At 33.3% G+C, this 64,680-nt stretch overlaps 3 protein-coding genes across 3 annotated transcripts; 1 reads left to right on the top strand and 2 right to left on the bottom strand.

Moving 5' to 3' along the window:
• Nucleotides 1–7,836: 7,836 nt before the first annotated feature.
• LOC148303704 (HMG box-containing protein 4-like) lies at nt 7,837–21,424 on the bottom strand. The gene is made up of 8 exons (XM_088269520.1): nt 21,235–21,424; nt 19,351–19,579; nt 17,890–18,062; nt 16,246–16,367; nt 15,534–15,627; nt 13,702–13,841; nt 10,000–10,152; nt 7,837–9,399 (listed from the first exon to the last, which is right to left on the bottom strand). The coding sequence occupies exons 1-8, from the start codon at nt 21,269–21,271 to the stop codon at nt 9,235–9,237; spliced, it is 1,113 nt and encodes a 370-aa protein (XP_088125646.1). The 5' UTR covers nt 21,272–21,424; the 3' UTR covers nt 7,837–9,234.
• Nucleotides 21,425–23,355: 1,931 nt separating this feature from the next.
• On the top strand, nt 23,356–36,061 carry LOC148303703 (phospholipase DDHD1-like). The gene is made up of 13 exons (XM_088269527.1): nt 23,356–23,982; nt 24,891–25,195; nt 26,158–26,294; nt 26,912–26,987; nt 28,027–28,157; nt 28,292–28,426; nt 29,038–29,179; nt 30,335–30,551; nt 31,059–31,226; nt 32,055–32,233; nt 33,432–33,535; nt 33,615–34,302; nt 35,255–36,061. The coding sequence occupies exons 1-12, from the start codon at nt 23,668–23,670 to the stop codon at nt 34,091–34,093; spliced, it is 2,388 nt and encodes a 795-aa protein (XP_088125653.1). The 5' UTR covers nt 23,356–23,667; the 3' UTR covers nt 34,094–34,302; nt 35,255–36,061.
• A 13,090-nt stretch (nt 36,062–49,151) lies between these two features.
• LOC148303702 (circadian clock-controlled protein daywake-like) lies at nt 49,152–60,897 on the bottom strand. Its single transcript, XM_088269528.1, has 6 exons — nt 60,784–60,897; nt 59,370–59,570; nt 57,386–57,626; nt 55,982–56,115; nt 51,140–51,289; nt 49,152–49,995 (listed from the first exon to the last, which is right to left on the bottom strand). The coding sequence occupies exons 2-6, from the start codon at nt 59,428–59,430 to the stop codon at nt 49,841–49,843; spliced, it is 741 nt and encodes a 246-aa protein (XP_088125654.1). The 5' UTR covers nt 59,431–59,570; nt 60,784–60,897; the 3' UTR covers nt 49,152–49,840.
• Nucleotides 60,898–64,680: the final 3,783 nt, after the last annotated feature.

Genomic DNA, 64,680 nt, shown 5'->3' with positions numbered 1-64,680 from the left:
ACCAAATGCCAAAAAATTTTAAAACTCGCTTATTCCCCTCCCTACAGATATCCATCTCATCCTGGCGAGCAAGAACCCAACTATCTATAAACTTTTACTTATTTTTTAAAAATTGAATGGAATTAATTTAAAGTTTAATAATAACTCTATCATATTTTATAATTAAGTTATATTATTTAATTACATTTACATTGGCAAAAGCAATATAATTTATATGCAACGCCATTATATATTTAAAAAAAAAAAAAAAAAAAACATATATATATATATATATATATATATATATATATATATATATATATATATATATATATATATATATTTATATATATATATATATATAATAAATCGCTGTGGGGGGTAGAAACTGGCTGCAAGCAGCAACCGACCGAAGGAAATGAAAAAATACGGAACAGGCCTATATCCAGCAATGGAGGATAGAGGGCTGATGAAGAAAAATAATAATATAATTAATACTTCTTTTTTAATGTTTTAAATTGAAAGAAAACAAAGATTATGATTAAATAAAAAATGAAAGTATTTCAAATTAAATCAGGCTTTATTCAAAAACTATAATACACAAATTTACAATTTATTTTTTTATTTACTAAATAACAATTAAAGGCTTTTTAGGTGGTAAAATATGGCATATTTCATATAATTTAGGCACTACATACCTTAAACACATAACAAAATAAAAAACATTAAAAAGGACAATGCCGCTGAATGATAGGATAAAATGATGAGCAAAATATGTACATAAATAATCTGTTGTTATTATATTATTATATACTGTGGGTGTACTGGCAAAAAAAACGAAAATATGTAATTTTGACTTAATGATGCATACTATAATGTTTTCAACGTTCTATAAACTGGCAAATGCACTCAGTTGTTTGAAATATCATATTGTGGTTTTAAAAGTAAATTCAACTTTGAGTTTAATAGTGGATATTTCTTTCGGGCTAAAAGTTTTAAATAACAGGGATTTTTAAAAGAAGAATTTTAGAGTTAACGTTTTTTGCCAGTATACCCACGATATATTCTTCATGTTTGTAAAAATAGATTTTAAAAAATCAAGTTTTAAAATACACAGTAACATTTTATAACAATTCTTTATTTAATTCAAAAATTTAAAATATAGTGGTAACAAATGTTCCATCTGAAAAAATCCACATGTGCAAAAAAGATAAATATAAGTTTTTTTGGTAAATCACCTCCTAAATTTGAAGGTTAGAAATTTGTGCTGTTTTATAATGGTTGATTGAAAAGATTAATAAACAATAAACTATAAAAAATTAACATTATTGAGAAACAAGTAAACAGCTCAGATGAAACATTTGTGGTAACATTTAGGGCACAATAAAATTTTAGAAATATATAAAAACTAAATAAAATATATAAAAATATTAATTTATTTATTGTAACTGCAGACAGTTAGTAGAATTTCATATTAAATTGTAGGGTAATATATCCGAAATTAAACATGGTTATTGGATTGAATTCTACTTTATTTACATACATGTATATGATAATATGTGATGCGTTTCGTCTTATTAAGACATTATCCAACAGAGTGTTTGATAAGTCTTAATAAGACAAAACGCGTCACATATCATATATGTAAATAAAGTAGAATTCAATCCAATAACCATGTTGAATTTTGGATATATTACTATTATATATTTGGATATATGTATATACTTATTATGTATTTGGATATATGTATATGATAATATGTGATGCGTTTCGTCTTATTAAGACATCATCCAACACAGTGTTTGATAATGTCTTAATAAGACAAAACGCGTCACATATCATATATGTAAATAAAGTAGAATTCAATCCAATAACCATGTTGAATTTTGGATATATTACTATTATATATTTGGATATATGTATATACTTATTATATATTTGGATATATGTATATGATAATATGTGATGCGTTTCGTCTTATTAAGACATCATCCAACAGAGTGTTTGATAATGTCTTAATAACACAAAATGCGTCACATATCAAATATGTAAAAAAAAGTAGAATTCAATGCAATAACCATGTTGAATTTTGGATATATTACCCAACAAAAATATTAATGAAAAATATATAAAAACCACAAACCTAACACTATAGGTAATTTAAACTAATATCTGTTTGATTATATTCATGTCATAATCTTCTACATAAATAAAATAAAACATTTAGTTTAAAAAAAACTGTTTGCAAATAACATTATTTCAGATAACTCGAATCTTTATTCGAAAAAAGCATATTTACAAACAAAACTATATCCTGAATGGCAAAATGGTTTCTAAGAAGTGAATGTTTATTTTAAAATACTTTTGATTCCATATCGCTCACTCCTTTCAAGAACGTCATGAAATCAAAAAACTTGATTTTTAAGCAGAACGTTTTTAAAGTTTAATAATACAATGTATTAAAAATAAATATCAAGCCACTTATTGTATTTTTTACTGTGCAACAGATCTTTTTAGGTAAAACCTGAAGGTTTTTTTTCCATTTGAAAAATATTTAATAAATTATTTAAAAAAATACTTAAACAGTACCTTTTTTTCAAAATGCAAAAACAACATTTTCTGCCCTGCAGCGGGTAAATATTAAGTTAAAAATATGCCTCTTTTTCTGGGATTTAGTACATTTTCTGGGCATTCAGAAAACATGCACAACTGAAAATTGACGATTTTTTATTTATGACGTTATTGAAAGGAGTGTGCGATATATCAATACTGAAGAAGGCATTAATAATGCCGACTTATGCAGTTTGTTTTCACAATTCAATTCATTAATTAATGCTGATTCTTTTTTTTCATCGTCTTAAAATATTCAAACCAATAAAAATAATAACCATTAGCTAGGAAATTATTCATTTGAGTGACTAACTGATTCAGCGAAATAACAATGTTGAGTGTGTAATTTGAAATAAAATGTATCAGAATCTCTACTGTGAATCTATTTATAAAAAATGCACATGTTAAAAAAAGTAAATGATAACTTGTCTTTATTCTATAATATCTATAGTAAACAGTTAATTATCTAAACATTTTGGAAGAAATACACTTCAGATGGTGAGACGGTGTAAATAAAGCATGTTTCAACAGTATGAACAACCATTTTCAGATAAGGGGATCAGGATTCAAGGAAAAAAGTTAAGAAAATTTTGGTTTGAGCAAATTTGGCTGTCATCCATCGATATGCTCTTTATATCTATGGAAAACGATGAAAATATATCCAAAGGCACAAAGTATTCATAACAAGACTTGTTTGTCTTTGGTTAATGACAATTGGTGACCTTAACCAGGGGGCCAGGACATCTGTCTTCCTCCGAGGATGTGAATATGCAGGTGGTAGACGCTCTGTGCGCCGTGTTGTCCATTGTTTATGACAAGCCTATAGCCTCCTGGGAGTTTTTTCTGTGCAATCGTCTTAGCGGTGAGTATGAGATGGGACAGAATCTGAGAAAAATATATATAAAAGCGTATTGTCATATACATTAAAAAAATCATTAGTACATATCGTGAGTATACTGGCAAAAAACATTAACTCTAAAATCCCAGATATTTAAAGCTTTTAGCCTGCATAAAATAGACGCTATTAAACTTAAAGTTGAATTTACTTTTAAAACCACATAAATATGACATTTCAAACTACTTAGTGTATTTTGACAGTTTATAGAATGTTAAAAACTTTATAATATGCATCATCAAGTCAAAATTTCATATTTTCCAGTTAACGTTTTTTGCTAGTATACCCATGATATTTAAATTATACTTTAAAAAAATCAAAGGCTCAATACATATCTCTAAGCACTGTAAATACATTGGCACATTGTTTGCGAGAAAAGCTTAAAAGCATCATTTACATACTGTTGGTATAGAGAGCGAGATGCTTATAAGTGATCCATTTTTTTACTTTTGGTAGAGCGCGAGAGACACTAAAAAAACCTTGTACAAAATGGAATTGGGTTTTTAATTAATTCTGATTAGTATACTGAGGGCCGGGCCGAAGACCAAGTATACGTAATTAGAATTGGGGTTGATGAAAAAACTGCCGGATAACGTGTTAATGTATGATTTTATTATTATTACATGTCATTATGAATGTCAAAATTTAACCATGGATTTCTTATCTTCTATATAATTCTAATTCTCATTATTTCTATAAAATATTGACTTTGAAATAGATATGATCATTTAGTTCTTTATTTTGACTAATAAATAATAAGTTTAATAATTCCTTACATCAGCGTCGCTCTCGGTGCAGGAGTCTAAAGTTTCGAGCCGTTTCTTGGGAATGACAAGAAAATGCACAGGAGCCTGGGGCGATATGTCATTAAAAACCAAACATTTCTTGTCTTCAAATATTATGTCAGCCTGGATTTCCTTCGAAATAATCTTGTCGAATATAGTCTCTTTGCCGGGATACGGTTTGGATGTTTGCGCTCTAGAAACTTCATCACTAAAATTTCTTTTCTGAAGCCTAAATACTTCGAAATTGACCGCTCTAGGAGGAGTCGGTCGGATTTGAGTTACTTCGTAAACGTAAATCTGCCGCGGCCGGAACTTAAACACTTTTCCAAATATTTTGATCATGGTGTCGCGTTTGAAAAATGTTGTTTAATGAACCACAAACTCTACATTCGCATGCCAATGCGTATTTACTTTAGAAAAATAACTTTTTCTGCGACAATGACAGATATCAAACAATGACAGTTGTGAAATTTACAGATAAAATTCCGATCTAGAGATGTCCTTATCGTAATCGATATGCGTATTCTCATGAATATCGATTTTCGACAATTAATATTTTATGATCGTCAGTAAAAAAAAATACGTCCACATTCATAAGATATGAAGAAAAAAAATTTTGAAAAAATAATTTTAAAATTCTCTGTCTAAATCAAGAAACCTGCATAAATTTCCTTCTTTAAATTGTGTCAAAATATTCATATTACGAAAAAAAAGTTTCTGTTCAAGATTTTATGCTACCTACATCTCAGAAAACTTATTCATTGTAAAATGAAGAAATGTCAAGGTTTTTAATTTCAGATTGATTAATTTCGGAGGCCCCATCAAATTTTATTATACCAAATATAAATGTTTTTATTTTTTTTAGGTGGATGTTATATTACAGCTTAGGTATGCTCTCACAGCAGAAGCGAAATGTAAAAAAAAATCTTTACCATATTTAACATTAACACACTAATAAAGTGACATAATTTGTGCATACAACACACTATTTAATTTTGACACATTCTTTTATTACAATAACATTAATACTAAATTACACACAAAATAAAAATGGTAAAACACAAAAGCATTTTTGTTTGTTCGTAAGCTAGATCATTATAGCTCATCCCCGGGTAGTTTTGGAAGAGTGTGTTGAGTTCAAAGTTGTGAAAGTTATTGTCATTCAGTTTTAATGTAAAAAAAATCACTTCAAAGACAAACTGGCGAATCGCGGGCTTTGTGAGTCAGTGACAAATTGACCTTGGCCGGGATTTGCCGGCTTTGTGTTGCAATGGGTTAGTATGAACTCCCCTACATTGTGAAATTACTAGAGTTCCCTTTTTATAAACATTTTTACAGCAGCGCCATTTCATTACAATGTCACAACATCTCTGGCTGTGGAGTTTATTCTTCTTCTAACCCTTTTCTGCACCCAATGGTGCCTAGGGCATTGCATCAAGTTGATGCAATGTCAATCTGATCATAAATTATATTAAAACAATGTGATCAGTCATGCGCTTCCGTCACCAGCCCAAGGATAACATGAAGTAAATATTAGAGTGAAAAAACACATGTTTATTTTTAACCTCTGAGAACCAAATCCAGGATCTCCAGCATGGTAGCCAAGTGTGCTAACCACTACAATATGGAAGCATAATTTTTTTGAAAGCATAGGGAAAATTGAAACATGTTTATTATGAAAGTATTTTTATTATTAAAAATACATACAAAAATATTTCATTTGAATACTCTGACATACATTTATAACAACCCAATATAAGACAACACTAAAAAAAAAAGGTGAGTACCTACTTGATAACAAATACAAAATAGTCTGCACAACTGAAGCTTCTCCAATCCAGATGTTTTCTGTGTTTGAGCTGTGCACACTGTCCGAACAGATTGTAATACTTGAACAATCTTGTACCCCAGTGCGGTTCATATTCAATATCAAATGTGAATGCAACTTTCTATCACCATCCAGACATAAGTCACTAACTAACAAATTTACTTTGGCGATCTTTCTCAGTATGGCAAGAAAATGTGCAGAACAAAATAAATAACATTAAAAAATCACATCCACTGTGTACTCAAATTTATACTATATTTATATCTATAAGAGTAACAATTTTTGGTGTTACAGCATTGATTCGAATATCTATAATTATTTTAATTTTGCGATAATTTGAAAACTGTTTTGAAATTCTGGTCTCTCCAAAAAATTTTCATACAAAACATAGGATAATTAAAAAAATTAACTTGTTTTGTCCAAAATTTAAATGACAAAATAAAGAAAACAGTAAAATAAGAAAAACAAATTACTTAAAAATGTTTTTTTTATTTGAAAAAAATCATTCCAAGATCTAATTCCATTAGCAACTGTTGTCACAAAAAAATTAATTATTTTGATAACATCACTGAGCATCAGTACATAATATGTATAAAGAAGTGAATTTTATTTTTTCGAATTCGCCAATTTAAAATCAGTTATTTTCTTTGAAATTAAGTCAATTAAATTTTGAATTAACCGTATATGATGTAAAATTTCTTGGTTACTTACTGACTTTTGTCTGAACGAGAAAAAACTTCATTAGATTGTTATGGGATAATTTACATTCCGAATCAAAGGAATAGGAGATCTAATACATGCTGAAATTTTCAAAACTACATAACTATAAAAATATTTTTAAAATTTTGAATTTGGGAAATTCACTAAAATTAGTTTATAATAAAATGTGTACTAAATACATATCAGTAAAAAAAAATATAATGACATATGTATTGTACAATTATTCCCATACTTGTGTTGCCGGTAACTCTTCGGTACCTCTTAATTCACCCTTCATTTGAAAAAGATATGTCAATAATTGGATAAAAATTTCAATAAATTGTTTATTTCGTTTTAAATAATCTTTCTAATGAATAAGTAGAAAAATAAATATTGATCGGTATGAAAAAAGTCTGAGAAACTTCTTCCATATAAATAAGTTACATATTTAAATGGAAAATTAAATGCGCCCGGAAATTCCCATTTACATATTTTGAGTCTAGTTAAACATATAATTATGATAACTTCAAAATTAGTAAATTTGAGAAATATAAATATTTTGCAAATAAATGTGAGTGTGTCTTAAAAATAAAAAACCATTGTGTGAGACCACTTTCGAGTTTATAAACGTAAACACGATAAGTTTCCAAAACTACAGATGTTCTCATCAACAGGTGAACTGTATTTTTACACATGGTAGTGATTTGTATTACAGCGTTCTCCTTATCAATCACCATTTACTTTGTGTAAAACCAATTTTTAAGTGGTTTTACACAAAGTTAACGATAAATGATAAGGAGAGTGTTATATTACAATGCCAATGTTGACAATGCTTTTAATTTACAAAATATTTGTACATATTAAAATTAGTATTTTTGGCTATTAATGAGAACATCTGTACTTCTAGTAGCTATTAACTGTTAACATTTACACATTTAATTTTTATATTTAAAATATTACATTAAATATATAGGTATTTTTCTATTCATAGGGAAATTCTGATGTTTAAAAACATCCTAGATAAACAAAAAAAATACACATTTAGTAAATAGACCACACCACAGGTGAATTATTTTTATTTTCTAGCAATAAGAGATGTAACCTTACACCATCAACATCAAAGAGATCCTATTTGAATACAGCTATAACATTTCATACATATCGTAACCGAGATGAAGGTTTTTTGAGAAGTAAATATAGAAATCTGGGCATTTATAGAGCTCATAATATGTTTCATTAATTGATTCAGAAGTCACTTTGTGATAGTATTTATCCATTTTCATTTTAAGTTTTACTCGGTAAATACCGCTATTTCTTAAAATCCAATGTTAGAACACGTGTCACAATAGATTTAAAGAAATAGTGGTATTTACCAAGTAAACCTTAAATTAAAATCTCATAATATATCATTAGCTAGCTTAATGGATCACTTAAAATACTGTAATGGCGGGGACTGACCGGAGCATTTCGTCGTTACATCGGTATCGGCAAGCGCTCCGACTAAGGATGGAGCGCACGGCTCCCTGTACTGACTATACGAATGCTCGCATCGTAACGTGTTACGTTACGACCAAATGGCTCCCGTCAATCCCTACTACAACATTCACGATTCTGTTAAATTTTTAAACATTTATGTGTTCCATGTCATAAGAAACCGCCTCCACAGTATATGTAGTAGTTAGCGTGTTTAGCTACCAAGCTGGAAGGCTCGTGTTCAAATTTTAGAGGGGTCAAAGCAAATAGAAGTAATTTTATCACCCTAATACATATTTATTTAATACCATCATAGACTAGTGGCTAAAGCATAGTGCCCTACGCATCATTGGGTGTCAATAAGGATTAGAAAATGAAAGACAAGGAATAGTTCACGTGCAAGTACAAAGCACCATCTGTTGACATTTTACTAAACTTTTGCCTCAGATGAATTTTGTAAGACGGAATATATTTGAGACACTGGAATGAGTATGTTAACAGAATGTCAGATGACACTTCCACGTATCGCCTTTCAAGGAAACCCTGTAGGACGTAGAACCCCAGGCAGACCTCCAAAAAGGTGGAGATAGCTGGCAGTCAACATCCCAAGAGCGATAGGCGGAGGCAAAGACAGATCCTGAGGATCTATAAAAGAAGAAGAAGAAGAAGAAAAAGAAAGAGAAGCAAATGGTTAACATTATAGTGTACAAAGTGATCACTTAAATTTCTTAATACTACAATACTAGCCCTGTAAACGTCCAGACATCAATGTGTTTCATAAAAAAAATTTCTCTGTAAAGATATTTTTTTTAAAATGTTGAAATCCATATCCCGGGGTTTCAATCCTGCATTCGCATATAAAGATCTGAACATACTTGATATACTGTTAATAAATATGTAAAACATAATATAAAGTTATATATTTTGATATCCAGTCTTTCTGGCTTGCTCTGGGCAGCACTCTCCTAGAGTCCCGGCATGATGTAAGCGATGTTGTGCAGCGTGTCCTGCAGCAAGGACACCGGGGGCGCTATCGAGGGTATGTGCGCCGTGAGACATACGAGGGGCGCCAGAGAACACAGAAGGGTGTCCAGAAGGACCGAGACTGAACCGGACACTGCTATTTGACCCTGTAACAAAAATATATTGACCTTTAAAGACTGTAAAAGATGACAACATTATCAGATATATTTTTTCTCCATAGATAAAAAATAGTGACAATTTGAAAATAAAATTTACCATAGACAAATAAATACCTACGCAGATGCATAGATTAGAGTAGAACTATTTAAATAGAGAATTCTTCATATAAATTGGAGCATCTTTTCATTGAAATAAAGCATGTATTCAAACAAGCTATATTTTTTAAATTGGCGTAGCCTAATAATTTATTCAACACATCTACGTAGGTAGGTACTGAATAAATGGATAATTTCAAAATAAAACTGGTAATTTTAGTCTTGATAAAATTTATCAGAAAATGTAAAAAATATTCAGTTTTTGTACGAAAAAATAGTGGATTGCATTTTAAATTGAACAAAAAAAAAAGTATTTATATATTTATAAAAACATTTGTTAATAAAGGTAGATAATCATTTAAAACTATAAAATTGGCTGTATTTTAAAATATCCAATTATTTTCAGTCATACAGTCAATTTAAAAGAATATACTAGATCTACATGTGAAAAATATTGTAAAAAGTAAAAGATGGCATGTATGATTTTTTTACCTCGTGTTCTTTTAGCCGCTCCCCTATGATGGTGAGACTCTCCCCCAGGAGTCGAAGGTGGGCCCCGATATCGGCAGGCCCGACCCCCACCACTCGGTAGACGCCTCCGCCCCCTCCGCTGTTGGAGTTGCCACCACCTCCACTGCCGCCAGTCTACAGAAGAAAGAACCGAGTGATCAACAGGTTAAGTAATATTGTCTTATATGTTTATGTAACGAGTCCTGCATACTGCCAGTGAACACATATCGCTCACTCCTTTCAAGAACATCATAAATAAAAAATCGTCAATTTTCAGTTGTGCATGTTTTCGGAATGCCCAGAAAATGTACTATATCCCAGCGAAAGAGGCATATTTTTAACTTAATATTTACCCGCTACAGGACAGAAAGTGTTATTTTTGCATTTTGAAGAAAAGGTATAGTTAAAATCTGTCCGCCTCCGCAGCGTAATGGTTAGCACGCTCGACTACCGTTCTGGAGGTTCCGGGTTCGATTCCCAAGGGGGTTAAATAAATATAAGTGATTTTTTCACTGTAATATTTATTTAATATTACCCTGGACTGGTACCTGAAGCGGAGGACTGATCACCTTTCCTTCATGTGTAAACGATCAAGATAACACTGCGTTTATATGACGCAGTGCCCTATGCACCATTGGGTGCGGATAAAGGTTTTATTATTATATTTATTATTATTAAATATTTTTTTTAAATATACTCTATATTTTTCAAATGGAAAAAAACCTTCAGGTTAAATCTAAAAAGATCTGTTGCACAATAAAAAGTTCAATAAGTGGCTTGATGTATATTTTTAAAACATTGCATTATATTTTTAAACTATAAAAACGTTCTCCTGAAAAATCAAGTTTTTTGATTAATGACATTCTTGAAAGGAGTGAGTGATATGAGCACTCATAAAATCTTTCTCTTGTTAAAAATGTAAACATAGAAAAGAAAACAACCTTTGAAAAACCACACTAGTTTCAAACCACTTTCATATTCAATATGCCAACAAAAGGCTCGTTTGACCTCAAACATACCTGTTATTATTAAACCATATCCGCTCCCTAGGTGGAGCATATGGAGCGTATGGAATAAAAAGTTCAATAAGTGGCTTGATATTTATTTTTAAAATATTGTATTATATTTTTAAAACATTCTCCTGAAAAATCAAGTTTTTTGATTTATGACGTTCTTGAAAGGAGTGAGCGATATGCACTAGAGACTATGGCTCTGACAGAGAAATGAAGAGAAGATCGAGTGCACACAAAGATCCATGGAAAGATCCATGGTTGATGCATGCCTGAGGGATAAAATAAAAAAAAAATGAAGATACCAGGAAAAGAACCAAAGTAGAGGATATCATGGATCGCGTGGCAAAACTCAAATGGCAGTGGGCAGGACATATTGCAAGACAGGACCCCAAGAATTCTACGATGGAGACCTTGGGAGAACAAAAGAGGTGTCGGAAGACCTCAAAAAAGATGGTCTGACGACATAGTTGGTGTGCGGGGTAAAAACTGGCTGCAAGCAGCAACCGACAGGAGAAAATGGAAAGAAGGGGAAGAGGCCTATATCCAGCAGTGGAGGTCAGAGGGCTCATGGAGAAGAAGATGTATATGTATTATATCACGTCATCCCATATGTAATGTGTACAATTTTTATAAAATTAATCAAATAATTTGTAATTGCGTTAAAAGCTCTTCAATTTGAACAATATAATTTTGACTTCATTTTAAAAGATATTTCATAATTCTGGACCCTCTGTAGTTGCATATGTAATTTTAATTTGATAAAAATAGTTAATTCAAAATGTCAAAAATCAGATCAGATGAAATTTCAAATAAAATTACGAGACCTGTAAGGCTTTGCTTAAGCTTGCTTTAACATCTGTGGCTAAAATACAGTGAATATTGTTTGAGGTAAAAAAAAATATAGCCAAAACATAGTCAATATTGTTTATGTGGTATAATACCTGTGACCAAAATGCCAATATTGTTAATGTAGTATAAAACCTGGCATCAAAACATTGTTAACCTTTTACACGCGTCTTAGATATACCCATCCTCCCGTCACACGCGGCACTCCATTTGCGTAATCTAAATTACGACTTTAAACAATAATAACGTAAATATTTCAACAACCAGTGTTAAAGAAATCATCACCAACATTATGAAGTACGTTTCTAAATGTAAATAAACTCCTAAAACGTCACTAAATCTTGATAAATCATCGAAGATCGTTTCCCATACAAGGCCGGCGGCGCCATATAGACACTACATAAGTAGATGCATGCATATACGCATCACACATATATACCGCACGTTAGAGCCGTGCGCGGGTACCGCACCAGAGTCGCCGTGAGCCGTTGTAGTTTTTATAGTTAACACTTGAAAAGGTCTTAGAATAATACACACTAAACTTAAAAAGACATAAATAACGCAACGATTGCTCTTCTATCGTCAGATGTTTATTTCTCGTGATCGCGAAAGCAATTTCAATGAAAACATATATTTCCAAAATTGTGGTGTCCACCTATTTATGTATTCTTGCCTATTCCGTAAAATCGAGAGTGCTCATCTTGTATATATAAAAATTATTTCATCCTTTAAAAAAATCTTCGAAAAGTCCCGCTCTGTAGAATCTTCGGTTAATATTGTATCAGGATTAATACCTGAAGTGAAATGATCGAATTCATGTACTATTGGTACAAAAGGGCCTGCATCGCACGAAACTTCATCCCCTTCTTCGACTTTTATCTCCGTATCGGAAACATAAATACATTCGGCAGCTTCACTATTACTGTCGCTTCCGCTCATTTCAAAATCCGAGTCTATTGACTCCAGATTTTTCAAAATTTCATCACCGCTAAGACCAGGACCTGACATTTTAAATTTAAGAAGTAAACTAAAATATATGTACTTAAAAATCACTTTTTTTTAAATCACGTAATTGTTACTATACTTTTTCTTGACACTACATAAATCACTTCACGAAATTTTTTAATGAATAAAACGAAAAAAGTTTAAAACACAATAAAGTTCGATTCACTTTCTACAGATATTAAAATATCTCACTATGCATTTTGTACTAAAAACACCCACCACATGATTATTGTTTGCATATTAAATAATGCTTCATGTCCTTAATAAATTAAATCAACTTAATAAGATTAATGATAGTTTTTCACATTCGCAAAATAAAGAGTACTTATGTTTCAAGTCGGTGCAGGCCACCGCTTATCTGAACCAAATACGCGCTTATGTCACACGCTCGCTACGGCGCGGGAACATTTAAATCTGTTGTTGATTTAATCAGAATTAGGGTTTGTCTTTAAAGTGTCGTCTGGTTGGCTGGGAACCTTATTTTAGAGTGATGTCAAAAGATGTCAGTAGTGTAATGATTCAAGTTTTTTTAGAGTATAAGTTTCACCACCGGCCAGTATATTTTCATTCAAATATCGCGGGAGAAACTTCGCGGCTCCTATATGAGTCGCCCGCGTACGAGGCAAGCATAGGGCGACTCACCCGTGAGTCGCCCGCGGCCGTCGGGTTAATATTGTCTATGTTGTTTAGGTATAGCTCCTGTAGCTATAACAGTCAATATTGTTTATGAGGTAAAAAACCTGTGACCAAAACATAGTCAATATTGTTTATGTGGTATAAAACCTGTGATCAAAATATAGTCTATATTGTATATACGTACAGAGTTATTGGAGTGTGGAGCCGGTTTGCTGTGTGAAGATGGCCTATTCTTCGTGTTAGGAGTGTGCTGAATGGCTGGACTAGAGTTCTGGTTGTTCACATTCGACGTGCGCTCTTGGACCTGCTTGGCTGCGCCGGGTGCTGCAAAAATTCAATTCAAAATTCAATTCCGCTATCACAAATACACACACAATTTTAAATAAAGTAAAATAATATGTTGAATAAGTATTAAAGTGAAAAAATCACTAATATTTATTTGACCCCCCTGGGAATCGAACCCGGGACCTCCAGGAGCGTGCTGACCATTACACTACGAAGGTGGATGAAACATTACCCTGGACTGGTACCTGAAGCGGAGGGCTGATCACCTTTCCTTCATGTGTTTACGATCAAGATTACACTGCGTTTATATATGATGTAGTGCCCTATGCACTATTGGGGTGCGGATAAGGGTTAGAGAGAAAACAATATTAAACACAGCATTTACTCAAGAATCGGACAAAACCAAATGACTTATACCAAATACAATGTAAAGTAAATAAAACATTTTGAGTGTGTCCAAACACTTGTTCACAAATCGTCTAGTGAATTCAAGCAGTAAATTTCGAATTTAAACAATATACATAGAAGTTCAAAGAATTTGAGTAGTGTGGTTGTCAATCATGGATAGAATAGGTGAATATTACACGTATGTAAAGTGATCACTTAAACCAGCATATGACAGTCGTAAGCCCTGTAAATGCCCAGACTTCCATATTCTTCTTCATTAATGTTGAGATGTCAAAAAATAATATGAAGAATGGTCACTTAAAATTTGCCATAATTCTAAAAATAATACAATAATTTAGTCCTACAACAATGTTTTCATTAACCTTTTAACCGCGTCAACTTTGTTCCTGAGAGACGCCCGTGCGCGGCGGTATTTCGCCGTTTTTAAAATGATTACTTTTATCATGTATTTAGTTAAGAAACCATTTATTTTCCTAAACAAAAACGTTCAATGGGATTCATTGTGCCTTTTTGGTACTCTATAATACACTTGTGTCACATTATTCTTGAAATATATCGTAATATAAACAAATAAGATCGTAACATAAATAAATCAAAGCACGCATCGTGTGTCACTCTTACCCGCTGGCGATGCGTAGCGTCGAGAGTGAGACAGATATAGGGCATGATTATGGCGCGGACTAATTACCGACCGCAAGAAAAATCAGGGATCTGTTCTTTTATTTATCCTTGTGATGTTACAAATTATTAGTCAGATATTTCAACAGATGTCATAAGGCCAAGGATTGACGTATTATTTTATCCAAAGTTCCACAACATGAAAAAATCCCTCCAAGTTGAACTGAGGTTCCAAACTTGGAGTGAAGTAAAAACACATACAGTTATGTCAGCCGCGTACAGGGAATGTTTTGTGAAAACACATACGGTTATGCGAGCCGCGTGGATCCGGTTAACCTTTCCGGGAGTATGGACGTAAATGAACGTCAGTGAAAAATTTCCTCAAAGGTGTAATGACATTAATGAACGTCGAAGAACATCTGTCTGTTGGTATAATGTAGCTTGCATAGCAATGACATCTGTGGATATTTGTTTGTAATTTTTTCTTAAAATGAAACCTAGAGGCGTTTTTTTTTATAATTTATTATTATTATTACATAATTTCTATCTCCATTATACATATATTTTGTTGATTTTTTATGTTAAAAGAACTCACTCCCCAGAGAAAGTCCGACATCAACTATTGTACTCCTGGAGAGGTTAAAAGCATTCGATAATATGGAAAATATACATTTTAAAAATATTTTCAAAACTTGCAGAACTTACTGTTTGTGGTTTTGTTTGGTGAAGGTTGGCTAGCTTGCTTGGAGGCTAACCGCTTAGCTTTGCGCTTCCACACATACCTCTCCAAGTAGGTAACCTAAGAAATAACAAAAGAAAATTTTAACTACCGAGCAAAAGTTCTCATTACTAAAAGACAGTTGGTGCCTAATGACATGGTAATACTATTGCTACCATCACCCCATTTCTCCGCAGAGGTAGGCAGAGAGGATGGAATGCCACACTCTTCTGTCCTGACATACACTCCTCGCTTCCTTCAGATCCATACATCTAGTAGTACATGCCCTCTGATTATGCAGAATTTTTACCCATACTGAAGCAATTTTCACAGACGGAAGCATCTGTAGCTTCCGAAACTAGTTAGTTGTTCAAATAAAGTCAACTTAATAGTAAAAAACAAGTGTTTTCATTTATAAATTACTCTTAATTGTGAATTTTTACTCTGATTTACTGTTCAGCATTTTCCCTCATACACAAACCCTTATCCACATCGTAATATTATTTATTTTTTTTCTTCAAAGTATGGGTAAAAAATTTCAGCACTAAAACGCTGAAATAACCAATAGCTCTAATTAGAACAAGTTTTTTACTGTACTCCGTGCTAAGCTGCCATATTTAGCATGTGTAATTTTGCAATGCCTGGAAAACAATTGATTCCAACGTTTGTTTTAACATCAGATGAAAGTCGTGTACTCACGTTGGCCCACATCTCTCCGAGCCTCTTGGATATGGCTGAAAAGTCCATTTCAGGATGCTTCTTCAGCAAGTCACTCCTGACTCCCTTTGCCCACAGCATGTATGCTGTAACTCTGCTTTTACCTAAAAAAAAAATTCCAAAATATTTATTATTTTATAAAAAAAATAGAATATTTGGTTCTTATTATATACTACTACTACTACTACTACCATCACGCCGTTTCTCCGCAGGGGTAGGCAGAGAGGATGGAACGCCACACTCTTCTGTCCTGACATACACTCCTCGCCTCCTTCACATCCATACATCTAGTCATACATGCCCTTCGATTACGCAGACTTTTGACACTGCCAGATTTTAGGTTCTGATTGATCTGATTGTGCCAAGTCTTTTTTGGTCGTCCTCATTCTGTTTTCCCTCTCACATTCGCCAAATATTTTTTCTTAGTCAATCTCTCGTTATTCATTCGCTCCACATGTCCATACCACCGCAAAGAACTCTTCCTAATCTTTTCAATTATTCCTCGTTCAGCCTTACATTTCTTTCTAATATCTTCGTTTATAATTCTGTCATACAATGATTTTATATTCTTATTATAAATGTACATAAATATATCAATATCATACTATTTTTGTAGACCAAGGAGTCTGATATTAAAAACAGCAATCAAGTAATTTCAAACACAGAAACTCAGCTAGATATACCCTAAGGGCGTTTGTGCACTACAGGGAATTTTACCGTCCGGCTTCAGTTAGCATGATAAAACGGATGATTGGCTTGGATTGGCTTGTACTTTTGTCTTTCTTTCTTCAGATTGGTACGCTCGATCGGTGCGTGATCACGGTAAGCATAAATTCGATCACGCTAAACTGTCGTAGTCGCTTTTATTTTATTTAAAAAAAAAAAAACAGACTGCCGGACGGTGAAATTCCATGTAGTGCACAAGCGCTCTAACAGTTTAAAAATAAATATTGAAAGAATCTTTTGATTTTTTTGGTCTGAAGTATCCCTTTTTCAGATAAAGTAAGTAATTAAATTGTGTCAAGCGTGCTGAAAGGAGAAAACAAACAGTATAGATGAATGAGTTAGATTCCCTTACATTATGTAAACAAAAAAAACATGTTTAGAAGGATGCCTTCAACTCTTCTGGTTTATAATTTGATAGCCAGGCAACACACATCTTCCATCTTGCCACTCTTTTACAACATCTCGGTTAATTACTGACTTCAGGAGTCACTTACTTTATCCAACATCCTTCAGGGCTCTGCAAAAACAGCTAGTTTCGACAGAATTTTGCTGTGTGAAATTCCATGTTTGAATAGCCACATCTACAACGACAATATTGTAAAGAAAGTATGTAAAAATTCCATTCGAACCCTTATCCGCACCCCAATGGTGCGAAGGGCACTGCATCACATAAACGCAGTGCTATCTTGATCGTTAACACACGAAGGGAAGGTGATCAGCCCTCCGCGTCAGGTACCAGTCCAGGGTAATATTGAATAAATATTATTGTGAAAAACTGATTTATATTTAGACTCCCCTTTGCAAGTCGAACCCGGGAGCTCCAGAATGGTAGCCGAGCGCGCTGATCATTACGCTATGGAGGCGGGCAAAAAAAAGTAAAAATAGTCACATTTTTCTTACCTTTGTCCTTGCGTTGCGCCTTGGTTCTACCGACCACCTTTCCGTCCTTCACCAGCAGTTTCCGCTTGTGGGACTGCTCCATCATGTACAGAGAGTGCGACGGCCTCGGAGCATCGCGAGGAACCGGTGCATCTTCATCCGTACCCATTTCATCCGAGTCCAAGGAATCCATGCTGAAAAGCCAGATATTTTTTAATGTTTTTCTTCTATATATGTGGCGAATGTGAGAGGGAAAACAGAACGTGGACGACCGAAAAAGACTTGGCACGATCAGATTAATCAGAACCTAAAATCTGGCGGTGTCAAAAGTCTGCGTAATCGGAGGGCATGTATGACTAGATGTATGGATGTGAAGGAGGCTAGGAGTGTATGTCAGGACAGAAGAGTGTGGCGTTCCATCCTCTCTGCCTACCCCTGCGGGGAAACGGCGTGATGGTAGTAGTAGTAGTAGTAGTAGTTTTTCTTCTTCTTCATGTGCTTTGTTAGGTTCCCCCAACGTTTGCACTATGGCAAAGGCTCAAAAGCAAATAAGGATCCTAACCAAGACCTTGACAGGACACTGCAGACTGAGGAAACACATGACGAAAATTGGACTTCTTGACTCCTCGGTATGCAGATTTTGTATGGAGGATAACGAAACGCCAATCCACATTCTCTACAATTGTGAGGCACTCGCTCGCAAACGAAGTCACATCCTTGGAGGACCACTACTGGACTCCGAGAAGGTGAAGCCCCTATCACCAAAACAGGTTGTGAGTTACATGACACACGTAAGTCTTGGGAGTGAGCTGTGATACAGAGGGAGGTCACAATAGACCTAATACGGTCGCAGTGACATAAGGGATGCAAGATCCCTTGACCTAAAAAAAAAATGGCAAAGGCTTCATGGTTTTGCGCCGTCCGGAACACCTTTTTTTTGTTTTCAAAGAAACCATTTCTGTATTCCATATTGTAAACCATATTCATTTTTTAATTGAAATCCTCATCCGCACCTGATGGTGCATAGAGCACTGCATCATATAAACGAAGTGTTATCTTGAGCGTTAACACATGAAGGAAAGGTGATCAGCCCTCTGCTTCAGGAGCTAGTCCAGGGTAATGTTGAATAAATATTAGATTTAAGTTTTGTAATGACATTTCTTAGTGGAACTGCATTTTAAAGAAAAAAATAACAACCATGTATTTTTTCCACATTCATTTTGTTTTACCAGCAACCCGGTTTCGTGTGGAAAAAATTAAATATTTGTTATTTTATCCTATTGAATAAATATTACAGTGAAGAAATCACTTATATTTATTTGACCCCCCTGGGAATCGAACCCGGGACCTCCAGCACGGTGGCTGATGCTGACCATTACACTACAGAGGCGGACAAATACGGTAAATGTAACTTTACCCATCGATATCCAATTCATGATTCAAGTCCATAGAAATCGTATTTTAAACAGATAGGAGACTCACCTGTCGTGATTATCCAGAGTAGGGTCAAAGTAGTCGGACTCGCTCTCGCTGGCATCATCTTTGACAGCTGCTGGAGGTATCTCCATTGCGGGAGGCGCTCTAGCAGGCGCGGGAGCCGGACGCTTGGGCCGACTGACCTCCAAGTCATCGGGGGACTCAAAATCCATCAGCTTGGAGCTCTTCTTGCGAACCCGACCGCTGCGTGACACCCCCGTCACCTCCAAGTGATCTGATGAAGAAAAACATAATAGCTGAATTGTTAGGTAATATATCCAAAATAAAACAAGGTTTTTGTTGGATTGAATTCTACATTTATTTATGCATATCTTAATACGTGACGCGTTTCGTCTTCTTAGGACATTATCAAACACATAAGAAGAAGAAACGCGTCACGTATTAAGATATACATAAATAAATGTAGAATTCAATCCAACAAAAAAATTGTTTTATTTTGGATATATTACCCAACAATTCAATATGGAATTCTACCAACTGTCTGCAGTTACAATAAATAACATAATAGCTATCTCTGTATCAGTCCGAATTTAATTAACACTCTAATATTTATGATTCCGCCTCCGGGTTATATTGAGTTCTGGTACCAGGAATCAATATAAATTCATGTTCTGAGGTATTTAAAAAAAAACAGGTTCTTTTCTCAAAAAAAGTTGATGACCACTGCTATAGACAATGCCAAAAGATAGAGAAGAAATGGATCGTACGCCATATGCATTCTCAAGACATCCACATGTGTTTAGTAGCAATTAAAATAAGACACTGTAAATTTCATGATGTTCCGCCTCCATAGTGTTATGGTCAGCAAGCTAGGCTACCATGCTGGAGGTCCCGGGTTCGATTCCTAAGAGGGTCAAAATAAATATTACTGATTTTTCAGTATAATATGTATTTAATATTATATGACCCTGGACTGATACCTGAAGTAGAAGGCCTATCACATGCAGTGCCCTATGCACCATTAGGTCCATCAGTCGTTCCTTAGTTACGTGCAGAAAAAAGATATACTGTTATCTTCTCTTCTTCTTCAATCCTCATGTGCACCCGATGGTGCATCATATAAACGCAGTGTTATCTTAATCGTATTTCTCGTATTTCGGTATTATCGGTATTTCTTACGCGGTCTCGCAATGTAAACACTCAAAGTGATCACTTTAAATCAGCCAATGACAGAATGTGACAGTAAAAGTCCAAAGTTCCCATATTTCCTCCCACAAAGTATTTTGTCTCATCAATAATAAATCTTAATAATGATCAATAATAAAGATATCAATAATAAATCTTGATGACAATCCCTTTAGAAACCACCAAAATGGTTGAATCTAGTACTTCTGTATAAAGATTTGAATATTTAAAAAACATAATTAAATCAATATTACAACTACTTACACTTCACCGCACGAATGGTGTAGAAGGCACTGCATCAAATCGATGCGATGTCGATTTGATTGATTTTTTAAATCTTTAAAAAAGCGAAGAACTTCAACAAATACACATTTTTACGACAGAACTCTAGCAGTGAAAGAAAATATAAAGTGGATATATTTTTAAACCAAGTACTTTCATACAATTCACTTATGTATAAAGAGAATTTCTAATAGTTAACGAGTTTTCATTTGACATTTAGGTTATGATTCTTTGGGAGACCGGAATGTTTGTTTCCAACAACCTCTCCTGACAACCGCGATAAAAAAGTTGCCGCCAAAAAAAATGTCATAAAAGATTTTTCAACAAGAAATTCTGTATGTGATAGTTTGAATAATGTAACAAAACAATATTAAAGTACATATAGTGTAAAATGCTAAACTAAATTGTGTAAATAGCGGTAAAAAACAAGATTATAATAAAAATCGGAACATTTGAACGTACCTTCGACTTTGACTTTTTTAGCGATTTCGGGTTCCATTGTGATTATTTAGACACTCCTGGGTAAAATTAACTAGCGTTTTAATATTTCGATAATGAACAATGTACTATATTAAAGATTACACTATAATTATTGATGTTGACAAACAGTACGCAACCCGACCTGACATAACTTTTCCGACATTTAAATCATAGACAAAGCTCAAACTCGAAGAAATAGTTTGAATTATACATAGCCAATAATTATTTATATCAAGAAAATAATAAAACTACCTACTTAGAGTGTAAGCATCCGTTTACAAGATTTAAAAAAAAAATTGTTCTTTTTATTAGGTTGTCCCCACATATAACTTTTGGCAGGCCAGTCATACCCATGATCACATAAGTCACCTGGACAAAAATTTGTCAAATTTACTCCATAAAGTATGGCGGCATAAATAATGTCATTTGTCTGTACATGGTTTCCAGATGCTGACGAAGGTATTTATTAAAAAAAAAACATTGGAAGTCTTGAAGTTACTTTGAAACGTTTAAAATTATTTATTTCATCACGCATTACAAATTTTAAATTTACAATGTATTTATCTTTTCTAAATTTTCCTGTGCCGAGGGCACATTTTACGTTTATTGTTTAAAAGGTATTTTTTACTCAAAAGTATTTCTTTAAAATAAATTTTTATTTCAAGAGGGGGCAAGATGAGAAAAAATCTTGAGATTTGACAAATAAATTGACATGTTAATGGTTTAGATCTTCTTCTTCTTTTTCCATGTTCGCTCCCTAGGTGGAGCATATGGCCAACACGAGTCGTCTCCAAGTCACTCTGTCACGCGCCATCTCCTTGGCTTCCTCCCAGGTCAGTCCGGCGTCTCGAAGTTCCGCTGAGTATAGTCGGTGAATGGTCGTCAGCGGCCTTCCGGGACGCCGGAATCCTCGGGGTTGGAAGAAGAGACATGAGGGGTTGATGCCCTCAGGTGGCATTCTAAGGACATGTCCCAACCATGTCCACCTTCTTCTCTTCAGGACTTCCAGTATGAGGGGCTGTTGAGTTCTTCTCCTCACATCGTCATTCCTGACGAAGTCATACCACTTTATACCCAGTATTCGCCTCAGGCATCTATTTTCAAAACTTGCTAGTTTCTTGCTTTGAGCTTTGGTGAGGTGCCACGACTCACATCCGTACAGCAACACTGTTAGGATGCAGGCGTTAAAGAGACGACACTTGGTTTTTGTCGAGTAAAGCAGTGAGTTTAGATAGTAATGGTTTAGATAGTAACTATAAATGTTTTATGACGAATATCACGATGTTTGATAGATGTTCGAATGATGAAATGAGGAAAGAATGCAAGGATGAGAAAAGCATTATCGATAAAATTAAGAAAAGTGTGTTGAGATGGTTTGGACATGTGGAATGTATGAATGGGGAAAGAACGGTTAAACAAATTTATGAGGCGAATGTAGTTGAAAAAAGAAGCGGAGGAAGACTGAGAAAAACTTAGCACAATCAAGTATGTCAAATACTTGAAAGCGGCTGGGTTAGGAGTCGTAATAATTGTCGGTTATGTATGAGATGCATGAATTTGGAAGAGGTGAAGAATGTTTGCAAATACAGAGTGGTGTGGCGTTCGATTCTCTCTGCCTACCCCTGAGGGAAAGCGGCGTAATGGTAAGTTAGTTAGTTAGTCAATATGAGTATTTTTATTTTATTTTGGAGAAATAAAACACTTTGTTTTTTAATCCACTCGCATTTTGATTTTGCTTTAGGGTTTGTTTGTTTAAAACAAACCCTGAAGAGGGCAACAGGTTGTCGCTGAAACTGATAAAAATATGGGGGGATCAAAAAATTTTATCTTATTACTCCAAAATATATTACAATGATCCACAAAGTTAATACTTTAAATATTCAAAATATTAGTATTTTTAATTGCCAACTTAAGATTTTACTAAACATCGATCAACAAAAAAGCTTAGTCAAATTGGATACATAGTTCAAAAATATAAGATATATTTTTTTCTCTTTGTGCATATTATATATGGTAATTTACCCACTAAAGTTTATGTGCTCGGTCGTCCAATGAATCGCTCGAATTAAAAGAACGTTACTCGTTTTTTGGATAATATTGTCTATGTTATATTTTGACATTTATATTTGATAATTCTGTTCTGACGTTTACTGATAATCTTCGAGTTTTACCCTTTAGCTATCGATTGAAAATGTAGTTTCGATATCAAACAAACTGATCTACGATCCTATAGTATAAGTTTAGAAAGCACTTAGACGTCTTTACACGTGTTTAGTTGATAATTTATAATTAGATTAGTCGCTACTTTGTTTCGCTGTAATAAAGTACGTCATTCCAGGTACTCACTTTGCGCAGTTTTCTTTGTTTAAAACATTTCCATTTTCAAACTTAAAACAATCGACAGTCACAAGCGAAATGAATTATCAAAAGCTGTTTTCACGGTTCTATTCGTCCAGCGAGCAGGGCAACGGTGACTTTTTGCAGAAATATACGGGTTTTACGGGGAACGTCGCTAATTTTTCGACGGAAGAGGTGACTTCTAGTGGTGTTGTGGTGGAACAAGGTGACAGTGCGGAGTTCTTGGAATTCCAGACCCCTATAGAACAGGAGGATGATGAAGTTATGTTTGTCAGTCAGCCCCCTGGTGTTGAAAATAACGCAAACCAGACTTGGGAAATTCCTAGCCCCGAAGACACTATGGCTGTGGTCGAACCTGTGACCCCAGAAGAGGTATGATTTTCATTTTTTTCATTCTTTTTTTATTGATTTTTTTTTACAAACACATATTTAAATATTACAGCATAGTTGGTAAATATACAAAACATTTCAAATATAACGTTTCTACCTCTCTAATAAAGTAGAGTGCTTAGAGAGGGAGTTCGTTTTACATTTTTTTTTTAAATATACAAAGTAAATGAAAACAAAGTAAATTTAAAAAAAAAAATTCCTCGGTATGGAGTCTAAGTAGGGGTGAGTCTTATATGTTTTTTAAATTTAGTTTTAAAGGTTTTATAATTTTTTATTTTATATTAAGTTTTCCGGAAGTTTATTAAAAGTTTTTTTTACCTACGTACGTATAATGGTCTAACGCTGCTGTTGTTTTACATCTGTGCAATATTAAATTAAAGAAAATCTAGAGTTATTTTGCACTTCAGTTGTTATTGGGACGTATTTATTTAAAACAAAATATAACAATCAGATTGCGACAGCCAATTTGTTACTATGAAGAGACTCTATCTTTGATCATGGTATCGGCGCATTTATTATTATTTTTTTTAAAAGGAATAACCCGCAAAGCGTCTATATTAGATGCTTGTTTGCAGGTAGGATAGTAAGGATAGGGAAGGTAAATGTGAAAAATACATCACAAACACCCAGACCAATTGAAAATAAATATTTCTTGAATTTATTTTGGAATTGGCGGGAATCGAACCCACGCACCAGTTTCGCAGTCGAGCGTTTGCCCAACTACGCCACGGTGCCTGTCATCCTAACCATCAATCAACCCAATCGGTTGAATTACATTTCCCGGCCGAAGTGTGTTAAGAGATGGATACTTTGACAATCGCATATCAATATTATGACTTCTTTTGATATAGTTGAGATTCTATTAATGTTTTGTATTAACCTTTTGACAGGTGAGATGGTTTTACAAGCTAAACGGGGATAAGATCTGGACCGAGTTTAACGGTTACGATTCCCTCCTGATTGAAGAGAAGTACCGCAGTCTTCCCCCCATTCCTGTTGAGGATTTGCACCCTATTATTCCTGTGGAGGATCCGCACCCCCTTATTCCAGCTGAAGATCTGTCCTCCACACCCAAGTTTTCAAGCGATGAAGAGGACCATGGACTGTATGGTCCGTCGCCTTCCGTGAAAAAAGATAATCTTTTCAATTTTTCCACACCGAAAAAGACGGGAAAATTCTGCCACAAAGATGAAAGGTAAAGAATTATATTTGTGTCTTAATAAAATATATTAGAATATCTTAGAACAAAAAAAAGAACAAATCACTTTTCTTTTTCTTCTTTTCATTCCTTGTCTGTAATATAAAAGCATATGTCAATATAATTTTATTATTTTTGCCTTGTTTAAATAAATAAATAATACTTTAACACTCTCCTTATTATTCATCGTTTACTTTGTGTAATACCTTTTAAAAATAGTTGCGGAATAATCATTCCATCTTCAGGTTAAATGTAGACTTCTAATGTCTAATATCAGGACGATGGAATGATTACTCCGAAACTGGTAGTCGTGAAGTAGTGTTTTAATGTTGTATTACACAAAGTGGACAATAAATGATAAGGAGAGTGTTATATTCTTCTTCTTCCTCTACTCGGCTGTCCAAATTTAAAAAATAGTAAGGGACATTTTTTTTGTAGTACGTTTTTTTTGCATTTTTGGACTAAGTAGAGTCCACTTAGTCCATAAATGTAAAAAAAACGTACTACAAAAAAATGTCCCTTACTGTGTTTTAAATTTGGACAGCCATACTTCATGAGCCCTTTGACCTCCACTGCTGGGTATAGGTCTTTTCCCCTTCTTTCCATTTCCCCCGGTTGGTTCCTGCCTGCAGCCAGTTTCTACCCCCCACAGCGACTATGTCGTCAGACCATCTCTTTTGGGGTTATATTATCATACCGCAGAGTTGACAATGCTTTTAATATACAAAATTAATAATACTTTTCAAGCCTAAATAAATTATATATGCAACTCTTTGGCATATAATTAAAATGTAACTTTGTTTTAAAATCACTGTTAATAGTGATTTTAATAAATTTATTTTATTTTCATAAATCTATAGTGATTTTAAAACAAAGTTACATTTTAATTATAAAATGGAAAATCACAAAGTTAGTGCTTCAAATTTAAATTAAATATTTTTGCATATATATTTTTTCAGCCACGCTTGTTGCTCTGGAAGCGCAGGATGTAAATCTGCGAAAACCAATTACCACAAATTCATTTCTGAGGATTCTTCCGAGGAGAGTTTTGAGGATGATGGCTCCATCAATCTTGATAGGATTGTTGTTAGAGGAGGTGAATATACACATTCTGTTATTATTATTTGTGTTGGTGTTTCAAAGTATAATTGAATACAAGTGCATCCTTGAAAAGCTGTGAAATAAAACATCTCTCCTAAAACTCTCCTTATCATTCATTGTTTATTTTGTGTAATTCAGCTGTGAAATGCTGAATAATGTAATGTACTTATTTTTTTCTTCATATTTCAATAAAATATCAAATGTTTAAATACTGCCTTGTCAATGTTTGGTTAGAGGTAAATTTTTAGCAATTATTTTACCCCTTTCAAATACAAATTGTGAAAAATCATTTCATTAATTGATTTGGCAGTAATTTAAGTTTTACTTAGTAAATATACGGTGTTTGAAAATGATGCGGAACGTATTGAAACACGTGTCACAATGAATTTTAAGAAATAGTGTCATTTACCAAGTAAAACTTAATTTGAAAATATGTTAAAGTATTATTGCCGGTCTTTGTTCTGTCTGAAAGATTTGGCAGTATGTACTTAAAATTTATGTATTTTCGAGACATTACATTCTTTTTTTAAAGATGTGTAAATTTAATGTATAATGTATAATTATGTGTATGGATTTTGTAAAATGTCGACTATTTATTTGTTTTTTTTTTAGGTTTATATGAAGTTGATGTGGCAAAAATGATATGCGAATCTATTTACTGGCCCGGAGAGAAGTACACTATTACTAGGTAATATCATCATTCTTTTTTGTATGCCTTATCTATACCTTTTTATATGATTGCATTTTAAATCTGGGTTATACGGATTGGGTTTCATGTCAGTTTTGTAGAATTTCACAAAATATAAAACGGGGTTTGAACAATAAAAATTTAGCATTCCTCGTGAAATATTTATGAGATGAACCACCACCGTCAGTTTATTTCAAGCTTTCTTTGCGGGCCCCAGTCTGTGCGATTGGTTTGCTTTTTTCATAATTAGTCTTCACCCTATTATCATCTTTTCGTCTCTTCAACTCGGCGTTCCAGCTACAGCGTATGTTGGAGATAATTTAGTTCATGTAGTTTAAGCGGGTTGTCCTCTGTAGTTCGTGCCTTCGCACATGCCCTTGGTAATTGTAAAAAGGAGGCCTGAGTGTCTTGTTTTTTTACATATGAAGTATTGTGAATTAACATTAATTTAACATTATGACATTCATGTGTTTACAGTAATAAAAATGTAGGAATTCCATCTCTTTGTTTTTCATTTTAAAATGTGCCTGCAAAATGCATAGTCAGTTTAAGGTTACATATTTATTATGTCAATACTAAAGTCAGCAATGTCATTTATTGAAATTAAGCCCAACCTTTTCACTTTTTCTTTGTCAAATACCTTACTGTATTGTCAACTACTTTTCAGCATTATTGTTAATAATAAAAAAATCAATGAAAAATTCCATGAGAAAATATTGACAGTGTTTGAAAGTTGGCATTTAATTTGGGTGTTGCAAGTAAATAAATTGGTACTAACTGTTGTCTGCAACCAGTGGCGTTTACAGAGTTTTTAATCAGGGTTGAGTAAGGATAAGGCATAATAGGCTCTGGTCGTGTTTCTATAAGGAACGCGAGTAATCCAGGGTAGGCACTCCTTTTCTGCCTATATAGAATGCACACCTCTGTCTCTCGCAATATGGCAACAGTTTTTTCTTTCTTTGGGCAAGTTTTGTAATATGCTTAAGGCTAATAATTTTATCACATAAATTTTTTTGACTCTTTGTGTTTTGTTTTTAAGGGGACTCTACTTCTATGATGGAAGTTGGCAACCTTTAGAACGAGCGCACGGAGAAGTTTTAGAAGCTGAACACTTGAGACTCTTTGGTCAGAAGTCTGGCGAGAATACAGAAAGACCGACAGTTCCTGCAGGTAATTTATGTAAATACATATATGTCAATACGTATATTTTTCTTAAAAAGCCACAACTAGATTTGAAAATATACGGAGGCAGCAAATTATTTATCCCGAATAAATTGTTAATTTCTGGATTAATGTTTTAACAGGTGTGGCGGTCCATTCCCAGCATTTTTCTCAGTTCCACGTGGAGTGGATGTCATGTTACGAGATATACCTGTACTGGGGCGGCGCCCCCCGCCAACTGGTCCGAAGCGTCACACAAAAACTTGGCTTTTATCAATGTAAGTTGCTTTAACAGTTGTAGAATATCACCAGAAAATTCCACATTCTATTTCCTCTCATTCTAGTATCTATGTTCACTCTTTTAATTAGTTTTTAAAACATGTATAGAAAGACAATAGAGTTTTTATCTATGACTTTTAATGAAAATTGTAATTTATTTATTTTAAACTAGATACAATTTTTTAAAGTAAATAATATGAAATGTCAAAATGTAAAGTATTTTTACTTATGACAAAAATCTGCTTGCATGCAGATTTGCAGACTTAAAATATGTCTCTAATTAAAATCTGAAAATGTTAGTGCCATGGTGGCAATTCTGACAAATCCAGCCTAACTTAAAGCGGTTAGTATTAGATGGCATAATTTTAGAAGACATTTGATCTCCATTTGATTATTTAATTGCCATTTAAATATGTCTATTAGCAGTCTCACTGTTAATTGAAATTCGAAATTTTTAGTACCATGGTGGCAATTCTGACAAATGGATCCTAACTGAAAGCAGTTAGTATTAGATGGCATAATTTTAGAAGACATTTAATCAGTTAAAGTATTTAATTACCAGTTTTTTTTTTAAACCAAAGCTATTGTTGTATGCAATTATTTATTTCAGCTACTGGCTACAGGCTTAGGAGGGGATACAGAACCCTGGCATCCATATCGGAGAGGCCCCCGGACATCACGCATGTCGTATTCGTCATTCACGGAATAGGACAGAAAATGGACGAAGGCCGTATCATTCGCAACACTAATTCGTAAGTAGTGTAAATCTAAGGGTGAAGACTGACCGGAGCCATTTGGTCGTAACGTAACACGTTATGATGCGAGCATTTGTATAGTCAGTACAGCAAGCCGAGCGCTCCATCCATAGTTTCGGATGCTTGCTGATGCTCGCCGCGAGCGATGTTACGATGAAATGCTCCGGTCAGTTACTACCCTAAGATTCACATGCCTGTTCAGATACTAATTGTATTTTTCAGGGTTGTTGTGTCAGTGGATATTGCTCTATATTTAGACCAATATACAATCAGTTACACATTATAGTACAAGTGCGGGTATGAAACCTTGAATGCCTACTGTTCCTTCTCCATTTTATTTCCCATATATTGGTGATGCCCTCCACTCTGTGCTCTTTGCTTTCATCATGTTATTCCATTAAATTTTTCCTCTTTTAAATCTATGAATATGGAGCGCAGGACTGATTATTACCTTCTTCTCTAGCCTTCTGTCCTCTACTGCTGGATATAGGCCTCTTTCGTATCTTTCCATTTTTTTCGTTCGGTTGCTGTTTGCAGCCAGTTTCTATGAATCCTGCATACTGCCAGTGAATACATATGCATTAGAGACCATAGCTCTAACAAAAAGAAATGCAGAGAAGCTCAAATGCACACAGCGTTCCATGGAAAGATCCATGCTTGGTTTAAGGTTAAGAAATAAAATAAGAAATGAAGAAATTAGGAGCAGAACCTGAATAGCGGATATCATGGATCGCGTAGAAAGACTAAAGTGGCAATAGGCAAAACATGTTGCAAGACAGAACCCCACAAGATGGACTCTAAAGTTTTGAGATGGAGACGTTAGGAGAATATAAGAGGCGTCGGAAGACTTCAATAAAGATGGTCCGACGACATAACCGTTGTGAGAAGTAAAAGCTGGCTGCAAACAGCAACAGCCCAAAAAAAATGGAAGGATACAAACGAGGCCTTTATCCAGCAGTGGAGGACGGAAAGCTAAAGAAGATGAAGAATAAGGCAAAATTGCCAATCAGCAATCAACAATACATCTCAAATTATGGTTTTATTGGTATGTTACTATAGTGTAAAGCTGGTTACGTATACATTTAGACATCACAGTATTTCTACGACCCGTCTAAATCAGTCCTAACAGTGTGTGTATATGCATTTTGCCAGCCTCCGAGTGATATGCGAGTGGCTGCGCGTGCACCACCCGTGCGGGGGCGCCGGGCGCGCGGAGCTGTTCCCGGCCCGCTGGCGGGCGGGGGCCCGGGGGCGGGCCGCGGGGCTGCTGGCGGCCGCTGCGCCCCCCGGCGCGCCGGCTCTGCGACGAGCCATCAACGAGGCCGCCATGGACGTCATGTACTACACCAGCCCGCTGTACGGCAGACAGGTAGGACTGAAAATATGAATTACAAGTAAATCCCGTTTTGCGGTTCAATTTTATTTTATTTGTATTTTCATAAGAGGTTTATAAGAAATTTCTAAAATGGCACTTGTACTGTCATCTCTGATTGTATTTAAACACTAAAACCATACTTCAGATAATTATTCTGTATTACCCACAATATTTAACTTAAAACAATGTTTGTGTGATGTCATTCTAATGACGCTTTTAAAGGAAACCTAAAATAAAACATCGATAGTTTTATATAAAACATGTTAACTGGTATAAATATTTTTGTTGATTCAAGAAAATTATTTACTTATAGCATAAAAAAATTAAAAAGTAAAATACAAATAATTTATTTTAAAAACTTTCCAGATACAGTTCTGCAGAAACTCACTCCCGGACAGGTTAAAATGCTGGATAGACCCGACTTAGGCATTTTAAACCCTACATCAGATAATTATCACAATAATGTACCTTATTTCTTTCTTAATTTGTTATTTTGCATAGGTTCAAGATGACCTTCGGAAAGAGTTGAATCGCCTCTACACCATGTTCATGGCCCGCAACCCTCACTACAAGGGGCACTTCAGTGCGGTGGCCCACTCTTTGGGGAGTGTCATCCTGTATGACATCATCATAGACTACCAGCTGGGCTGCGACCACTGTGCAGGGACGGTAAGCACACTAACTTGACTTCTCCGGACACTTCTTCTCTAACTTTGTCCTCATCACTGAGGGTTGTGACCCTTGTGGAAGCAACGACTCTTCTCCAGTTATCCCTTGACTGCGCTGCAAGTAGCGCTCCAACCACCAAGGTGCCTGCTGCTGCCTTAACTTGATCGGTCCATCGTATGGGGGATCTTCCTCTCCCTCTCTTCCCCTCCAGGCTGCCGATCACAGCCAGTCGCTCCAGGCTATCCTTATTAGCTCGTAACGTGTCCAAAGAACTGAAGAATCCGTCGTGCACAGATATTGGCTGGAGTTAAGCCATCCAAGTGTAGTTCCTGACGTATAATATAACGATTATGTTTATAGAATGAAGTATACAAAAAATATAATCAAAATCTGAAATTGATCTATTTTTGTTTTACAATAGTATCAGTAGAAGAGGGTTGATATATAGAATATGTCAGTGTTTTGCAAACTTTTTTTATTCTAGGTACACCTACAAATTAAGAAATTTCAGAGGTACATAATTACCATATTATGGTAACATATTCAACATATTATGTTCAATGCGAAATGTGAGTTTACTTAACTGAGCACAGGCAATTAAATTTGGAGCAATTGTGTTATTTTCACAAAACTAAACTTTTGTTCTGCGGCATAATCTAATCATAACTAATCACCGCGGTACACCAGTGTGCCGCGGCACACACTTTGCGGAACAATAGAATATGTCACATCCAATAATAGTCAATTATGTAGTTTTTTACCAGCTAACCTCCGCCGGAGCTAATACATCTGCGGTTATTATCAATTATTGGTGAATCAATGTTCCAGAGGCACATCCCGAAGCAGCGTCTGCTGTTCCCTCTGCAGCAGCTGTTCTGCCTGGGGTCCCCGCTCAGCGTGTTCCTGGCCATGCGGCACCCCAACCCCTCGCTGTGCGCCGTGCTGCCGTGCGAATTCACCCCCCGCCTTTACAATGTCTTCCATCTCTCCGACCCGGTTGCTTATAGGTCATTTTTACTGTTTATTGTAACTGCAGACAGTTGGTAGAATTCCAAATTGAATTGTCGGGTAATATATCCAAAATAAAACACGGTTTTTTGGATTGAATCCTACATTTATTTATGTATACATCTATCAAACACTGACTAAAATTATTCACAAAATGTCCTTATATACTAACAATATATGTATTCCTAGACCTAATAATAGCAATTATTGTTAGTATATGAGGATATTTTGTAAATAATTTAAGTCAGTGTTTGATAATGTCCTGAGAAGAGGAAACGCGTCACGTATACATAAATATACATAAATAAATGTAGAATTCAATCCAAGAAACCGTGTTTTATTTTGGATATATTACCCAACAATTCATTTTTACTGTATGTATACGTATATGTATTACTTCCACAAATACTCTGACAAATCAGACTGCCACTCGTATTAAACCCTTTTTCTTAGAATTGAAACAACATGAACCCATTTTTTTATTTTTTTTTTTTAGAATCTGAAGAAATTCAAGTAAAATTTAAAATGAAGGTATGGCTCATATGAAATATTGGCTGAGAGAGCATTAAAAAAAGAAACTTTATCTTCATCCAAAAATGTGTTCATCTAACACTCTCCTTTATTCAGTAATACCATATCACAAAGTTAACAATGCTTTTAATATACAAAATATATGTTTTCATCAGTTCAAGGAATGGTCTTTTTTATTATGTTTTTTAAATTTCATTTTTGATTAAAATACACATTTAAAAATACTTTCAATTACGTATATAAATCAATGGATTAAAGATAAATGTATTGCCGGATAACTCTTACATAAGCTATGTTGGGAATATTATTTTGAGAAATAAGATCCTCACATTGTGTGTCATATAATCTTACTATGTGAGTGGATCAAAACACAAAGTCTTTTTATTTCTCAAAATAATATATCAATATGATCCACAAAGTTGATGCTTTCAATATTCAAAACATCTGTTGGGAATTTTTAATATTAGATTGTGAGCAGTTTGATAAATAATTTTTTTGTATTTTTATAATATTTTTTAAAAAGCTTTGAAATCCTTAATTGCGTTATGAAATATATTTGACTCATATCCAAGCCAGAAAAAAGTAGTATTTTTAGTGTCTAACTGGAAAACATTGATTTAAGTTACTTACTTGGCAATTATGTGATATTCCTGTTTATCTTTCTAGGTTAGAACCATTAATTTCACGTTACCACGCTGAACAAGCCCCCGTTGTTATTCTACCATACCACACATCCCCTACAAGCAACAGAAGTCTCTCTCCAGCCAAAGGTAACATATTAATTTTCAAATTAAAAATAACGCGGCACACGATTCCCGACTGCGTGTAATGAGTTATTTTTGTCGACAGTTTCCTGGAAACTCTGGTCTTACGTCAAGCATCCCTGGCAGAAGCCGAGCGAGGCGGGGTCATCTCATGACAGCCCCTCCAAATCGAGCGACTGCCCGCCGGAGATTGAACACAACCTCGAAAGCGAACCGTCTCAAACGACGACGTGTTGCGGATCAAGGTCCAAGAGCCCCAGCAAGCAGGGTGAGGAGACTTGTAACGATAAACCGTGCGTCTCAGATCAATGGGACGCCAAAAAGTCAGACCGCGATCGGTCTTTCAAAAGCAAGAACAAGAAGAAAGCCAAGTGTTCGGAGTTTTGCAGGAGCAACGAGGACGTCTTGCCCTATCGGCTCGATTACACGGTCAGAGATACGGGAATGGCGAACAATTACCTGTCTGCGATAACGTCGCACACGAGCTACTGGAATAATTACGACGTGGCGCATTTCATCCTCAGCAATCTGTTTCCCGAAATGGACGCCGACGGAGAGACGTGACTTCGATGTGCCGGCGGTGTGTGCCTTAGTACGCCGCCTCATGCGAACGGCGGCGAAAATATTCTCTAGTCCTTCCACTGCGGATTGTCCAACGTCACGTTGAGTGATTAGTTTAGCTGCGTGGAATATAGTCAAATGATGAGTACAAAGTATCTTAGTATGTAACAAAACAGTGTCATAATTTAATACTTTCTTCCTCGTTGTAAAGGGTCCGCCAAATAACTTTTTTTTTTCAAAAACAGGGCGCAAAACATCGAGTGTAGCTTCGGCTGTGTGGCACGTAGCGCCGTCCTGTTGAAACCAAATGTTGCCAATATCCTTCTCTTCAATTTTTGTGAACAAAAATCCGTTCAACATGGCCCGATAACGATCGCCATTGACTGTAACGGCCACTCCTTGCTCATTTTCAAAGAAAAATGGCCCAATTATGCCTCTGGACCAAAATCCGCACCAAACAGTGACTCGTTTTGGGTGTACCGGCTTTTCAATGTATGCGTGCGGGTTTTCTGTGCCCCAAATACGACAATTTTGCTTGTTTACATACCCGCCAAGATCAAAATGAGCTTCATCCGAAAAGATGATTTTTTTGGCAAAATCGGCATCTTCTGTAAGTCGATCGCAGGCCCACTCAGCGAAGCGAAAACGCATTGGATGGTCAGTTGGCTTCAACTCCTGAACCAATTGGACTTTGTATGGCGTCATACCAAGGTCTTTATGCAAAATTCGTCTCAATGATGTCTCCGAAATGTTCAATTGTTGAGAACGACGGTGAATTGATGTTGATGGCGCTTCACGCACACTTTCTGCCACAACATCGATATTCTCGGGTGTACGCACTGTTTTTGGCTTTTCACGCTTTGGTTTATCGATGAGGATGCCAGTTTCTTTCACTTTTTTCACAAGATAACGAACATACGGAGCTGACGGTGCTTCTCTTCTTCCAAAAACCGTACGCAATTTTCGCACACATTCTGCAACATTACCATGATTTTCAAAGTAATGTCGCAATATTTCCCAGCGTTGTTCAAGCGTATACACAACCATATTCGCTCAGCGGAAGGATAAAACTAATTATCTGTCAAATCAGACATGAGCTAAGTGTTACCATTCACGAAATAAGCACTAGTTGAAAAAAAAAACTTTAGATGGCGGACCCTATAGTACAATAAGCATACACACAGCTCACAGACAGTCCTCACATCGCTTATTTGGTGCAACAATGACGTAATTAATTATTTTTTTAAAACATGTTAAATATGTCAAAATGTGCCGAAAGAACATTTACATCGGGAGAAACATCGACTGAATTGATTTTGTGGTGAAATGCTGCGAGATGACGCAAATTTTATTGTAGATTTGAGTAAAATGGCGCCATTTCTGTTGCTACAACGTCTGAATGGCATCTCCTGTCATGTTTCTAAAAGTGTAATTATGACATTGTTGCACCAAATGAGCGACATGATGTCTAGGCTCGATTCCTTCACACTAGTTGTTACAAACAATCGATTTGTTAAGAAATTCATGTTTTTTTGTTGACATTCCCCGATATTTAGTGATATTAATTCTTAAAGCACTCAGAAAGTGTGCCAAGTCCTTTTTTTAAATATATTTATTTTGTTATTTGTATGGCAATATAAATAAATATCACAATCAATTGAAAGATGAATAATCAATCTCCATCCTCAATCAAAGTGTATTTTCTCTGCTAATAAGGGCAAGGACATGCAGAGATTTTATGTTAGGATGGATTTAAAAGTAAGGACCGATATTTATAACACAAACACAATACATAGCTACCCCATAACTTTAATGTATGAAAACATCAAATCATGTCGGATTACGGAGGTTAGACTGCAAATACTTAACACTAGTACCACTGAAATGTACCGAATACCTAGAAATGACTACCTATAACTAGAAAACGGTTAATCCCAGTACGTTTTTTTTTTAAATAACAAAGTTAAAAAATAAGTTAAAAACATCAAAATATGAAATGCATCAATTTAAATGGTGAACATGTTCCAGTGTAAAGCGTATTATAGCATACAAATTATTATAAAAATATATATTTTCACTAATAACTCATGATAGCATGTACAGGGCATCTTATTTATACTTACATAAATAGTATATCTTGTTTTAAATATGTAAATAGAATAAAAAATGATAAAACTAGATATTTTTCATGCTGAGAATATCTCGGTGCGAAATATTCCAAAGAAATGTGTGTATATATTATTGTGATATTTTCTAATTAAATTTAAATGTATTGAGGAAGCTCATGTTAAGCCTCTGTCCTTTTGTGGCATTTACACAAGGACAATAATATAAGTATCTTTAAAAATCACTGGCAACATAAAACATCTACGCTACTGAGTTATATGTGAAGGTGTGAGTTCATTAAATGGATTGGCATTGCAACTGCCCAGGTGTAAATGTCACATAACAAGTCTAGTCTCCAGTTAAAGGTTATGTCTCTAGGTGGCAGTGACTAATTTAGATTTATTCTGTTCACATATTAAACTTTATAAATGTATATTTGAACATTCATCTCGAATTAAAATTTTCCAGTTATATCTATACGAAAATTCCAATTATGTTTAACAAGATTAATGCCATTTTTCTGTGAGTTTTGATGCATTTGAATTTTTGTTATACGTATTGTTGAGTTTTGTTTTTTGATTTATTATTTTATTTTTATTTGACAGGGGTCATAATTAAGTGAAAATTACGATTTAGAGCTTACAATATCGGTATTTTATTATATTTGTGATACATATCATAGTCATACAGGAGAAAGTGACCAACTAACAAAACATAAAATGTTCAGGGGGGTCATTTAAGTCACTTTTGCTTGGCAAGAAAATAAACATCAATGCAGTTAGTCATTTTTAACAAGTCAATATATTATACTTCCAAGTTTAAAATCCTATGGGATTTTTTTCAGGGCAATATTAAGCTAGTAAGATATCAAATGATCAATGATCACGTTTTTGTAAAAAATGCACTTTGTCACTTTCTCCTGTATGACTACGATATATGTTTTTGTGATCCTTGATTTATTGGTTATTTCTTAAAAGTATTGGAATTTACAAGGCATAGATACTAATAGGTATTGGAAGAATGATATCCATATGAGACTAAGTAAATCAGTTTGGGAAGCTGTAATGTACTGCAATTAAGACATGAATTTCCATTTTGGGTATGATCTGATTTCTGATTTCCCTTCGTAATAGTTAATGGAATTAAATTTCCCTCAAACGCTATTTGATATTTAAAAAAAAAAAGTGTATTGTGAAATTTTAAGGATTGGACTTTACGAATTTGGATAGTATGTAATTTGAAAAAAAATTGACATCTTTTTTTCCCTAAAATTGACTGTGTAGGTACATGATCAAAATTTGCATTTTGCAAGAGATTGATGCTTTTTATTAAGAGTTAAGATGGATACCCAGTTTCTGTTCCTTAACCTAGGAGTGAGTTCTTAAAAAAAACATTTTATAATTTTATATCACAGTCAATGCTATGAGCAACATATTTTCTTAAAAAAAAAAAATATTTGCACCAGTAAACATGATTTAATAAAAATTATCCATGTTTTGTTTCATGGGTGTTCTTTGACGGCATTATTACGATGACGTCACACAAACTTTGTTTTAAGTAAAATGTCAAACAGAAAAACAATCTAAAATATAGTTTTCGCGTTTGAATACAACCACAGATGGCAGTGCAAGTGCCATTTTAGAAACAAATGTCACCTGGCTTTAGTTATAAGCGCGGGCGATCATGTACACACCCACACTCCTTTGAGGAAGGACATGTACGACCATACTCCCGGACAGGTTAAACAAACAAATGTTTCGATCACAAATATAAACATTTTTAATAAAAATGCGGTACTAATCTGATGTTTAAATTTGATCTGAGGTATATTTTCGCAAATAAAAACCAGTTTTTTTAGCATTTGTTGCGCTTTTTTACACTCCGCCCCGTAGTCTCTGCGCACATCGCTGTGTAACTTGAAAGCGCGCAAAACTCACATTTGCACAAAACTTTGTATAACCGGCGCTCTGTCTGGAAGCCTCTCTGGATATCTGGCATCCGACCAAATCACTATCTGTAGCTTCTCTACTTTTTATTCAAACATATTTAGAATTACATGAAGAAATGAATGCCATAGATAAAATTAATGAAATTATTAAATTTATCTATTCATATGTACGAGATATTGATATTAACCACCCTACTCTCGGGTTATATTCCAAGAAACTAAAAAAAAATCATTTGTTTTACTACAGAATTGTGAAAACAATGGTTGTTGTATTCACACCTGACAAAATTTTGCCATAATAGGTGCATTTAAGATGGAACTGATGCTTGCTTGATATAGCATGCGCAATAGCTTGATTCTTGCTATTGCGTCTCCTCTCTTTCTCTCTATGTCTCGTCCGGATGTGCATCCAGTACGCATTAAAAATTTTTTCACAGCTATTTTTCTGATATAGGTTAGCGCAGAATGGTACAGAAAAAAACACATGTATCGTGTTCGCTCGTATGTGTAGGGCGGTTAAATCTCTATGTTTTTCTGCATATTCAATACATATTTAATTATATGCAATCATTTAATATTGAAATTTCATGTAGAGTGAAACATTTTTTTAGATCCGGGTAGGTTAAAGTTTTTCTTTCTGTATATTTCAATAACTTTAAATCAAAAATGATTAGTTTAAGATAGTGAAATTTGAATAGCTGTTTTAGATTTTTACCTTTATTGTTTGCCATAAAAGGAATACAGTGTATGAAAATACCGTTTTACTTTGCCTCTTTTAAACAAACACTCAGTGATTATGTAAAATGGATAACTTTTTAATTCCTAATGCTGTTATATTTATGAGTGGTGTATAATAATCTTCTTTTCATTCTAAATTATAAAAGGATAGGTATCGGAATCCAATGTAATATTTAAGATATCGTATTTAATAAAACCTTGGCCTACATTTTATACCTTACCAAGATGACAATAATAAAATAGTTGAAAATATTCATAGTATTCCTGTCATTTTGAGTCAGGAGTGATTTTTCCACATTTGATAACTGATAACTTATGACTTTAAGCGTGTCGATCTAGTGTTACATCATGTTTATGTAAAAAATACAACACCCGATAATAGTTCTGATATTTGACTTATATTATTGCCAACACTGCAAGAATGTGTAACTGGTTTTGCTGGTATTCTTTTAGTTTAAATCATACGCATTTTTATCAAATTTTAGCCACCCTTAGCGCTTGTGCACTACACGGAATTTTACTGTCCGGCAGTCCGGTTAGCATGAAAAAACGGATGATTGGCTTGTGCTTTTGTCCATCTTTCTTTGGATCGGTACACTTGATCGGTGGGCGATCACTGTGCGAGATCACGTTGCGCGTGAATTTGATCACATTAAACTGTCGTAGTCGCTTTTATTTGAAAAAACCGGAATACCGGACAGTCAAATTCCGTGTAGCGCACAAGCGCCCTTACAGAGATTTAGGGCGCTGTGGAATATTAAATGCGCTGGCATGGTAAAACCCAGTTAAGTTAGTTATTGTAATTAATAAATTTGAGTATAGTGAAGTAAATAATCAAAATACACATAAGTATCCTTTTAATATGATTCTGATGCAAAATGAGTAATTTTTGCTGGATGAGAATTGTACGGAAATAAGTTTTATAAATAAGATTGCTTAGAGCCATTTTTTTGTAACTGCCCACCTGCAGAATGATGATGTCTTTCAAATGTGTTACTCTGTTAAGTCGATATTGCAACCATGTTGTTCAAATGTGTCGGGTTGTGGTCCCGTGGTTAGTGTTGCGGACTCAGTTTCAGGTTTCGAACCCACTCTACCACAATTTGGTACCTGTTTCTAATAATGAGCCGCTTAGGCTCACAGAAATAGTATGAAATTGAAGTATTTTTGTAAGTAATAAAAACACAAATATTTCATTTAAAAAACAAAAAAGGTCACAGATGTCAGCAATGTTCAATTTTATTTAAAAGAATACTGCAGATGTATGGGCCTGTTCACCATACAGGAATATGCAGGAATGGGTATTCTCCTAGACAGGTTGACGCAATCTTCATTTTCCCCACAATATAATTGATAATTTAGAAGTTGCTTATAAAAAAATGTCTGAATAATTCATCCTGGAGAAGGGTTGTCACTTTTACCATCAAAATTCGGTTGTATGTCCTTGTAATGTTGGCAATGGTATGTTCAAAATCCACTTGAAAAATTGTGCACCAAAAATATTTCTGAATGTCTATAAATGAAAGACTTTGTTAGTCCTTAATTTTAATATACAGGACCCTTTTTGTATTTGCAAGTGATGTGTTAGGAATTAAGCTTATATTTGAGGCAGTAGTTTTTTTGTTTGTTTGAATTTTTTATGTTATGATTTTCACAAATCTGAATCAAAGAAAATAATCTCTTTAATACCTAGTCAAAATTTAAAAGATCAAATTTTTACTATGAAATGATCTGTAATATTATATAATGGTTTCATAAACTGCAATAAAATTGTAGATATGATGAAGGTAATATAGTAACATTGGTGTATTTCTAACTAGTCATTTTTTTATCTTTGTCTAATTTTAATCTAATTAATAATATATTTTGTATATTAAAAGCATTATAACTTTGTGGTATGGTAATAAAACACTCTCCTTATCATCCATCGTTCGCTTTGTGTAATACCACTTTTATAAACACTTATTCGTGACCACCGGTTTCGGGAAATCATTATATTATCAGGTCATTAAAATAAAATAAATAAAATTTAACTTACAGTCTACTTTTAAAAATATTCCCATTGTGATACATCTCGTCGCGTTGGGGAAACAAGGTTCTATGTGGATTCCTTATAGTTTTGATATATGAAAGGTTGAACATATAGTATAATATTGGTCGAGATAGAACCGTGTTTCTCTGAATGATATTACATAATAAGAGATAGAACTTTGTTTCCCTTTGAATTTCTGATTGATTTGGTTTTTTGTTGAAATTTTTATACAGATAGAACCATATTCAGATATAAATTATCTGAATAGAGTTAGAGTTAAATGAAAAAATACCTAATTTTGTTCGATAGAACCTTGTTTGCCCAACACGACGATCTGTCTTCTTTCTCTCTTTCAAATTTTATTTTAACGACCTAATGATGGAATGATTTTCTGAAACCGGTAGTCACAAATAAGTGTTTATAAAAGTGGTATTACTCAAAGTGAACAATGGATGATAGGGAGAGTGTATTAATTAATAATACTTTATTCAAAATCTCTTCCAATTTGATGATCTCATTTGTAAGTATTTTTCATGTTTTAAGATAAAATTAGGATGGCCTCATTATTACAGTGTACCGAGTCCAATTTCCATATTTTCTCAAAATTGTTACATTTTCTTCCAATAATTAAAAAAAAAATTATGATATATTTATTACCACCGATATGTTAGTATGTATTTCACATTGTTGTTTAATAAATTTATTCCTGTTTTTACTCGAGTTGTGTTTTATTTTATAGAGAATATCCGAAGAAGAATGTTTTTTAACAAAAATAAAAGTAAAAAAAAAAAAATAATCAAAACCTTCTATCTGATATATAATTTTGGGCAGTACATAATTTCTTGAATGTTTTTCGCAGGCACTTTTTGGCTCATTTTATAAACTCTATAAAATTAAACAACTTTGTTTTGACCACTTTTTTTATTCAATAAACCCTGATGATGACAAGGTTCTTGTCGCAACCTGTTGGTTAAAGTGTACTAATAATAAAAAAGTGGTTAAAACAAAGTTGTTTAATTTTATAAAGTATATAATTTATTATCCAATCGATATTCTGCTCTTTTTACCATTATTTATTAATGTGTATTTTCCAGAAACAGTTTTAAATTTATGTTTCTGTTGTCGTCGTATAAATGGATAGTGATAAATATTTTTTATTTCTATGAATACAACTTTAGTGAGGGAAGAGTCTGTCATATGGCAGATTCTTGAAGAACTTTCCGGCAACATCATCAATCAACATAGAAAAGATAGTCTCAACAGCTGGTTTGACATCCCGCATGATATCTTCAGAGTGCATTTTCACTATATGGTCTGTGATCTGGCCTGTAACAACAATAATAAAAAAATATATAATTAAAATGCAACTTTATACAAATATTTTATAATAACTTAATTATAATGTCTACCGGTTTCAAAGCTAACCGCTTCTTTATCAAGACTGATAGTATTAATCTGTTGGTGCTTCAAATATAAATTATACAAAAAAAAAACTTATTTATAAACAAACAAAATTTTGCAAAACAACTTTAATGAAAATCAAAAAACAATATCACAACTGCATGTGTAGACTCTCTTTTTACTACACAAAGCAATTTTTCACACAGTCTGTGTTCAATGAAATTTTTGGACGAAATGGATGAATATTACGCGCTTTTGCAAAAAAACTAACAATAGGGGTTTGGTTTATTTTATGAAATACAATCCGTATTCAGGTATATGAATACACCGCGTGTGTCATGAGCACAAAGTAGATGGACATGTTAGGCATGTTCTTAGCATGAAACATGTTATTTCTAATCAAAGTTTTACTCGGTATATACCACTATTTCTCAAAATCTATTGTGACACTTGTTTTAGTGCATTCTGCATCATTTTCAAACACCGTACGGTGTAGAAATAGTGGTATTTACCGAGTAAAATGTAAATTAACCTATCCAAGAGTATGGTCGTATATGTACGACCAATACAAAACATGATTTATATCAAAACATGTTTAAAACATGATTTGTGTTAAAATTATCGATGTTCCGAAAAATCATGTTTACTAGTATAAATGTTTTTTTTTATTCAAGAAAATATGTTCCTTATAGCAACAACTATGATATAAAAATTATAAAAAGTAAAAAAAAAATATATAAAAAAAACTCACTTCTGGATAGGTTAAAAATAGATAGATACAAAGTAACTGCCGAATAAATAAATGGAATGTGTTAATCAAATTGACTTACTCTTCATATCTCCACCAGTATACAGATTCTCAAAATCTGTTTCAGCCCCTCCCACTGCTACTTTGACATCTGTTTCTTTGATCAAAAAGTAGTCCTTTCCCTTTCGATTTACCAAGGCCCCAAATATCTTGATTTCGGCTGAGTTATCCGCTAAAAATATGATATCATATACTGGACTGTTTTATGATTATTTTATAATTTGTTAAAGTAAAGATTGATTGCCATGGATTTTCCTCGAAAGACATCTAGAGGAAGACCAAAAAATTCATAAATGCTACTGACAGATAACCAGTGGTGGGGTTCAGCCGGTTTGAAAATTCAGTTCTAAAATTTTTAGAGTTCGCCGATCCGGTCCTTAACCCTTTGTTGTCTTGCAATATTCCGATTGAGATCATGTATCGGAGCACGCTCGGTTTACTTGGTCCACCACATTGTCAAAATATTTGAACCTTACGAAGAGAAAAAAATGTTGGAATGATGAAAAAAAAATAGTGGAAAAATTCAGTTAAGTTATTGAACTTAGTAAAAAGGATATCGTGAAAGATATACGCTTCAGCATTTGGAGCATTCTCAGTTGTAATGTGAATGTTCTGTTTATATGCAGAACAAAAAACAAATAAATGTAAAAACAATTTTTTTATAGGGGGGGATGGGTAGGGGTAGTACCTAAAGGGCGAACGGGTTCTTAAAAATTATGAATGCCATCACTGCATATAACATGATTCAAAAGTATGGCCAAGGTGACGTTGTATATGATAGAAGAACAGTTTACAAAGGCGATAAGTTGGGATGGAGCCAGGAAGAAGAATTAAACTAAAGTCACAAAAGTGAATTCTTACTAAAATTTGCCATAAGTCTTCCACTTCCTTCGATGGGCAGCATTTCAAACTTTCCAATCAACATGTACTCTGTATCTATGTAGACATGGTTGAATGTGGCCGAGAGGGTTATAGTTTGGTTTTCTAAATCAGTGCTGGAAAAAAGGTTTTTTTTTTAAATTTTATATCTTAGCATTTTTTTTAACAAATAAGATGGGAAATTCACAGTTTATAATTTAACTATCTGTATCCGGCCACTTGTTGCTGTGGTTTAGTCTGGCTCAATGGAAAATATAGACATTAGAAAGCACACATTTCAAATATATATTAGGTACACATACTTGTGAATCGATGAAAATATAAAAAAAATTCTATGAAACAAGAATGCAGTCGATCATTGAAAATACTAAGTGGTAGCAGATGTCAAAAAGAATGCTGTTCGCAATAAGCAACGTTTAGTATAGGGTGTATTGCTGTTACGTTCAACAGATGACTCTATTATTGCGGTCAATGTATTGGATTGTTGGTTCATAGATTTGTAATATTTTCATTGTTTCACAAAAATTGTTAAATAATACATGCATGAGAAATATGAGTAAGAAATGTGTGCTTTCTATTATTTCTTTACAATTTAACCAGACTGAGCCACAGAAAAGCGTGGCCAGGTACAGCAAGTATGTAAATAAGTATTGTAACAAGTTGATTAAATATATTACATGGCATCTCATACATCAAATAAACAGGTAATGTCATTTCATTGAAGTAAGAACTGGATCATAGCCTTGATAATGATTTTATGTAGTAACTTTGAATGAACTATAGAACCAGAGGTCAATAGCTTGATTTCAATAATAAATTATTTAATATTATTGTAAATACATGCACAACAATTTAATTTTTCATGATAGCATTTAACTCTTTGACTGATAAGTTTTAATGAAGATTTTATTTGGAAAATGGGTAGGTTTTTTAAATTTCCAATAACGAAATAATGCATTTTTACAAGCATTATGAAATCAAACATATTATAAATGTATGCTTTCCATTTTATTTCTTTTCCATTTAATCAGACAGTCATGGCAATGCTTAGCCGGATACAGCCAGTCTTAAATAAATAAAAGAAATGAAATCCTAAAATGTTTTAAATTAATAGTTAAATAATTCAGCAATTATATAACAATTTATCAGAGAAATAAAGGAGGAAAGTAGGTACTTTTGAATTAGAAGTGGAAATGAAGAATAGCAGCAATGTAACCATTAGGTCACGTAGGATTGTATGCTTGTATTCATACAGCCTTCTAAAAGTTGGACAAACTGCTATTAATGTATATGGGTTCTTTTAGGTAAAATAATAACTAACTATAATAAATAATAATAATAACCATATCCGCTCCCTAGGGGGAGCATATGGAGTCCACAAACTGTCTCCAGGCTTTTCTGTCGGCTGCCAGCTCCCTTGCATTCTCCCAAGTCAGATCCGCATCCCGAAGTTCTGACGAGAACTGCCGACGAATTGTCAGCAGTGGTCTAGCCTGATGCCTTGTAAAAGAGGCAAGCTTGATTAAGGCTCTCAGGAGGCATGCGGAGTACATGGCCAAGCCAACTGAATCGCCTTTTCTTGACGACAGTTGTGACCAAGAATTGCTGCGTCCTACGCCTTATCTCTTCATTCCTCACAAAGTCAAACCACCGCACGCCTAAGATTCTCCGCAAACACCTATTCTCAAAGCTTAGTACACGGCTGCTCTGGGCCCTTGTAAGGTGCCATGTTTCACAGCCGTATAAGAGAACAGGAGCAATGCAGGCATTGTATAGGCGGCATTTGGTTTTCACTAACTAACTAACTATAGATGAGGGCAAACATATTTTCTAAAGTGAGTACAATGTGCTTTATTAATACATTGTTGTCGGGCGGTTTTTCATGAACCCCGACCCTAATTAGTATACTTATTAGGCTCGTATACTAATCACATGTAACCATAAACCCTTTTCTGATTTGTACAATGTTTTTTGTCATCTCTCGCACATTACCAAAGTAAGCAAATATAACGCTTATAAGCGTTTCCCGCTCTCTACCAACAGTATTTTAAAGACGCTTTTAAGTGTTTCCCGCAAACAATGTGTTAAAATGAATAGTGTAAAAGTCTTACTTACTCAACATCTGTGAATTCATAGTCTGTCAGGCCATAGAGAAGAACGTCCATCAGAACTGCTTTGAAGGTTAAGTCTTCTGTGCTCTGCTGCACCTTGATGGAAGGTACCTTCAGCGGATCCAGAGATTGGAGGTTTAGCTCCGGGATGCCTTCTGACATCTTTTCCTTCAGGAGTTCTGTGGCGTTTCTCAAGCATTCGTTGAAATCTTCTATTTCATGGCATATTGGAAGAAGATCCTCTAAAAGCATGAATTGTGAATGATTTTATTAGTATTCTTGAGGAAAATCGTGGGTCCATTCTATGAGAACAAATCTTCAAGTACAAGATCTTCAATATACTATAATCAAAAAATTGTATCCTATCATATAATTCTACCTTAATATCGTGGGTATACTGGCAAAAAATGTTGACACTAAAATCCCTGTTTGAATAATAAATAAAAATAAAATACCCGCAATTAAACTAAAAGTTGAATTTACTTTTAAAATCACATATATATGACATTTCAAACTACTTAGTGTATTAAGCCAATTTAAAGAACGTTGAAAACTTTATAATTTGCAACATTAAGTCAAAATTGCATTTTTACGAGTTATTTTTATTTTGCCAGTATACACACAATATATTGTAGAGGAATGTCATATTTGAGCAACTAACTAGTAAAAAGTATAGAAATCCTTTAGTGCACGACTATTTACCCGTTTCACCCAGAATGTAAGGTTGAAAATCCATTACAAGAGTTAACAATAAATATGGAAGTAGAACACTTCAACAAATAGTTCCACACATTTTGAATTTGTTGCCAGCGGAAGTAAGAGGGGAAACTACAATATGGACCAATAGCAAAATAAAGAAATGGGTTAGCAATCAAGAGTTTATATATTAAGAATTGTATTTTTTTTCTTGTGTGTATGTATTATGTTCATATTGTCATTTCATAAATTGGATAAAAATAATAACAAATGTTTATAACAATAACTCTACTAAGAAATCACACCAGATATTTTAGTAAGTCTCCACAAAAAATAATAGATTCTGTAAATATGTCAAACAAAATGGTAAAATGACACATTATAAATGCAAATAAATAATAAAAAAATACCATAAAGGCATTATTTATTAAATTTCCTAAATATTTACCCAATTTATCAACTTTATTGATTGCTTCCGTGGTCGTGGTAGTATCAATTTCGGCATGCGCCACAACTGAAGAAATGACTAAAACTATTTCAAATATTCCTGCAAAACTCATCTTGAAATTCAACATAACCACTCAACAAATTTTATAATATTTCTGAACTAAGAGTGCAATTAGATCTGATGTATTTTTCTGTTTTGTTTTCTTATATAACTTCTATAGGGGGCCATGTGGGTATGGATTGGGGTCATATGCCATGTAAAGATTAATTGCGTCCGTATATAAGGTGTTTGTCATTCTTTACATTGGTTCTAGCGAACTTGATCTTGTTTACATAGGCTCTGACACTGAACTACCCTTCAATTTATCTACTATTTACATTTTCAACCTTTTATCTGCTGGCACAGGCTGCCACTTGATGCTGTTTGCTGTGAGATTCTTAAATTAGGAACCAGAGTGCTCTATATCTCTCACTCTCAGTTCTTCAGTACTTTCTGGGCCTTCCTCAACCACTTTGTTGCCGCAATATTGGTGATATCACTTCAAAATTAAACTAAAACATTTACCCTAGACCATGGGACTTGTTTCAATGTACCTTAACACATTGTTATCGGGTGGTTTTTTCATCAACCCGACCCTACTTGAAATACTAATTAGGGTCGTATACTAATCACAAGTAACTACAAATAAAATTCCAATCTGTAAAATGTTTTTTGGCCTCTCTTTCTACGAAATGTAAGCAAATACAACGCCTTCTGCTCAGTTTGCAAACAAAGCTTCTAAGCGTTTCCCGCAAACAATGTGATAATTATTAATTACACGAAAACAAAATTAAATTTTAGACAGTGTTGCCCTGGTGCTCCCAGCAGATTGAATGTCCGTCATAAATTTAACGAATGTCTCGCAGTCTAGGGTCTATATATATATCCGTACAACCCTGAATGTTTTCAACCACCATATGATGCTTAATCTTAAGTACTCTCTTATGGTAGAGAAAGTCCAAAAGAGGTCTCTGAGGTATCTCTACATGAGAGAGTACACCTAATATCCTTGGCTCTACCCGACCGAGTATTTCCAGGGTATGCTCGGCTACAATAGTTTAGAGACTAGATTGAATGTGTATTTGATTGCGCATTTTTATCGATTGTTGCGCGGGATGATTGATAATCCTGAAGTTATCCGGAGCATTGGTCTGTATGTTCCCAATAATTACCTAAGACAGCGTCGGCATAGATTGTTTCACATTCCTATATACAGTTCCAACCTGCCGATGGTTATGCCTGTAGGAAGAGCTACCGCTATGTTGAACAATATCACATTGGATATTGATCTGTTCCATTGTCTGAATGAGTTTTCCGAAGCGGGATTCTTCTACATCTTTAAGTCTTCTTGCTTACTTTTAATGTATACGCCTTGAATATATTGTTTGTTAAGTACATAAGTATACATATATTTTTTAAAAATAAAATTGAAATTGTACTAGAAATTAAAATCTAAATTTTATAGTTGTGCCATTGAAGACGTTGAAGAATGAAGGGAAGAGGTAGGTAAACATTGTTTCTAATCTTTATTTATTTCTTCTTTAACTGTTATTCCTAGCCAGATGAATGCAGTGCCAACTTGATCACTAATACATCAATGGAAGGTGATCATCCTGTGCTGATTCTTGAACATAGGAGTGAAATATTTTGTATGGAATACAGATGAGGCAAACAAATTAGGCCAAGATGAAGGACACAGCGCTATACGGAAGAGAACATGGAGGAAAAATGAAGGAAGGTAGGACAAGTGAATTAACTGTAATGACTAGGGCTTTTAGGATTGCATACATATGCTCGTACCAACATATGCAACAGAAATATGAAACAAAATATATTTGTGTTAACAGGGTATAATAAAAAATATTAAATTTTTAAGTGTTTTTATTTATTTTTTATAAAGTCTATATATAAATATCAAAACTAACATAAGTGAAATTATTTTTGTAAATATATAAATATTTTTTTAAAAGTATTTTATAAATATTTTTAATGGAATACACATAGATATAGATCATTGCGAAATCAGTGTATCTAAAACAATCTTTAAAAAATACTGGATTTTTAATTTTTCAAAAAGATCTGTATTCATTTATACATTTCAATTTTTTGACCCAGGGTTTAAAATCAAGCTCAAACAATATGAAAAAAGGCCTATAAAATTTGTATTGTAAAATCCATAGAAATCGTTCAAATATAGAAGAGTTATCTTCTTCTATAGTCTGACGATTTCTGTGGTTATTACCATAGACAACGGTCATGATATTTGACTTTTGGTATAAAATTGTACAAAAATGTTCGTTGTCTATTAATTACAAGAAAATTGAATGGATTTAACATATTTTTATACGGAGATAACTATGATTTTCATCTTTCTTATTTCTCACAGTTACATATAACATAATATGTAAATTAACTTCACAAATATTTAAACATGTGTCAATATCATCAAAAAAGAAAATGTGATTTAATTCAAAACAGTTGATTGCACCAAAATCACAGTGTGTGCAATGTGAAGAGTGAAGAATGAAGATGAGAGAAGGGTATTTAGTTGTCTAGAATGAGTTCAGAGAGAGGAATGGTACCGAAGATTCGGTTTAGATAAGTCTGCAGGATAACGTTGGCCGTATCTTCGATGATGGGATTGATGATATCCAGCACTAGACGAGGGTTGGCATTGAAGAAGTTGGCTGCTGTCTCGGCTGAAATATTAAATAAAAACGTTACAGTACAAGAAAGTATAAAAAAATCAGACAAAAAAAAATAGAGTTTTTAGTTGAATGGGAATGTCAAAAATGAATAATAGTTTGAGAGAAAGTTGTTCTAACGGTAGGTAATCGGAAAAATGTGTACTCCAAAAAAAAAGAATAATTGCCATACGTAAAATGTGTAGTCAGAAAATTAAACACCGTTAAGTCAAAAGTTGGCGTAAATAAATGAAAAGGGTTGTAAACATGTTTGTATTTGTTTGAAACATATTTTTTTGCGAATTTCTTATGATTTGTATGAGTTTTGGACTCATAACTCTTTAATATTTAATTCATGATAGTTAAAAGTAAAAAATTAAAATTATTATAAAAGTAGGTACTTTTCTACTCAATGGTATTAAATTAAATAGACAGGTACCCGCACGGAATAATGCATCCACTTTTTTATATATTATTTCGAGAAATAAAAATACTTTGTGTTTTGATCCACTCACATTTTTATTAACTAACTAGTTTCGGCGACAACCTGTTGCCCTCTTCAGGATTTAATTTATGACTAAACCCTGAAGAGGGCAACAGGTTGTTGCCGAAACTAGTTGGTTAATAAAAATGTGAGTGGATCAAAACACAAATTATTTTTATTTCTCGAAATAATATATCAAATGATCCACAAAGTTAATGCTTTCAATATTCAAAACATCCACTTTTTCTTCTTCTAACCCCTATCCGCGCCCAATTGTGCATAGGGCACCGCATCATATTGTCGCAGTGTATCGTATTGACGCATACACTACAAGAAGCGTAAAACGATAGAATAATGCAAGAATTTTTCGTATGGGCATTTCTGCGCTCAATTTTCGTGTATGCTTTTCGTTTGTGCGCAAACTGTTTCGACACAAGGTGGCTGTCTGTATTTGAAGATTTTCAGGTGACTTTGGTAAAGCTATCAGCGAAAAAAAAGTGCCCAAAAACAGAGTTTAATAAATTATTAACTATTTTGAAACAAATAATAATTCTTGAAAAAAAATGTTTTCATTTTTATTTAATAGATTGTGAATTGAAAAAAAACGATTTTATTACTATAAAAAATTTGAAAATTCAATTGATTTTTATGAATAATTAAAAAGAAAAATCTTACCAATGAGAGCAGTAGATCCATTCTTGTCTACAAACTTTACTTTTCCATTGCCGACCTTAATTTTGGAAGTGAACTTGTCAATTTCTAGGTAGTTTATTCCCTTCTTTTTGATCACCTTGGCTGAACCCTTCGCGAATGTAGAAATATCAGCTGAAAGAAAATAAAATCGATAAATTAAAGTAACATATACAATAAACTTCTATAGAATAAAATAACAGCTATGTAGTTTTTCCACAGTCCGCCTCCATAGTGTAATGGTCAACACACTCGGCTACCATTCTGGAAGTCCCAGGTTCGATTCCCAGGACGGGTCAAATAAATATAAGTGAATTTTTCATTGTAATATTTATTTGATATTACCCTGGACTGGTACCTGAAGCGGAGGGCTGATCACCTTTCCTTCATGTGTAAGCGATCAAGATCACACTGCGTTTATATGAAGCAGTGCCCTATGCACCATTGGGGTGCGGATAAGGGTTTTAATTTTTTTTCAATAAAATTTTTTCACGTGAATTTTATTTGACCAGTGAACGGGTTTCGTCGTTACCGAAATCATCAGACTAAACTGTGTTTACTGTTTTTTTCTTTCTTTTTACTGTTGCCTTATAGCACTTATTTTTATTTTATTGTTCTTCTCGACTTGTACATCTTATAACTGTTTATTTTTTTATTATTATTTTTACTTTAGCTCTAAATTAAGTCTGCCTATTAATCTTTTTAATTTTTGCTTTATTTTATTCTTGCTGTTTACTTTTGACTTATTTAACATTTGTGAAATTTTGTAATTGGAATATTACAATTACCTGTTTTATTTGTTATTCATTACTGTAAATATATTTATGTTAATGTTCTGTTAAATTTCTGAATAAAGGAATGAATCGGGGAAAGAAGGAAAAATTTTGGAAACTTACTTAGAAAAGAAAAACTAATAATTTCTAAATATATATTACTGTTTCGGACTTTTGACTGTAAGGGCGTTTGTGCACTACACGGAATTTTACCGTCTGGCACGTCAGTTAGCGTTTTAAAACGATAATTGGCTTGGATTGGCTTGTGCTTTTGTCCATCTTTCTTCGGGTCGGAGCTCTTGATCGGTGCGTGAACACGTTACGCGTAAATTCGATCACGCTAAATTTTCGTACTCGCTTTCAAAACCGGACTGCCGGACGGTAAATTTCTAGGTAGTGCACAAACGCCCTAACTGTTTTAAAACAACATTTTTTTTACCCTGCTGAAATTGTACCTTTAAAAATTAATTGTAGGTATGCATTTATTTTGAACAATTTGTTATGCATATCAAATTTACGACAAAAGAATTTATTTTATTCTCATAGGACATCTCTATAAACAGTCTTGAGAGAAATTCTGCGAGACTTCCTTGAATTTTCTCGTTAGTGGAAACTTACCCTAATAAATATAATCATACGCTATAATTGAATTTTCTAAATTTTATTAATGATGACATATTATGTCAGACATTAAATGAAATATAAAAAATAATTACAATGATTAGTTGAAATTATTAGAGCAAAAACAAAAACACATAGCAATTAGTTTACTTTCTCTAGGTTGATTGAAGGCCGATCGGGGGGGATTCTTGAATCGTTCTAGTGATTTGTAGGTTCATTATTGACGGCATCTAGTGTAGCAAGAAAATGGCGGCATAACAAGAATTCCATACATAAAACTAAAATGATCAGAGCCTTTGTCATCAAAACTAGCTCAAAAATACTAAATAGTCAAAACCACTTATTACGGCCTTCTTTAGGCTTCAACTTTGTAAGTTTTTTTAGCTTATTCCCAAATGTGGGTGGTTTTACTTTTAATGTTTAGTCACTCCTATAATTTCATGTAATTCTTTAGTGAAAAATTCTACCAAACTCGCTTTGAATTCCCATTCATATTACAAGCAACACGAACTAAGTACAGTCCTTTAATATTATGTTTTTATAATCTCTTTTGAATATAAAAAAAAAACACTTTTTATACATTGTAAATACCACTTTTTTAAAATTAAAAAAAGCTTTTAATCTATACGGTGTTTCATACACGGTGTTTGAAAATGATGAGGAATGCATCGAAATACGTACCGTAGAACGAGGCTACTTGAACTTTGATGTGTTACTTGAGCCCAGTACAAAAAAATATTTAGATCGTGGTATCGATCGAAGTATCGTGACAATAAGTGTCACCTGTCAGGGAAACAATGAATCATGTCGATACGTTCATTATTGTAGACCAAATACAGATTTAAATAAAAAAAAAATGTACTGGGCTCAAGTAACACATCAAAGTTCAAGTAGCCCCGTTCTACGGCATCACAAAAGATTTTAAGAAATAGTGGTATTTACCAAGTAAAACATAAATTAAAAATAAATAAGAATTACCACAAAGTGACTGCCGAATCAATAAATGAAATTATTTAATTTAATGTAAAAAAATATATATGATAATACTTCATTAACAATCGGCGGGTATGTATGAGGAGATGCATGAACGTGGAAGAGGCGAAGGATGTTTGCAAAGACAGAGTGGTATGGCGTTCTATTCTCTCTGCCTACCCTTGCGGGGAAGCGACGTGATGGTTAGTTAGTTAGTTAGTTATAATACTTCATTCTTATCGAAAGTTCGAGTATGCTCTCCTCATTGAAATCAAGAGTGAATGCGATTATGACACTCGAAGTGCAGTATTACAACAAGTTAACGGTGTACGTATTATTATTCAAGTTGAATAACCGGAGGCAATGTGTCAAGAGATGTTTTTTCCACTTTTTATCACAATATTTTTCTGCCGGTATGCCACTATTGCAGCATTCAATCGAAAGTACTGACGCAATAAAAAAATAATACGAAATTACAAGTAGTGAGATAACTGGAAAATTTTATCGATAGATTTATTTATATAATAATAATATGACTCATTGAAATAGCACGCTTCTAAGAATACGAACAGAATTTTTGATGTAAATCATTTTTATTTTATCGATTATATTATAATACTTTAAAGTGAGATGTAAATAAATACTTCCTGAATCGATATTATGCAATTTACTTAGATTTTACGTGTTCCAGTGAAAAAGAGAGATGAAAAATAATGGTTATATAATAAGAAGAAAATAAAAATATTTAAAAAACAAATGCAACCGTTACAAAATACGAACTTTAAAATATTAAGATTAACAGTGTGTTTTAGAAATCTCTATTACATATGTATATTATAGAGCAATGAAATTAATATGACAATTTTACTCATAACATAATAATGTGCCAGGTAGAAAATCGTTTTTTTAAATGTATTTACTTATTTTTTTAATGTGTTTTTTTTACCGTGAAAGTTTACGCTCAAATGCACAAATGCAAAATTACATGATACTTATTATAAAGAAAATATTAAGATTTAAAAATTGAGGAATGAACAATTTATGTACTTATTTAAATTTACTTAGATTTTACGTGTTCCAGTGAAAAAGAGAGATGAAAAAGCATGGTCATATAATAATAATAAGAAAATAAATAATAAATAATAATATACGTTAAAAAACAAATCATTGTATTAATATTTGGGATTGGAGTTGTAATATAATTCGGTAGGATATAAATTGGCATCAACTTTGTGCAATAACATAATGATTTATATATAAAAATAAAGCACTCGTATAAGACAACTTTTTTGAAATCAACAGGTGAAAATACAAACAGTTTGTATTTTCGCCTGTTGATGAGAATATCTGTAGCTCTCGAAGCTAATCGTGTTTACTTTAATAAGCTCGACAAAGTGGTCCTAAACTAAAGTGACCATATGTATATTATAATGTATGTAATGTATTTTGAACGGGACCGTCCCGTTTTTAGATAGTCTGCACCAATAACTTATTTTCACTCCTATTTTCTTTTTCAATTTTCTTTTTCTTTTTATTAATACATAAAAGCTATGAAAAAATACGAGTTTTCTTGAATATACATACTATTACGTAAAAATTGGTAGATGTTCCGTTTTGAGAACAAAACAAATGTAAATGGTCAGTTTTTCCTAACAAGTGTTTTATATTTATATTTAGTTTTTTTTTTAATCTTGAGAGGAAGTAAAGAAATAGAGTACGTATTTTTTTTTTGTAAAATGCCACCTCAAGGTCACTTGCTTATTAATAATACGTCATTTAAAAAATTAAACTAGATTTTTTCATTAAGTATTTTTGAAAAAAGAACATAATAAAATATTTAGAATAAAGTAAGTACTTCCAGTATTCTTAATATCGTAGTTTAAATAAAAGCGCTCGTTAAACTTCTTGACTGTGATAAAAACACGTAGAATAATAAATAAAAAATGGCAGATACATTTAGAAGATAACATCATAAAAATACTTCTAATTTACCGAATAACGTAGGTTCTTAGTACTAAGTACTTACTCGATAATTCAAGAGTCAATTACTTCGATTTTCAAATTGAGTAGGTACCTACTTTTCCCGCTACTTACATATTATATATTGAATTTTCAAAAATAAATATGAAGATACTAAAATATTAAAAATACAGTAGGTACATCCAGTATTCAAAATATTGAAGATAAAATAAAAAGCGCCCGGTAACCTACCTGATAAAAAACACGTAAAATAAAAAATAAAAAATGGTAGATTTGAAAAGACAACATTTGAAAAAATAATTTTGCTAATGTTACTGAATTACGTAGGTACTTAGTATTAAGTACTTACCCGATAATTCAAGAATATTTCAAAATGTGCAGGCACCTACTTTTCCCGCAGTTTACTTTATATTCGACATTCAAAATTCGAAATTGAAAGAGCAGAAATTGGTAAAACGAAATAAATGAAAAATGGTCTTACTGAAATTTCCTTGCATGTGTCCCTTTCCTCCCAGCGGGATGAGCAGCAGTCTCCCTTGCACGTCATATTCTGACGTCACATATACCTGAGGAAGCACCACGGATAGTTCAGCCGTATATTTGTTCAAATCCACCCTGAAAAAAGATACTGCAATGAAGATTCGTCTAAATTTAATAAAATAAAATAAAAATATCATCGTACGTCGTCAAAAAGAGAACACAGAATGACGACTTAAGTTTTTAGATCTGAAAATGAAAATGGATAAACATTTTTGGCATCTCAACATAGATGAAGGATTCATAAATATGTCTGGGCATTTACGGGGCTGACGACCGTCATGGGCTGGTTTAAGTGATCACTGTACACACGAGTAACATTCACCAATTCTACACCATTATTACACGTGTGTAAAGTGATCACTTAAACCAGCCTATGCGGTCGTCAGCCCCGTAAATGCCCAGACTTCCACATTATTCTTCATCTTTGATGAGATGTCAAAAAATAATATGAAAAATAACTCCTATAATTGGAGATAATCCAGATTTGTGAACAAGTATTTGGACACTCTCAAAATGTTGTTATCAAATAATCATATAGTCAAATAAGCATCAACAATATTTATCTTAAATGTTTTAAAAGAAACATTATGGATGTCCATTTCATTTAGCATTATATTGCACATATCGCAGGCTCGATTTAAAAATAAATTTTGGTAGGGCTTGGTATGCTGTAGATCACGGGTGACCAACATATTCGTCTTCATCTTTGATGAGATGTCAAAAAATTAAATTATTTGATAAACTTAAAATATTATATAGTTATACTTATGCACATGACAGTTTTTTTAGATTACTTTTAAGTGAAAACCTGTAATTGTTTTTTTTTGTATTTTGTCATATATTGTTATTTTTTATTTATTTTGAGTTATTTTCAATAAATTATAAAATTTAGGGATAACTCGAACACATGTTTTGTATATTTAAAAAAAAGTTTACAAAATATGTGTTCGACCAATAACCACTAACGGGATTGAGGCAAGAGCAAATACTTCTAGAACAAAATCTCGACTTTGAACCTTCGAGATGAAGACTCTCCGATCCATAACCGGAAACACATTGCGAGATCGAGTAAGAAATACCGACATCCGGAGCATGTGTAAGACGGAGGATATCGTGAGGTGAGGACGACAACGAAGGGGATACTGGAATGATCATGTAAACAGAATGTCAGATGACAGACTTCCACGTATCGCCCTTCAAGGAATCCCTGAAGGACGCAGACCCCCAGACAGACCTCCAAAAAGGTGGAAAGACAGCTGGGAGTCAACACCCCAAGAGCTACAAGCGAAGGCACAAACAGATCCTTAGGATCTAGAAAAAGAAGAAGGAGGAGAAGATAACTCACTTCAGATTCTTGACCCTGAACCCGCTGGAGCCGAAGGTCTTCATGTTGGTCAGCTTGGCCTTGATCTGTATGGCCTCCAGGTTCCTGTCCACGGTGAGGTGAGGGATCTCCAACGGCTCGTACGGGGGCACCTTGATCTGGGGGATCCCCTTCAGCAGGTAGGGGCGCATTTTATCCACAGCGGCCAGGACGCACTTGACAAATTCTGGGTCGTTGCGCTTGCATTGTGGTACGTAATCGGCTGGAAGGCGAAAAATCAAATAATCCTATGTAGACTGTTTAAAAAAGTGCCCTAATAATGTTATTATTTGAACACGTAGTCGTACCTTAAAACATGATAGTCAAATACATTTTGTAAGCATTTTTTTAATCCTTTTAAGGCGGGAAAATCAATAGCCCGCAATATAATTTTCTTTAAACCCATGTGATATTTAACGTAGGTATGATTGATAAAAATAACTTTTTTTTTGCATACACTGTGTTTTTTTTAAATTCTGTTCTTAAACATGAACTTCAAATAAAAAATCGAGGTTATCTACAAGACTGATTAAAAAAAAAGACAATTATTACTTTAATTTACGTGTATTCAAAATTTTCTTTTGAAATTTGACCTTGTAACGTTAAGTCCACATAAAAAAAACTTTTGTACCTTGTTATTCTACCGTCATCCAGTTCTAATTATAGTATTTTTTAAAATTACCGGCGATCAACGTCTTAAATCACTAGCGAAAACAGATTTTAACTGGATAAGGGTGGGATACAAGAGATCAGGATTGATCTCATTATCTTTTTTGTATAGAGTTCATTCAGAACATTCGCTCGGATGGTTTGTCCATCCCGCTGAATGTCTAGCACCTCTTATCAATAAACTCCCAAAATATCAATAGTGCGGTCATAAAGCACTTTTAAAAGTATGGCAAAAAAGTTTAAGTAACTAAAGTAAAATCATTTTAAAAATGTTTAAGTAAAATCATTAGTATGGCATGTATCACTCAATTTTGGGTGCTTTGCCAATAACAAAAAAGAGTTCTCGTTGCGAGATATTTTTTTTACCGGATTTGTGAACACCAATAATTATGTGCCTTTAAACAAATTTACGTAAAAAAGCGTAAAAAGGATGAATCCAGTCATGTGTGATTTCAAGTAACTCAAGGGTAGATTAGGTTAAATAAGGTTAGGTTACTCAAAGTTACTTAAGGGTAGGTAAAACAAATCAATAACACCTAAATTTGTAAATATCTGTGTTTAAAAACACAAACTTTGAACTTGAAATCGTGGTTGTCTACAATAAATTGACCACAGTAAATAGTTTCCAAAAAATAGAAAACTTGACAATTATTCAACGAAATTTGAAAATGAAGAAGAATATGGAAGTCTGGGCATTTACGGGGCTGACGACCGTCATAGGCTGGTTTAAGTGATCACTGTACACACGTGTAACATTCACCAATTCTACCCATTATTGACAACCACACTACTCAAATTCTTGGAAGTTCTATATATATGAACCAATTTAGAAACCTTGTTCTTGAATCACTAGAACTTCACTAGAGACATCTATTGGTGAGATGTAAAGAAGCTTTTTTTTACCAAGCAGAAACTCTTATACTAGTATGTGAGATCTGAATCCTGGATTATAATCACACACATGAGAAACGCCAGAAAATACTTTATTTTTATTATTAAGATTATAATTTGACCAGATAATTTATGTACAACATTTTGAGTGTTACATGAAAATAACTCCTGTAATTGGAGACAATCCAGATTTTGTGAACAAGTATTTGGACACACTCAATATGTTGGAAATTTACGTAGTCACAATTTTTTATGAATTAATAATTATTTATTTATTTACTTAGTCATTAATTTGTACAATTTAATTAAAATTTTGCCTTAAATAAAGGGAAATTACTTAAGATTTTTTAACTAATTGTAATGTATATTTAAAGATTAATATAAAAATAAAATCATTGATACTCACGTAAAATTTTTGCACCCACACCGCAAATAGATATAATAGCAAGTAATATTAGTAACTTCATTTTAATATGTTATATAAATGTCTTCACTTATAAATCTATACTTTGAGATCAGTTTGGCGCTTCTTCTTTCGCAGGTAAATATAAACGCTTTTTATTGAAATAAATTACAACCCTTTTTCTTCAATTACCAGCATAGATATCTGAAAAAAAGAAAGGATGATTAATGAGACAAATAAAAAATAAAAAATAAAAAAATTGTTCATATTTAAAAAAAATACAGATAAATTTAGAATGCTATTTCATTAAAATTAAATAAATATTGTTAAAAAACAAATGCAACCGTTAAAAAAATGAAATTTAAAATTTTAAGAATTATTTTGTATTTCAGAAATGTCTATTACATATCGCTCACTCCTTTCAAGAACGTCATAAATCAAAATACTTGATTTTTCAGGAGATTCTTTTTAAAGTTTAAAAATAAATCACAATGTATTAAAAAATATATCAAGCCACTTATTGCACTTTTTACTGTGCAACAGATCTTTTTAGGTAAAACCTGAAGGTTTTTTCTCCATTTGAAAAATATTAAGTATATTTAAAAAAATAATTAAACAATACCTTTTCTTCAAAATGCAAAAACAACACTTTCTGCCCTGTAGCGGGCAAATATTAAGTTAAAAATATGCCACTTTTGCTGGGATATAGAACATTTTCTGAGCATTCCGAAAATATGCACAACTGAAAATTGACGATTTTTGATTTATGACGTTCTTGAAAGGAGTGAGCGATATGTATATAATAGACCAATGACATTGATATGACAATTCAACTTTTTTTTATAACTCAACAATGTGACCTGAAGAAAATTGTTTTCAAAAGTATATTTACTTATTTTTTAAACGTGTTTATTTTGACCGTGAAAATTTACGCTCACATGTAAAGCATGATGTTTATTATAAAAAAATATTTAGATTAAAAAAAGTGAGGAATGAACAATTTATGTACTTTTAAGTCAGAAAATAAAAATATTATTTTTTTTAATAATCAATTTAAATACACAAAAAATAAATGCAACCGCTTAAAATATTACTTTATTATTTTTAAAGAAGTCATGAAAATTAAACGGAATAATTTTTAAAAATACGAAATTTCGTGCCTAAAATCGATAATTTGATATTCAAAGATATGTGTTTATATTATAATTAAACAATTTGAAGATGAAAATAGCCGCGATCATCAGAATAAAAACGAAAATATAATAATTATACTTTTGAATCAATTGTTTTATTTTTTTTTAATTTTAGATATGAAAAACAAACGCAACCGGTATAAAAATGATTCATCAAATAAAATGATTCGAATTTAGAATGTATTTGCTATCGGAAATATGAATGACTCGAGTAGGAACCTCACCTGCCGAAAGAAAAGTGACAACTGCAGCGATATTCGGTGTTTACACAGCGAATATACCCGGCCAGGTTGGATTATTTATATGCCCTAAATAGTGTACACGGCCGCGCGCATTTTTTCCCGCTCAATTCGAAAAACGACTCCTTTTCTAAGGCATGTTGTTTTCTATGGTCTGTCCGGTGGGAAATATTGGCAAACGCTCGACTAGTCGCTTGTATTATACAAATTTCTCAACGACGGGGAGTGGAAACCAGTAATTATTTAAATATTGTTTAATTCGACGGTTGGCGTGTTTTGGATCTTTGTGCAATTAATCTTGTTAGGTGATGTTAACGTACGCATTTGCATATGGCGTCTATAGCTTAGGGCACTTCAGTTAAGGTCACCGTACGTCATCCTTTGCTCGGACGGATCCTCATTTTAAGGCGTTCATTTTTCTAGTTTTTGAAATAATATTATCTGAAATGTTTATAAAATAATTATGCTCTTTTTATATGTAACCAAAAAGAGGAATGAACTGTTTTATACTTCAAGTACTAACTTTATTCTTGTTTGTTAAATATTTAAAGAAATTCTAACGAAAGCGAGGAGAGGCACAATCATAAATGTTTAAGAATCCAGCGAAAAAATAAAAGGTTTCAGAAGCTATCATTGGATGGTTTAAGTGATCACTTAATACACGTCGTAAGCCCTGTGAACGCCCAGACTCCAATATTCTTTTTCACCTATATTAAGATATCATTTAAAATATTGCTTTAATAGCTTTGTAGCTAAGCAAATTCATAATATATGAACAAGAAATTGGACACACTCAAAATATTATATAATAATGGAAAAAAATACTCCGTACTCGTTTGAAGTAAAACTTCTTAGGTTCTAGAAACAGTTGATTTTATGCATTTTTCTCTTCGCATTTGTTGATAATTTTATTATTCCAGGATGAAAAATGATTATGTGGAATCTAATCGCAGAAAATTTCTCTAAACTAAATGAAATATTTCCTTTATTCGTCAATTTCTATTAATTCATACTTTATGAAAGAAATGGCACATGCGTGTAGACTTCCTATGACGTATGTGACGGAGAGAGTAGAAACGATTCTCTCACTCTTTCTTTTCAATTGTCAGTTAAATTCAAAGAAGGGGAAGCGTTTCTCTTTTTCGTCTGATCCTAGCCTTACATACCGTGCCCAAAAAAAAATAACATTTAAAGAATTGCTGATGTAGGAGGGAAAAATGTATTATATATCTTTGAACGTTTTTCGGAATTTCCGCAATTCGAAAATTTCTGTAGAGGAAGTAATTTTTTGCTAGAAATTAGTCCGAGGTCCATATATGTAGGCATGGTCATGTTATTTTATAATATCAATTGATATTTGCTGATTCCATTAAAAAAATGTTTTCCGTTAGTCAGGTAAGCAATATGTCATCCACTTGATGGAGTTTATATGTAGATAATGAATTAATCTATAATTAAACGAAAACACAAATAATAGTTTGTTCATAATCTTAAATCTCCTAAAGTTTCGTCACAAAGTTATATTTGAATAGGCACGTCCACAAACCCCAAGATATACGACTCCCGGGCAGACCACCAAAAAGATGGATTGTCAGTTGGGAATCGACATCGCAGCAGGCTAATCCCTCTTAAAAATAGGCCACAAAGACTGCATGAAGAAGAAAAAGAGAAAAATATGTGTTTTAATATTCTCTTTTCCTTATTTTCCATTGTACCAGACCAAGCTACAGCAACAAGTTGTTATTCTATATATTATAAATGGTATAGAATAACAAGTCATTGAAAACCAACAACTCAAATTAGGTACTATGATGATGTAGGTACCTAATATACAATTCAATTTATTTTTGAAATATGGTCACCCTAAATAATTAACCGTTTAGGCTGCGATTATGTTGGTATTATTAATTTCACATTACAATTGAAGGTACTAATTTTACCTTCATTTACGTTTAAGGAAACTTCTATTTAATATGGTTTATCTAAATCAGTGGCTCCCAATTAGTTTTACCTTTGTACGACTTCGGTAACAAATAGCAATGGAGAGAAGAATGCTAAACATATCCCTTAGGTACCGAAATTATATTTTTTTATTTTTAAAAGTAAAATAAACCACAAATATGCCCCAACTGCGCCACGACGCCTGTATGTGTGGATAAAGGTAAATAACAAAGTAACAAATCGGCTGTCCAAACTTAAAACACAGTAAGGGACATTTTTTGTGGTACGTTTTTTTAGCACTTTGGACTAAGTAGAATCTACTTAGTCCAAAAATACAAAAAAACGTAATACAAAAAATGTCCCTTACTGTATTTTGAGTTTGGACAGCCGAGATGTGGCTCAAAGAATCGCGGAACAAAAATTGGGAAACACTGATCTTAAGCGATCAGTAAATTTCATCAAACATTAATTTAATCTAATCGCGATCGTCGAAGGAAATAGCGAGATTTTGATTGACGTTTCCTCCACTCAGGGTCGTAGTCAAGACGACAAAGGTGACTAAACTGTTTTGAAGGCCTTTTTATACACAATTTACGAACTTACCTCGCTCCTTAATCAGAAAGAACCTAACTGTTTGAGTGATCAAAAAATGTCTGCTCTCTGGTTGTTAAATTTATTTTTATCATCAAGAATACTACTAAGACAGAATCAGCAATTCTTCTTCTTCCTTCTTATAGATCCTCTTATCTGTTTGTTCCGTTATTTGTCTCATGTGATATGGACTGCTAGTTGTCACGCCATCGCTTTGGAGGTCTTCCAGGTGGGCTTATTTCGTCTTGATTCTACACATTTTCCAAATTTCCGTGTTCCTTATTCAGTCTCTTAACGTGTTTCCGGTTATGCACATCAATGTCCTCATTTCTGAAGTTTTTAGAAGAGATTGGTTCTCCCTGTGTCAGCTCTGGTCTTTAACTCATATGTGGCAATTGGTCTTACACATGTCTTATATATTTTTACTTTGATTTCAATATAACTAACTAAAATCACCCCGCTTGTCTGCAGATGTAGGCAGAGAGAATAGAACGCGATACCACTCTGTTTTTGCAAGCATTCTTCGCCCCTTCCACATTCATACAAATATCCTATTGACCATCTGGTGCGGATAGGAATCAGAGTAGGAATTTTTCTATGTTATTCTCATTTTTCAATTTAAGACTTGTTTTTTGTTCTTGCTTCGTAAGTCTGAGGTAGATTATGAATTGGTACACAAGAAATGAAGGAATATGAAAGTTCATTGATAGATTAATAAAAATGATGAAAAAAGTGTAAAAAAGAGATTGTATCGAAGAAAATGTTGGTATATACCTATTGTAAACAGTCAGAGAGAGGATTTAGAGACATTTTTTTATTTATTAAAAATAATTCCTTTTACTTTTTAACCATCACAGACGCCACTGGAATTTATCACTTAGCGTTATAAACAAAGCTTAACTCAATGAATTTACTTTCATTTATTTTAAAAAGCAACAGGCAAAATTTTGCAACAGCTTGTTCCGACTGCACCCATGTACGAGTCGTCAGGGGCGACTATGCTATACACTTTGTATCGACCATCTATGCGGATTGCGCAATCAGATCCGCGTAAAAGACGTGCCAAAATGGACCTTATGCCTTCTCGACCTCATTGAAGCTATACGGTTGGTCGAATTTATAATTATTTACTGAAAATATCTTCACTTTTTTTTGCATCTTGAAGGTTTTAAACAAAACATCGTTTCGTTTTATTGGGTTCAAACGTTCAAACTGTTATTATGTATTATTTTAACAACTAAGCTAATTATTGTTTTAATAAAAAATGCAATGGTTACCTGTTTAAATATTCATTTCAATGGCACAAGGTCATTTTTTTTAAAATAAAAATGATTATAATGAAAAAATTTT

Source organism: Brachycentrus maculatus, unplaced genomic scaffold, assembly GCF_059751285.1.
Source record: "Brachycentrus maculatus isolate JH-2025_06_01 unplaced genomic scaffold, ASM5975128v1 h1tg000354l, whole genome shotgun sequence".
Classification (NCBI taxonomy): Eukaryota; Metazoa; Arthropoda; class Insecta; order Trichoptera; family Brachycentridae; genus Brachycentrus; species Brachycentrus maculatus.
The sequence above is the reverse complement of the archived record's forward strand: the minus strand, read 5'-3'. Positions and strand labels throughout refer to the sequence as shown.

Excerpts from the sequence above, each read along its gene's own strand:
- LOC148303704 (XM_088269520.1), bottom strand. The coding sequence starts at position 21,271 with ATGGAACCCGAAATCGCTAAAAAAGTCAAAGTCGAAG. Across the intron at positions 18,063-19,350 it reads ACTCTGGATAATCACGACAG|CATGGATTCCTTGGACTCGG; the intron begins GTGAGTCTCCTA and ends CTGGCTTTTCAG. Across the intron at positions 10,153-13,701 it reads CTCCACACTCCAATAACTCT|ACTGGCGGCAGTGGAGGTGG; the intron begins GTACGTATATAC and ends TTTCTTCTGTAG.
- LOC148303702 (XM_088269528.1), bottom strand. The coding sequence starts at position 59,430 with ATGAAGTTACTAATATTACTTGCTATTATATCTATTTGCGGTGTGGGT. Across the intron at positions 57,627-59,369 it reads TGTGGGTGCAAAAATTTTAC|CCGATTACGTACCACAATGC; the intron begins GTGAGTATCAAT and ends TTCGCCTTCCAG. Across the intron at positions 49,996-51,139 it reads TGGATCTACTGCTCTCATTG|CCGAGACAGCAGCCAACTTC; the intron begins GTAAGATTTTTC and ends TTAATATTTCAG.
- LOC148303703 (XM_088269527.1), top strand. The coding sequence starts at position 23,668 with ATGAATTATCAAAAGCTGTTTTCACGGTTCTATTCGTCCAGCGAGCAG. Across the intron at positions 23,983-24,890 it reads AACCTGTGACCCCAGAAGAG|GTGAGATGGTTTTACAAGCT; the intron begins GTATGATTTTCA and ends ACCTTTTGACAG. Across the intron at positions 26,295-26,911 it reads TAGGATTGTTGTTAGAGGAG|GTTTATATGAAGTTGATGTG; the intron begins GTGAATATACAC and ends TTTTTTTTTTAG.